Source organism: Diceros bicornis, chromosome 7 (genome assembly GCF_020826845.1).
Source record: "Diceros bicornis minor isolate mBicDic1 chromosome 7, mDicBic1.mat.cur, whole genome shotgun sequence".
Taxonomy (NCBI): Eukaryota; Metazoa; Chordata; class Mammalia; order Perissodactyla; family Rhinocerotidae; genus Diceros; species Diceros bicornis.
Genome location: NC_080746.1, coordinates 2,434,253 through 2,504,635, shown reverse-complemented (window position 1 = coordinate 2,504,635; position 70,383 = coordinate 2,434,253). Strand labels below are relative to the sequence as shown.

At 52.2% G+C, this 70,383-nt stretch overlaps 1 protein-coding gene across 5 annotated transcripts; it reads right to left on the bottom strand.

Annotated features, from left to right (window-relative positions):
- Nucleotides 1–14,563: 14,563 nt before the first annotated feature.
- Nucleotides 14,564–64,389, bottom strand: IGSF9B (immunoglobulin superfamily member 9B). 5 transcript variants are annotated; one of them, XM_058544783.1, is made up of 21 exons: nucleotides 64,144–64,389; nucleotides 53,423–53,620; nucleotides 51,440–51,586; nucleotides 45,992–46,143; nucleotides 45,560–45,677; nucleotides 44,142–44,283; nucleotides 43,691–43,836; nucleotides 40,911–41,053; nucleotides 40,438–40,578; nucleotides 40,238–40,354; nucleotides 39,801–39,951; nucleotides 38,578–38,701; nucleotides 36,107–36,282; nucleotides 34,821–35,047; nucleotides 33,934–34,018; nucleotides 31,665–31,826; nucleotides 31,269–31,314; nucleotides 29,006–30,658; nucleotides 28,271–28,360; nucleotides 27,478–27,523; nucleotides 21,177–21,239 (listed from the first exon to the last, which is right to left on the bottom strand). In XM_058544783.1, the coding sequence occupies exons 1-20, from the start codon at nucleotides 64,205–64,207 to the stop codon at nucleotides 27,478–27,480; spliced, it is 4,128 nt and encodes a 1,375-aa protein (XP_058400766.1). In that variant the 5' UTR covers nucleotides 64,208–64,389; the 3' UTR covers nucleotides 21,177–21,239. The 5 variants fall into 5 exon arrangements, with proteins under 5 accessions (XP_058400764.1, XP_058400765.1, XP_058400768.1 ...); XM_058544781.1 differs by lacking the exons at nucleotides 27,478–27,523; nucleotides 28,271–28,360 and adding an exon at nucleotides 14,564–18,093 and having other exon boundaries at nucleotides 21,118–21,239; nucleotides 64,144–64,388; XM_058544782.1 differs by lacking the exons at nucleotides 27,478–27,523; nucleotides 28,271–28,360 and adding an exon at nucleotides 14,564–18,093 and having other exon boundaries at nucleotides 21,118–21,239; nucleotides 38,590–38,701; nucleotides 64,144–64,388.
- Between the last annotated feature and the right edge of the window lie 5,994 nt (nucleotides 64,390–70,383).

Genomic DNA, 70,383 nt, shown 5'->3' with positions numbered 1-70,383 from the left:
AGGTTTTAGCACCTGCCTCGCAGTCTTCCTCTTCTCCCAACTTCTGTCATCATTCTCAAGGATGACCTACCTGGGTGGTCCATCCACCATCCTGGCCTCTTAGTTCTTTGAGATCCTCATCTTTAGTCAACTTTTCTCACATCCTACTTGAGCCATCCACTCCCATGGTCACACCACGGACCTGGTCATTACTGGAATTTCTTTTCCTTTAAATTATGAACACATTCTTACCAAGATCTGACCACAAGCAACTATGCTTCAAGCACAGTGACTCAACACTGCTCCGCTCCAAAAAAAATGAGTAATCAAGACTCCAAACCATTGAACCCATCATCTTAATTGTATTTATCAGTCTTGTTCTATCTTATTTACTCATCAACCATAGATTACATGTTTTATTATGATCATTATCTTTTAATCTCCTTCAACTACCTTGTCCCTCTTCCTCATCATACTTTCCTAGAAAATCCACAATTCTGGATAACCCACAATATATAATCACCAACCTCAAATTGACACACAAAACAACCCAGCAATTCTTAGCATTTCTCTAGTAAGCTCTTTATTCTTCATATTTTTTCCACCACCACCATGACCCCTCTGACCTTTCAGCTGGTAAGCTTGTCTCTCACTTCATAAGAAAACACAAGTCATCAAAGGAGAACAGAACTCTCTCCTACTCCCAAGGCATCCTGGCATCTTCCTCCTTCCTGTCCCAAAAGATAAAATATCTCACCTTTTCTCAAAAGCCAGTTCATCCATGTGTGGTCTAGATCCCCTTTACTGTTATTTTATCAAGGACCTTGTTACTTTTGTTATCACCTTTCTCCCTGGTGTCATCAGTCTCTTCCTGTATTGGTTCATTTCAGCAGCACAAAAACATACTTTAACATCTCCCAACTTAAAAACAAATAAATCCTGCCCTTGTGACATCATGCCCTTACTGGCTACCATCCCATTTCTCTGCTCCCCTTTGCTACAAGGAATATTAACCTTGTTTTTATGTCTGTATTCTGAAGCTTTAACATCTGCGGCCTTGCTGACCCTGGAGGGACTGACCTTCCCAGGATTAACCAATTCCTAGAGATAATAGATAACTTGCCCACAAGCGCAGTTTTCAAATACAAACCAACCAATCCAGAGCCCACACCCCCAACCACCTACCTTATCAGGCTCTTATGCTCCAGGCCACTACCCTCCTGCCCTAATCACCCCAGGGCCAGGTACGTGACAACCAGGGACAGCCCTGCATCCCAGAGCCCACTGAGTTACTCAACTTAGCTAATCCTAAGCCTGCTTACCTGCCTTGCCTGTTCCTTCCCATGAAAACCACAATAAAGACTCCTGCCCACAGTTTCCCCCCTCCTTCTGCCTCCTTACCAACCCTGGTGCTTCCCCATGTGGCCCCTTATGGCATGATATACCCCCTCCTCTTAGGAACTGTGAGTAACAAACTATCTTTTCCATGACAATTGTCTCCTGATCTGTTGGCCTTACTATACCTCAAATTTTCTGTTAATACACTATATTTTAAAACACTAGGCTTCTCAAGAGTGTTGTCTATAGACATTGTCTCTAACTGTTCGTTTCCCATGCCTCAGTTTACTCTGATCTGGTTTCTACTCCCATTATTCTGCTGAAGCTACTCTTACCAAGGTTACCAATGCCTCCAAACTAAATGATGCCAAATATAATAGGCAATTTCTGACCAGTCAGTCATTGTTTCAATGAGTATTGAATAAATCTCTTTTGTGATAGCCACTCAGGCTCCAACAGTGAACAGGACAGATAGGGCCCAACCTCCGAGGAGCTTACACACAAATGAGGTAGACACAAAATGAGCAAGTGTAACAGCGTGTTAAGGGGCACTTAACAGGCACACTCCTGCTGCCTGCAAATGGCAACTGAGGCCCCAAACTGAGGAGAAATAGGAGCTAAGTACCTCTCCTTCTCGAGGTAGCCACAGTTCTCAAGAGGGCCAGGTAGTTCCAGCACAACCTACCAAGAAGCAGGACCATTAGCCCTAGAACCACCTCACCACTCCTCTGTGGCTGGTAAGATAGAGGCCTGGGGAGGAAAGAATTTTCTTTCCTCAAGTCCAGAGTCACTGCCTTATGAGGAGTGCCTGTAAATACTAAGAGTCTTGTCCTTCTCCTCCTTATGTGGGTGGAAAGGGTGTACTTCTCCCCCAAAGCCAAATGAAATAAGTGCTCCAAAATAATCTATCATAGATATTGGGGTTGTTAGCAGGAAGGAGAGAATGCCATCTCTCTTCTTGGAATGGCCGCTGGCTGAGGTGCAGAACCTTACAGTTCAACCTGGTGCTGCTAAGGAGTCCCTGCGAGAGATTGACCAGCGCCCCCTGGCGTTTGAGAGTATGTGCCAACTAGAGAATGCACGCGTGTTAGGAAGAAGGGAAGCTGGCAAGCGCAGCCCCTTCAGAAAGGCTAGGTGATTTGCCCAAGTTCATCAGTTACTAAATGGCAGAAGCAAAGCAAGGATTTCCTTCCAGGTGGGTGGGAGGAAAGCATTGTAAACGCAGATGGTTTTATAGACCGGGGCTGAGCTGTAAAAGAGAAAGGCACAGTTTCTCAAGAGCAGAGTGATCTACGGTCCTGGTGAAAGGATCCTGCCCACCTCACTTGCCTGATGAAGGAACTGAAGCATCTTGAAATCCTTCTTTGACACCAGGTTTGTAGACAGAAGGGTACAAGGCCGCTGACTATATAGGAAAAGGGTTCAATGGAAACAGGGGAAGGGGCCTAAAAGGAGAGGCTGGGGACACAAAAGGAAACCTGGGCTAGCTTACAGTCCTGACTCAGGCACACTCTGCACCATGCAGTCTGCATGACAAAGGGCCTTTACTGCCCCAGAACCAGCCCAGTTTCTCCCCAGAACCTAGAAGCGAGGTGCCTGGACCCCTGAAATCAGTATTATCTTGAGGTTTATAAAGCCTATGAAGTTTGCTTGTCACATGGGCTCTGCTCCACCCTTGTCACTGTAACTTACTGAATTTCCACTAAGAAATGTATTGGCATTGCTCAGTAGGGTTCCAAAGTCTCATTTTCCAGATTCAAGGTGCTATATGACCTCACTGGCAGAACACAGGTATCCTGGGACTGGGTCGTGTCCATCTGAAAGGAAGCCTAAGGGAAAAAGTACTGGAGCAGGACTAAAGTCTGAGGCCTGTTCTTATTTTCTAGGCAACTTCTTGCTGCCTTAAAGCCTTTGTGGAACAAGGAGGGATATGGAAGGAAGAACAGATGGAATGGGAGAGAAAGTGGGGGTGGGGGGAGAGGGAAGGAGCAGGGAGGGAGGGAAGAGCACAGGGAGGGAGGAGGGAAGGGAGGGAGAGATGGACTGAGGGGAAGGGGGAGGATGGGAGGAGGGAGTGAGAAGGGAGACCGGGGAGGGGAAGAGGAAAGAAGGGACATTGGTGGGCTGGCTCCTTTGTTGGTTCTCACCCCCCAATCCTATCTCTGAAAAAGAGACAACCACCACCTATTTTACTTCCCCCGTAAGATTACTGCGAGCCCCAAATGAAACACATGTGGAAGAATTGTTTAAAGCTTGGAGCACTGGGTCAACACGAAGTTAGGGCCAATTTTAAACATAGGTTAAAGTCCCTTAAATAACACAGTTTAACACAGGGAAGGGCCTCCTAACCCAAACTATTTATTCTTTCCTCACTAATTAATTTTTTTAACTTAGCTTTGCCACAGAGCTGACAAATCTAACAAAAAAGATTTACTTTGGTCCACAAGCTCCTCCTGTCAAATAGCCACGGCCATGAGAGGATTGGGAGACTGCTCCCAGGAAGGTAGAGGAGTTTGAAGTTGGCCTTCTCAGGGTGGGGTTGGCAATGCTGGCCACACTCACTTATGTGTCAATAGGAGACTACAAAACACTCCATGTATCTGCTTTTAAAAATTAAGACTAGAGTATATAAGAAATATCAAAAAGATTTTCATTATGGCCTGCTAAGAAAAAGAAAGGGCAGAGGAGAGAGGAATGGAAACTAAGGAGGAGAACTGTGACAGACAATTGAGGCCAAAGAAAGCTATGACCCTAGAAGTCTCTCCTGGCATAACAGCCCCATCTCAGGGCTTTTAGGGAATTTTATGTGGAGCCTTTTTACACCACGGCAGACGTTTTTAAATTTGTAGATGGACCTATTTTTATTAGTTTGGCAGGAGGGCTGGTTGTTTACTTCACTTTGAACTGTGAGCATAAATAGGAATATCCTATTTTGGTATTTGCCCTCCACCTAAAGACTAAATTAAATTAAAAACAAGCATAGTAGAAGCTGATAGATAACCAGAGTATTGCTGAGATAGAACATAAGGAAGAGAGGCTACTGGGCCGGCCCCGTGGCTTAGCGGTTAAGTGCGCGCGCTCCGCTACTGGCGGCCCGGGTTCGGATCCCGGGCGCGCACCGACACACCGCTTCTCCGGCCATGCTGAGGCTGCGTCCCACATACAGCAACTAGAAGGATGTGCAACTATGACTCACACCTATCTACTGGGGCTTTGGGGGAAAAAAAGGAGGAGGATTGGCAATAGATGTTAGCTCAGAGCCGGTCTTCCTCAGCAAAAAGAAGATTAGCATGGATGTTAGCTCAGGGCTGATCTTCCTCACAAAACGAAAAAAAAAAGGAAGAGAGGATACCAAGAAACAAGAAAGACGATGTGATAAGGGGAGGGAAGTGTGCTGATTTAGGCAGTCAGCTTCACCAAATCCAGCCGGAGATGAGAGAATAGAGGTGCTAATCCCTTCAAGGGAAAGGAAAGGCACAATTCAATCATAGAAGAGTCCTTGCACTGTTGACTCTTGCATGTGAAAATTTGCCCAGGGCCAGCCTCTGTTAGAGTAGGGGGCTCATTCAGATAAAGACAGAGTCAAACAGAACACTATCTTCATCACATAACTGAAGAGTCAGCATATCTTCTCCTAGTTCCTATTTCAGGCATTGTAAAAAATCTACAAAGTTGAAGAACTTGATGTGCATTAGACATTGAGATAAGTGATCCCTTTCAGTTTCCACTCAAGTGTCATCCCCAGGGAGGCCCACTCTGAGCACTCTATTTAAACTGCAACCCACACCCTCCTGCACCCCACCTGCCCCATCCTGCTCTTTTTTTTTCCCAAAGCACTTATCCCCGTATTATATTCTATGCAATTTTCTTATTGCGATAATTGCTTATTGTCTGTGTCTCTCCCACTAGAATATCAGCCCTAGAAGAGCAGGAACCTTATCTGTCTTGTTCACGGATGGATCTCAAGTGAATGGAACAGTGATTCACACATAATGGACTGTAAATCCATATTTGCTCAATGAATTAAGAGTAGTTCCTTCATCTCCAAGCCTGAAATCCCTTCAGAATCACGTTGAGCCATGAGTTTAAAATGGGTTGATTAGGAAGACCTAAAGCCAGAGGTGAGATTAAATAACATCAGAAAATATTTGCTAGGTAGAAATAAAAATCAGAAAATGAACTTTTTTAGCAAATGTTTATTTATATCAAAATACAAAACATTTCTGAAGCAGATTAATGTTACATGAGGAGCAATTAAATACTAAACCTCTTTTAATCAGTTTAACTTGCAACACTCCCAGGATACCTTCACTGGCTACACATCTTGTCATTTGATGTGCTCTTTTTCCTTTTTGTTTGCTTATGTGCATGTCTGCTCGTTTTGATTTTTAACTCACTACATGAACATGCAGTGTTACTGGCGATGAGTTGGTTAGTATCCGGTAAGCCTGAAAATACCAGCGAGTGGAGCCTGGCATGGCAGCCCAAACCATGACAGGCTGCAGGTTCTCTCCCTAATTGAGTTAGGGGTGTCGCTCAGTTTTTTAAGTGGCAAGAGTCTAAGGCCAAAGGAGTCACTGGCCTTGGTAACCAGGGCAGGCATTATTGCTTAGGGCCACAGAGCAGGCGTGGCTTAGGGTCATCTCCAGTTGGGTCTTCTTTGTGGATAGGGAAGAAGGGGTAGGAGAGCCATTCAGAGCCCACCTGGAGGGTGGCAGCTAGAACAGGCCCAGGCCCAGGAATGGGAGGTCAAGGGACCCTGCAGGAGGAAGCCCCTTCCCCAAGAAAGCAAGAGCTGGGGAGGAGAATGCTTCTTCCCCGCCTTGGCAGTCTGTGATTTGGTGGTGGGAGGTGCCTGACTCTTGGACGGGCCCTTTCTAAATGCTTAGAGTTTGGAGACTGAGGAAAAAGCACCTGGTTGGGAGTGTAGCTGTTTCCATACACCTCCACTCCCTGACAGGGGAAAGGGGAGGAGACAGGAAACAGGAGAGAGGATGTGCCTTTCACTACAACCACCCACTCCCAGAGCCAACCTGGGTCTCCCTTTCAGACCTCCAGTTAGTGGATTCACTTTGGCATTGTGCACCTGTAAGCAGACTCACACACTTAAGTACATACACACACCAGCCCCCACACATGCACACAAATGCCTGGTTTCCTTCCAGAGTCTACTCAGGAAGCAGAATGGTGTCCCATCTTCACCATCATCTCTGCTCCAAGGGGCCCCCTTGGCCCTCTGGTCCCCAAGACCCAGCCCTAGGCTTGGCACACGCTGGCATTCCCAGGCTTTGAGAAGAGGGTGACAGAGCAGGGAGCTCACCAGAGACAGGTGACATAGAGTGTAGAGTATGTTCATATAAGGCTTTGGTACAGCACCAATTTAATGTTCTTGTAGTTTGATTTCTAAGTCATCTCTTAGAAGAAAAAAAAAAGCTTACTGAAAAAATAGTGTTTTTATTTACTTTTGAGTTACATACCTGAAGTTCAAAAAGTAAGCCTCTAGTTGCCATTCAGATTCACACTCAAAGGTGTTCTGTGTGCAGCTGTACAATTTGTTGGTTTGTCTTTAATAGTTAACCAAAGTCAGCCAACCAATACCATGAAGTCAGCTGCCTGTGAGAACTGACTTTAACCAGTCCATACATAGAGAAAAGAGAGACAGAGAACACAAAAGCCACCCCTACATCTCCCACCCCAAACCCCTAGGGAAAAAAATCAAATATAAGACAAAATACAGCAAGATTTAAGGAACCAGTGGGACGAAGGAGGTTCAGTCCAGCTGGCCTCTTCAAGAACAGCACCATAAAGCACCCTAGCGCAGTTACATTGTAATACTCAACATTCAAGAAATGGAAACGAGGTTTGAGCAGTCTTCACAAGAAGACCTGGCATGGATGGGGGTAACCCCCAAAGAAAGTTGAAGAAGGAGAAACGAGTTTGAAATGAGAGCAAGAACTCCCATGACGAAACTGATAGTCATATCCAGATTCATTGGAAAAGAACTAATGCAAGAGGCGACTGGGCATCTGGAGGTACGGAGTTTTTAAGAGGTCTTGGGGAGGTAGCATCAGGGCCCTCCCCACGCACACTGTCTAGTCACCCCCCCACACCCTCTGTATGTCTACAGACTACTGGGTAAAATGGGGAAAAGAAACTCATACAAAATTGCCTCCAGGAGTGCGATAGAAGAATTATATCCAGGATGGTAAAATCTCTCATGGTAGAAGAGAAAAAGTTGAAGATAAAAGGAATGAAGTGTCACTGACATGAAGCCGGATGTGGTCCCTTCAGGTCAGCGGCTGTGGAAAAGAAGGAGCAAGTGGTGAAAGCATACCCCATCCACGCCCTCAGTCTCTGGCCCCACAAATGGTAGATCAGAAATTAAATCTAAATAAGACATTAAGATCTTTTGAGATTGATGTATGCAACTTGGTAATGGAGCTTTAAACTGCTATGCTTCCCTAAACCAACCATTCCCTTTTGAACACCTCAGTCTAAAGTTCCAGTGATCAGGATCATTCCAGAGCGTCCCCTCCCAGTCCCTGGGCACTGCACTGGGAGTTTACTAAACACCACAAGAGCCCTCACACTCCAATATCCTGGCCAACCCCTTACGGAGGGGGAGCGTGCTGTGTAGGTTCTCCTATCCCCCCACCTCCTACTTTCATATTGCCCAAAGTAGCTCAACACGAACATCTATAACAAAGAGAAGCAGAAGGGCCTAGCAAAAAGCCAAAGACCAATGGACAAACCCCTCTTCCCCAAACTATTGGTTGATGATAAAGAGGAAAAGGATATGGCCCTCACCAATCCTTGGGTCAGCAATTCCCAGTGAATCTTTCTACTCCAAACTCTTGTTCTGTATGGCAGACAAAGGTAGCAAAACTAAAACAACTCTATAGATTCCTCCATCACCTAGCAAGAGGGAAAAGCATCAAAATTCAATATCCTTTCCACTACATGGGGACAAAGGAGCATGGCACAAGCATATGGAACAGCTCATGTTCCTGGTAGTGGCTATGGGCCTCAAAGGCCTAATCAGAGGACCCTTCCCACCAACCTGTCCCATTAACTGAGAGGTTCAAAGACAGGAAATTTTGCTTACTCTGCATATCAAATCTCAGTCCATTTTGCCTAAGAGCCTTTCTGAAGGGCTGGCTCTTCAGAAATTGAAGATCTATGCTGTGCTACCTATCCTTTCCCCTCCAATGTTGACATTGTCACCATCTTTCTGAGGGCTAATCGCCAGGATCATGGAAAGGGTAGAGGTAAGCATGACATCCCCTCCAAGCTCCAAAATTTCAAGGTAGGGGCTATGTCCCTTGTCTTCACTTTTCCTCCCATAAATGAAGAGTCCAATTGGAGGTTGAGGAATGGGTTGAGAATGCGCAGGTCAGTGACTCTTTTGATCTCCTATGCCTTGATGCTGCTGAGGTTTCTAAGGATCAAGCCTTGGGTTTAATGTGGAAAGAAGTAGAGCTTTAGAGTAACCTAGACCTAGTGGGGTTACTAACCCTGTGAGGGGCCTGTGATGCTGAAGTGATTTATTCTGCTCATGCATGTGTATCAGAAGTGTCACAGCACCTATAGAGAAAGGGAGGAGGGTTGCTCTGAGAGCCAAAAGTACAGGAATGGAAAGCTCTCTTTGCATGGAGGCTTTGGTAGGTTGGGAGGCGTTACAAGCCAGGGAGGGACATAGAATGTGCTGCTTTTGCTCCTGCCCAACTTTCCTGAAAAATATTACAAGAAACATCTGGCTGGATCCTGCTTTGGCCTCCTGAGAAGACTGCAGGAAAGATTAGTCACCTGCCAAGGATGGACGCACAGCCAGTTGACCCAGTATTGGAGCCCTTCTAGTATTGCATGGATGGAGCCTAGTTTCCTCATTTCCTTGGGAAATGAGAAGCATTTTGAGAATGCAATCCCAGGGACTCAAGGAGAGTGCCTGAGTGAATGGCAGGGCCCCATAAGGTCTACATTGTAGGGGCAGAAGGGTCAGGAGGCAGACTCATGCTCCACCCCAACCCACTCTTCCCATAATACCCCCAAAAGAGCCCTTCCATAGCTGAGGCCTGTGAGTCCCTCTAATGATCAAACTCCATAAGACAAAAGCTCTTGGATAACATGACACTTTGGTTGGGGAGGAGGGGTTAGTATTGCCTTTTTTCAGTTGAGGAGCAGAATGAGAGCAGAGAGATTGCAGCCATGAGTCTCTCCTGGCTGCCTACACCATCTGGCCCTGCACCAGCTTCAAACACATCACTCTGAGCTCTTGGCAATTCAGAAGAAAGAGCTAGCACCCAGGAGACGATTGCTGAGGCTGCAAGGTGCATGGCCCTCGCAGCACATGTGAGGTCTTGAATTATCAGAGAGGTATTCTCCAGGGCACACAAAGTTTCCTGCTCAAATGTAAGTGAGCTCCTACTCCCCAGAATCTCCAGTTCTGGGTCAAACTCTTTTGATACATTATTCAGTTCTGTAAGTCCCTGGCCAGGTGCCAGAAGGAGGTTCCACCCGGCCCCATCCTCCTCATCATGCCCAAAGTTCTTCTCTCCCTCTTCATCCTCCACTCAGCATCCCAGGATTGCATCATTCCATTTCCAATGGCACCTTATTTCCAATTAAATAATAACTGAAAAAAGCATATATGATATATTTAGACTAGATATCATATTCACACTGGTTCCATCTGTATCTGCAGAGGCTGTTCTTCACAAAGCTCTCTCGAGGCTCCCTCTCACCACCAACTCTTCCAAGAGTGCTTGAGTCAAAGTGCTACAAACCAGGACAGGTACTGTTGTAAGCCCCTAGGTAATCTTGACCTTCTCCTTTCTAACGCTGCTGAGCCAGATTCCTTCAGAGAACTGGGTGCCAACCCACAGCAATATGGAGATGGATTCACAGAGTCTTCACCTCTTCATCCTCACTATATTAAGGACTTGAGCCAAAGCCTTCAAGCCACAGTGTCCCCTTCCAGTAACAAGAGATGCTGTGGATGCTGATTCTTTGGGGCTATCAGATCGAGTAGCTCCCCACAACCTTCAGCTCACTTGTCCTTTCTACAAGTGGATTATTTGTTTTGTTATTTTTAAAATTTTCATATATACACATTTCCATCAGAAAGACCCAAGCAACTGTGAACAGAGAGCGTCTCAAAGGAAGAGGCATGGGGGAAGGATGGGGACAGAGTGGGCATCAAGGCATGAGCTAGTATCCCAGACCACCTGGGGAAGGTGGTCCTGTTCAAAACATCTCTAAGCACAGGTATAAAAATAAAGCAAACTATGACTTCATATAGATATATAGATATATAGATAAGCTAGCTAGATAGACTTTATATAGGTTTTCTGTCTATTTATATATGTGTGCTGAGGGCATGAGCCCCTGCTCTTCTTGCCCAGCTTTAGTCTCCTGCCCTCCCATGTCCCACTCCCCAGATGTCCCACTTGCCCGAAGCCTCCCTCTCACGACTATTGCATCTGATCCTTGTGCCCATCGCCCCCAACATAAGTTCCCCTCTCACCTTAAAATAGAACAAATTATATATATTTATATAATTTTATATGCAATCTCCATAAAAAATACACTAAACATGGTACATCACTAATTTCACCCTCTTACTAAAACAGAAGTTGCCTGGCAAAGAAAGAGTCAACCAAAAAGAGGGTCTCCTAGGCCCGATACTACTGGGGCAAATTAGTGTGTCCCTACCAATCTCATACACACACACACACCACAGCACACACACACCCCCCCACATACACTACCACAAACATGCCAGACACAATCACCCACACACCACACACAAACACATACATACCACACCACACCATAAACACATACACACATGCACCACTCACAAACTCACATACATATACTCTTACTTCCTGAGCCCAGGAAAGGAACACAGAATAGACAGCTGGCTGGGTGTTAGAGACCAGGGAGATAAGCTGGTAGCTGCAGGTGGACAGGTGAGACAATCCCATTTCTCTGACCCAGCCAGGACACTGTCTACTCAGGACAGCCCTCTCATTGTTCACAGTAGGCAATATAAATATTTGTTGATAGAGTGATTGACAATGTCCCTTCCAAGGATTACAAGATGACCATGAGGAAGCCTTTTCTCCTCCACCAGAAATAAGGTCTCATAGATTCCCTAAGCCAAAAGGAAGCACAAAGCCCCTTAAGCCCTCATCACCAATAGGAGAGTTGGCATTTGCCCCTTCCATCTACTTATGTGAAGGCCCCACACAATGCCCAAAAGCATGCTCGCAGTATTTCTAAGGCTGAAAATGCAAGTCCCCCCACCCCAGCCCAACCCTTCTCCCCTCCCAGATCCCCTTACCCACCCAACCACCTCCCCATCATAAACCATGCACAAGTTCAAGATCCCTGGAGCCATAAAGAATTGGGGAAGGAAGGAAAGGGAACCCAACTGGTGTGTATATGGGGTGGAGTGGGAGAGCTTGCCCTAGTTCCTAAAATAAATCTAGGAAATCCAGTGCCAGGGGGAGGTGGGATTGCTGGAGCACATTTCAAGACCCAAAAGAACAATAGGCCCAGACAGCCATTCATGTCACCATCTAGTGGGATGGGAAAGGCAGATAGCCAAGGGATCAGGGAGAGGAGCTGCAAATTCATACCACTCTAACTCCCCAATCTAGCTCTCCCAGCCAGTGGTCCAAAGCTGACAACTATTTCATCAGCCCTCTTCATAAACCCTAACTACTACTACAGACCCACCACAGAAGAGAATATCCAAGTGATTTCAATTACTGGTTGCTGTTATACCAAAGTATTTAGCAATCAAGATGCTGTGACTCTTCCGTCTATAATGTACGGCCAGCCATTAATGATATTTGCCCTAATCCTTAATTTTTATTTACCCTACACAGAAACCCTTAGGGTACGGGGATGTCTTTGGATCAGACTCAATCTATTGAGAATTATTCTATCAGCTTAAAATGAGGTCATGAAAACATTCTACCCTCCCCACAACCCAACACACAAAATATCTGGTGGGGATATTATCTTTGCTCATGAGACTTATTTGTAAGTATAGAGGGGGGGCCCAGAAATAAAGCATTAAACCAGTGTGGATTCACTCTCAGTCAGAAGAGGTGGGTAGTATGAATACCCCTAACCAAATATCAAGTTGCTAAGGGTGCTGAAGTCCAATCTGGGCTTTGATCCTTGGTTTATTGACTTCTTCTGAAGAAGAGATTTAATTCTGCCCCTTGATCTGAAAGGAGGGAGAATTGGAGACATCAAAGAGGATAGAGGAATGGTTGGTCTGATTTCAGGGTGAAATTCTTTCACCCTCCTGGGTCAACAAGACTAGAGGCCCTAACTTGTCAAAGGAAGAGAAAGTAAGGACAAAACCTCTAGGTATAAAGCCAAGCGTAGCTTCATGGTCTGAAAGCGGTCTCTATAACTCAAGAACGAAGGGTGAGAAATGCAAAAGCCAAGCCCTAGTCTCTCCTCTCCATCACCAGCAACAATGTCTTATGAACAGTTTGAGATCATGGAAGAGGAGGAAAAGGCCACCTGCCATTTCCACTTATGAGAAAAAATGCACGAAGCTCATGAGAATGATTCTTCCTTCTCCACTGACACGGAGCTAGTGATAGGAAGGGAATCTCAAGACAAGTCTCCTAGCTTTGGGCCTGAGGAGCCCCCAAAATCAAGTAGATAAAGTTGAAAGACATCCAAAAAATATGTCCATGTTTGGTTTGGGCTCTTAGTGTTATAGGTTAATTCTAGAAGAAGCAAGGAAGGCTAGCTAAGGACCAAGACCTCTTCCAAGATCCTATCTGGGCCTATTTGCCAAGACTCCAGCCCACAGTATTTTCTCAATGACTCTATTACTCTTCCACACCTGCCCCCCAAAATAACCTTCATTGCCACCACTCCCCGGCCTGCCCCCACCCTAGGGCAATCACTCCTCTTCATTTTCTTGGGACAGTCCCCCACCTGTACACCGCACCATTAGGGGTAACTAAGTTATCACGTGCCCCAAAGAGAAAGAGAAGGCTTGATGTCCCCTAGCTTTGGTCTTACTGTCATCTCCCAGGATCCCCACCTTCTACTCCCCCCAGCTACTACCTAGCTCTCTATTCCCCTTCCAGCCTTACAGACACCTGACAAAGAATGTGACCACCTCTCTATGCTCTGGCTCTCTGACTCTCCTTCCTGAAACACCCGCCCCATCAGTTACCTTAGCCAGCCTAGATCTGGACATTAACACAACTCCTGGGCCCTCTCCCCAGAGCAACAAGCGCAGCCCCTTGTGGCTCTGAGCCTCCAGCCTGCCGGAGCCGCCTCCCTCTATTTTGGAGAAGGCAAAAATGCACAGCTGGGTGGAGAAGCCCTGGTAAGAATGTGCACGCTTCCCAGAGGGAGCAGTGGGAGTGTACTCAGGGGACCCCCCCACACACTCCCACCCATTTCTACTCTGACTCCTTCCTACTGCTCCCCAGCAATCCCTGTGATGCCCCCCAAAGCTCTTTTACATGCAAGCAAAGCAAGCCCAAGATTAACCATTAGCTTTTCTTATATTTCTCTACATAGTAATAAAATGTACTTTATGTACAATTCTTTCCCCCAGCCCACCCCAACCCCCGAAAAGGCTTTTTCTAACAAAATTGGAAGAAACAGCTCCAGTCACGCACACCTCAGCCTGGATTATTCTAATCCTGTTGAGTGGCAAAGTCGCCCTGATGCTCTGTGAAGTCTGTTTCCCCCAAAGCCTCTGTTTTGTCAACCTTGTCAAAAAAAAAAAGTCAAGAAATTCCACATCTGAACCCTACTCAGTTTCCTATGCATGAAAGGGCATTGGAAAATAACTAGAATCAGTTCAACCACAAATATTTTAGATCTCAAATCAAAAATAAAGACAGAGAGCACTGAAAAATATTACTAATTACTCACCCCAATCCACCCCTGCTTGAGACTCTCCCAAGAGCACAGTCATGGGACTCAGGTCCCTCAGAGGGGGCACAGAGCCTGCCCACCCTGGGGATGAAGCCTCCTGTCTGTTGAGAAAGCAGAATCTCAGAAGACCTCTCAAACCCCCATCTCTTGAGGAAAGGTGCTAGGGAGCTAGGCTGAGAGACGTGGTGGCCGAGGTCACCAGCATATGCTCAGCCGGGGCCACAAACGACATCCACGCACATGACCCCACTCAAGCCAGGAAACCCACTCAGTGTGGTCAGCCAGCAATCAAGAAACAGGATTCGCCTTCTCCTTATTGCTCATGTTTTCCCCCAAATAATTGCAGTCTCAGATCCCCCTAAGTGCTTTCAGCCTCAAGCCCCTTCTAGAATCCTTTTACCCTTTTTCTGGTCTGCAAATCACCTAACCCTGAAACAGCTGTGGTTTCCAGCCAAGATGCAGAATGAAGGTCAGACAAAAGTCTGAGACACAGGAATAGGTTTTTATCTGAGTTACTTCTCCTGCAAAGCTACCAGACCATAAAAGGGGAAGTTTGGAAGACATCTGATCTCCCACAGAGTGGAGTGTGAAAGTCCTAGGAAGCTTAAGAGTGTTCATTGCAATTGTTCAGGGGCAGAGCACAAAGGACATTTGGTCCCGAGAAAGGGCTACATCCCACCATGCACACATTCACAATCACACCCGCACACACGTGCACACACTCAGCACTTAAGCGTGTACCTATGACATCTTTACCCTTCATCACATGGACCAAGGGGACTGTATTCTGCCAATTTCCATCACAGTCCTTAAAGCAAGGATGAAATAGCTCCCAGGGTGCTGGAAGTCTGCTGGCCTCTAATGATACAGTCACAAGAAGGAAGCCCTCTTGGGAGGAGAAACGAGTCTGAGGTTGTCAGGAGATAGGTTGGCCTTGTGTCCTTTCTCTAGCCTTGGGGACATCCTGACACAGGTGCCACCCAGTGGCCAGCAAAAAGCACTGCTCCAGTCATTGGGCCTGATGAGCTGAGGAAAGGGCACTGCCAGAGGAAGAAGAGAAGAAAGAAGCCAGCACCCGTGTCAGCCATGAAAACAGCTCACGGTGGGTCCCGGGGAAAACAGCCATGGTCTGAGGCACCTCAGCTTAGAGTTTGGCTCTCAGCCTTGTATGACATCCCAAAGAAGCAACGCTTTCTACTTCATCTTCTCCTCTTCTTCTGTAACCTCAGGGCCTAGAATTCCCAGCACGGGGCTCAGAAAGGTTGGCCTAATTCATCCTGCTACCCCAGCCTCACATTCCAGCCAGGATCCACAATGGTTGAGAAACAACACTCCATGAGAGTACAGACAAAGCCTACAAAGTGACCCGGTAGGAGCCCCACATGCACCCTCACATGCCCCCGGAAAGGTACTCGTGAATCACTTATTGGGGCATGGTGGCAGAGGTAGTGCTGCCTCAGAAAAGAAGACAGAGTCACCCGATCTCTGCTCTCCCATTTCGCTGGAGCTGCTGCCCAGTAGTCAAGTGGATTTGGATGCTCAGAGAAGTGCATTAGCCAGAAAGTCCAGGTTCCACCCTAGCCCCAGAACAATGAGGCAGTCAACAAGACAAGGGCCAGAAACTCTGCCCCCTTCCACTTCTTTTGCCACAACCCGTCACATTCAGAAATGAACTGTGGTTGTGTGACTTGTGTGGCAGAATCCCAAGGGTGGAGTTGGTCCCCATTCGCTAGGCGAGAGAAAGGAAGCACCGGGGTCTGTGCAGCAAAGAAGAACTCATCCCCTAAGATGGAAGCTCCCAGAAAGGAGTAGGTTCCCGGCTCTCAGAGGCCCCACCTTGCCTAGGTCATTGGGCTGAGCCACTGGCAACTGCAATGAACTCGCAGAAGCACCTACTGCTTTGACTTGGCCAATGTCCAAGAGGGTAACTGGGGAGAGGTAGATGTCCCCAAACCTACCAAGACAGCAGCACCAAGAAGGAAATACTTCAAGGAACCTGATAGCCACCTTTATTCTCAGGCAGCTGGAAGGGTAGGCTCCTGCACAGCAAGAGGGGACAAGAGAGACCAGATGCACCCCCAACCACCCTCAGGGCGGTCTGCCTTGTCTTGGGCAGCACCATTATCTTATTGGAAGAGAGAGATACATCTTTAGTCCCTCACAGAAGATGACCTCACAGAAGCTTCTGGGTGCTAACAGTTTGAAATAGGACAAGATTTTGGCAGAGAAAGGATCAGAGCCCAGGCCCCTACCTACCCCTCCTTTCACCTTCATTCCCATGCCTCAGCCAATTCCACATTAACAGAACTGGGGGAAGAGAAGGAGGGTGCAGAGTGCCCCTAGAACCCAGGAATCTGAAGCTGCCTAGCTTCATCTGATCCCATCCCATTGGTGCCCAGGTCCACAGGATGGAGGAGGGCGCCTGGGCAAAGAAGAGTCAGCAGGCAGTACGTGGAGAGTAAGGAAGGGAGTCGCAGGCGGGCTCCCCACAAGCGGCAATTAATCAATCTGGGGAATTAGCTCCCACAAAAGGAAAGGAGGAATCCAATCAGCAGCTTTGGAACCGCACTCCAGAGGGTGCTGAGCCACAGACAGGATATAAATAGAGCCGCGGCAGCTTGGTGCTGAGCACAGATGGCTCCCGAATGGGAGGCCCTTTGGCCACAGGGCTCCTCGCCCTGGCTGGACCAGAAGGGACTGACGGATGAGCTCTAATTTGTGCATCGGGGCCTGCTCAGCCCCGCTGCTAAGCAGCTTCTACTTCTGTAGCATGAGCCAAACTGCAGAAGAAAGATGCCAGTCTGGCCTTTGCCTAGCCACCTTTTCTTCACCCAGGAACCAAGAAATAAAGGCTTGTGTTTAGTTCTGTGGTAACTCCTTGCTGAACCCCTAAAGCAGGCAGCTGGCAATCATGGCAAGCCTCTCATTCTGCTCCGGATGGGAGAAGGTAGAGAGACAAATGGTGAATTCAGCTGAGAAGGCATGAATCCCGTTTCAGGAGGAAGAATGCCCAAAACAGACACCAGGGCACCCAGCCAGCTCCCTGCCAGTGCTGCTCACAAACCCGATGTCTGCTGCCCTCTTCCTCCTTCTTTCACTGACCCTGGAAATAAACAGCACTTTGCTCCAATGTACATATACATACACATAGAGAAACCCACAAACTACATACATTTGCATTTGTATCTATATCTATATATATGTAGAGTTTGGATGATGGGATGGAAGCCCAGCCCTCTTCCAGGAGTTGAAAAACTGAAACAGAAGCAGAGAGCAGTAAAAGCCATTGCTTTCCTCTTCTTCACTTCCAGCGACATTTGAAGAGGTAAGAAAAATCAATCTAGTGAAGAGGGAAGAGGTGGGGAGGAGGAAGAACTCCCCCTGCCCCTGTTCACTTCCCGATCCCTACCCTGGCGAAAGGTCTGCCCCCAGCCCTCTGTCCCAAAGAGAGGCCAGCAGGCCAGGAGCTGGAGGAGACTCCTGCTCTGGCTGGAGAGAGAACATGCAAAGGTCTGAGCAGCCCTCGAAACTAACCCTCAGCCGACAGAGGCAGACGAGGCTCGCACACCCTTTGCCACACATCCCTCCCCCACCCTCAGCCCAGCCTTCTCGCTCTGGGAACACTTAGACTTGGGCTGCGTCACAGCAGAGTGGCATGGCCGGGGTCATCGTGGTCCACGCTGTTGAGAATCGCCGTCTGGTCCTCCGGCAGCTGGCGGTGGCACAGGTCTGACAGGCGGGCAAAGGGGTCAGGCCGAGAATGTCTCTTCTTCTTCCGGAGGCAGACAGCTTCGTCAGGCCACAGAACCTGAGAGTCTGGAAGCTGCTGGGAGGCAGAATCGTCTAGGGAGAAGGGAAGAGGTGCACAAAACAGTGAAGAGAAAACGGAGTGGAAAGGACGGACACAGCCTCACACTCTCCTTTCTCATCTGCCAGGGCATATATTCCAGGTGTCTAGGGTTAAGAGAAAGGAGTCACGCAAGTTGATGGGAGACTGAAGCAGAGAAACCATCTCCTTCGCCACGAAGGCAGCAGCTCCCCGAGTCTGCTCCCTCAGTCCTAATGGGGCAAGGAGGCTGGACTCATGGGACTGTGCTTTCTGTAGGCATACATCTAGTCAATCAGCATTTCTATTTTATCTTTCATTAATATTGAATATATTCACTTAATATCTCTTATCTAATGTTTCTCTTTTTTTTATTAAAGAAATATCAATATTCCATTTTCAGTGCCTCCTGGATACCAGGCTTCATCCTAGGCACTGGGGATCAAGGCTTCTAAGAACAGGTTGGGACTGGATACATTTTTTCGACCCCCATCCCTCACTGCCCCACAAGCAACGACAGACCTGACACAAGACTTTAATCACGGGGCCTGCCCCGCGCTTAGCGGTTAAGTGTGCGCACTCCGCTACTGGCAGCCCAGGTTCGGATCCCCGGTGCGCACTGACGCACTGCTTCTCCAGCCATGCTGAGGCCGCGTCCCACATACAGCAACTAGAAGGATGTGCAACTGTGACATACAACTATCTACTGGGGCTTTGAGGAGAAAAAGGGGAGAAAAAGGAGGAGGATTGGCAATAGATTTTAGCTCAGGGCCAGTCTTCCTCAGCAAAAAAAGATGAGGACTGGCATGCATGTTAGCTCAGGGCTGATCTTCCTCACAAAAAAATTAAAAAAAAAAAAAAGTGGTTTTAAAGACTTTAATTACATGCAACAGTCAGGCCTGGCCTGCCCTGGACCCTCAAGGCCGCTCCTTAGCCCCACGGCCCTTCTGGGCATACAGCAGTAAAGCCCTTGCTTTCTAGAAGATTATACTTTTGTGTAGGGGTGGGGAGACTAAAAAAATTCAGAAATTAAGTTTTCAGATACTAAAGATTTACAAAGAAAGATTAAACAGGTGATGTGATAGCAACTGAGTGAAGCACTGAAGGAGCAACACTTGAGTTGAGTCTTGAATTATGAGCCCTCCAAAGATCTAAGGGAAAAGCGTTCCCAGCAGAAGGAATGGCAAATGTGAAAGCCCTGAGTTAAGAGCAGAAGTGACACATTCTGGAGACAGGAGGAAGGAGGACGAAGGAAGGAGGACAGAGGAAGGAAGAAGAAGGAAGGCCATTGTGGCCGAAGCAGAATGAGCAGAGGACAGTGAGGCAGGAAAGACAGACAAGGTATCATAAGGAGTTTGAAATTTGTTCTGGTTGCAGTGGGAAGCTTCTGGAAGGTTTTAATCAGAAGTGTGTTTGTATGTGTGCATGCATGCATGCATGTGTGCACGCACGGCCATAACTAAAAGAGGATGTGACTACATTTTCTGAAGATCACTCTGGTTGCTGTGTATAGAATATACTGCAGAAGGAGCAAGAAGGGAGGCAGGAGAACCAGCTAGAAGGCTATCGCAATAGTCAAGGTGGGAGATAAGAGTGACTCAGAATTTACTTTTAGCAGTTGAGACAGAAAAGAGTGGTCAGATTCAGGACATGTTTTAAAAGTTGAGGCAACAGACCTTACCAAATACATTGGATGTAAGACCTAAGAGCAAGAGACGAACCACAGTTGAAGCAGTCTGAGCAACTGGGTAGGTAGCAGTGCTATTTATGACACTGGGGAAGAAGTGAGGAGGAGCAAATTTGGAGAAGATAATCAATAATTCTATTCGAGACATTTTAACGGCTCACAAAACACCCAAGTGCGTGTTCAGCAGGCAAGTGGACATATGAGACTTGAACTCATGGAAGAGATCTGGGCTAAAGATAGACATCTGAGAGTCGTTAACATATTACAGGGAACCAGACCACTAGAAACAGAACAAGAAAGAAGAGCTGATGTGACTTTTTTTACAAAAAAAAAAAAAAAAAAAATAGATAGGCAGGTGGCAGGTACATAAATGGGTCTTAAGCTGAAATGGGCTTAAATGGGTTGAAAATTCAGATTTGGGCTCCAATTTCTCACCCAAGCCCTAAAAAATTCATTTCCTTTTTCTCTAAGTGGTCCCCTCTATAAACTAATAGGACAACAGCACTAAGTGAGAAATAAGTGTTCACTGTCTCCTAGAGCTTCAAGGGGCCCCTGTATCACACTTTTCCATAACTCTGCCTCCATGTGACTCCAAGAAAGTCACTCCATGGTAGTCATTAAAGATCTGCAAGGAAACTGTTCAGCAGTCTTCTCTGATAGCCTGTCACAACATTTCTAAAGCTATTGGTAAAAAAGAGGGTATATGATAAACGTTAAGGAATTTTCTAAGTCTAAAAAAGGGCTGCATTATTTTTGCACCATCTTAGAAGCTACCTATCACTGCCAGATGAACATCAGACATATGTCAACAGAGGTGTCCTTTCTACGAGATAAGATGTCACTCCATCTCATTGAGACAAGTCTGCTCAACCTGCAGAGGCTAGGTCCATGCCACGATGTCATCTAAGCACTGAGTAGGACCCCATAATTCCCACATCCAAATAGAAGGCATGAAATGATAGAGAAGAAATATATAAGGAGACATATTGCAGAATGGAAAAAAAATAAGATACTATTTATGTTGTTAAAAAATACATTGAAACAAAACAATATATTTTCTAAAAGTGTATACACAGAAAGGGTCTAAGCACAGACATACCCCTGAGAGGTTCCTAGGTGGGAAGAAACAAAATTGGGAGGGCAATCAGAGATTTTAACCTTATCTTTCTCATTTTATACATAAAAATTATATTCATGTATTGTTTGAAAATTAATGTTAAAGAGAAACAAATAAAAAGATAAGCTGGTGAGCTGAATTCTAGAGAAAATCCAAGGTTGGGATCCTGAGCAAACAATCCCATGATAACGGCTAGACAAGGTGGAAAGAGAAGAGCAGGGGCTCTCCGCCATTTACCGGATCGTTTCTTTGACTTCAAAGAGCCCTTGGATGCCTTTTTGGGCTTCTTTATCCGTTGGTATTTCAGAGCCTCCAGCCTCTCAGGTGCAGCAGTATTCCCAGGTGCAGGTGGATGTGTTCTGGAAGGGACAATCAGAGAGGCACAGGTCAGCTCCCAGAAGAGGGAGCTTTTGGAGAGGGACTGGAAGAAAGCCAAACAGCTGACCCAGAGGAGAAGAGAAGAGAGTTCTGCAGAGTCCAGGTGTCCACAATGGTCCTTGACACCTGCCTTTCTATTGCTCCTGGAAGGGAGAAAACCCAGTAGAAAGCTCCAGCAGCGGCAGGCCTACCTCAGACGGAAACCAATCTTAGAGCAATCAGAAGACCTAGGAAAGGGAGAGAGACTTTAATAGTAGGCTCATCATACATAACTCAAGCTGAGAGGAGTAAGGTCACAGGAGGAAGCAGCCTCAACATCTGAAGTTCTTAGAAACCATCAAAATCAAGACCTTTAAATGAAACGTAAAAGGGCAGATTAAAGCAGGAAGCAAGCAACCTCAATCCCAACTACCTGTCCTCCTCCAGAAAAGAGGACAGGGCCAAACGAGAAACCCAGTGCCCAGAGATGGAGGGTATATAAAACCCAGCTTCACTGGGCTTCTTCCTTCCATCTACAAGGTTCAGGCCAAATCCCAGCAACCAACAGCAACAAATACTTATCATCTACCCACATTCCAGCAGGGTGTCTCCCTGACCCTCTGCAGACTGGGCTCACATTTCACCAGTTATGTAAGAGAACAGAAAGAGCTGAAGTAGATGACGATGGTTAGAGTGCCCAAGTCTAGCAGCCTTGCAAAACCCTTGCCATCTATAGCAAGTATCCAGTGAATATCTATATTTTTAGATGTAACCGAGAAACCGAGGTCACTGGGAGAGGAGACCATGTACATAGGTCACTCTTTCTCCTCCAATTGCGGAGTCGATGTTGCCATTTGCCTGATGGATCAACTGCATGGTTAGAACAAAGTCAGCAATTTGACTGGAGCCTGTGCAGCCCAGATGACAAAGGGGACTAAAGAGAGCTGAGAGCTGAGACTGTCTGTGACAATCTGTACATACTAAAGAGAACTTTTCAGGAGTCATAAAAGAAAATCTAGAAGATATGTTATCAATACCATTTCTTCTCAAAGTAAGCCAAACTTGGAGCCTGAGGAATAAAGCGAGAGAGACAGGTCACTTTTTCTTTCCCAACAGTGCTGGCATTAGCACGAAATCAGGGGAAGAGGTGCATTCCAGGGCCATGTGGACGGAGGTCCATCACACTCTTCCTCAATCCCCACATCGCCCTCTTCCATCTCCATCGCAAATAATTTTGGGTAAATCTGATGAAAATGAGTAGGACAGCCAACCGTGTGATGGGAAAAGACATCCCAGTGGTGAGCAAGCCTCAAGTCTGAAGTAAAAAGATAGAGGGATAGGAAGACGGCAGCCACATCTCCCCAACACTGGGTATCTCTGAAGGGATGAGGGAAGGAAAAACTTCCAGACTAATTATAGATAAGCCTCTGGTCTCTGGGGTTTCCTGCATTAATTGGCAATGAAGCAACCTCCATCTTCTTTGATGGATGTCATCATTCCATAGCCCTTTAGTAAATAAAGTATCAAGGAGCTGCTCCAAAGTTCAGGTCAGAGACAACTTCTTGATTTTCTGCAGCCCACTGATAGCACAGAGCTAAGAAGCCCCACCTACATGCGCACATGCAGTCTCATGGTGAAGAAGTCGACTCACCATTAGAAGTCAGGTTTTCTACCCCCAGAGACCCAATCTGCCAACTCCCCACTCCTTCCTCTTTCACAAACTCCATAGTCTACCCACAGAGACCCCATACAGCAGCAGCAGCAGCAGCAGCTGGGAGGGAATGTAGAAGGCAGACAAAGGATGGAGATGGCTAGGGCACGAGGGAGCATGACTCCAATGCCAGTGCAATGTCCTCACCCCCTTCTCATCCTTGACTAAGGCTTCTTCCTGCTGCCTAAAAGGAAAATCAAAGATATGAATCCACTGCTCAGTTCAGCTGTCTCCTGGTTCTGCCATCCTCTTCAGAAAGACCATACAAGGTGAGATATGTACAGTCTGAGGAAGTATATGACAAGCACGTGCACCCAGGGAACAGTGCCTAAACAACACAAAACACGAGAGCATGAGAGAAACTGGGACAGGGCGCCCCTGAAAATTCCTAGGGATTCTTGAAGCCAGGTGAAACGTCCCAGTGTGATATTATTACTATTATTACAACCAATATATTATAACTACTATCATTATTCTCATATAGCATTTATTTACCACTTACCATGCCAGGCACCGTTCTATGTTCTCTACAATAATTTTCTTTAATCCTTACAACAACCCTAAGAGGTAAATACCACATTGACCTCATTTTTCAGATGGAGAACTGAAGTTAGAGAGGTTATGTAGCTTGTCCAATAATCCATTTACGACGTGATGGAAGCAAGACTGTCAACATTAGGTTAAACTGCTCTTCCAACTTCCTCTCAGTGGAAACGGCTATAGAAGCTACACAGAACAAAACACGCTTCCACACTTCCCCCCAGAGATCAACCTGCCCTGGAAGGCACTAACCGCCACAGTCACTGACATTCTCTGCTTCAGCGGCACAGCCAGGTAAGGCCGACCAGGGAGGGGAAAAGCTGGCTGAAGTTATGTCTTCAGGCAAAAATCCCCCAACAGCACCGAGGCACTGAGGAGGATAAGCCACCTCTCCCTGGTGAAACAGCCAAGCTCCAGCCCTTCCAGGATACTGGCTGTCCCCCTGTTTTCACTTCTGGCTCAGTGCTCAAACACAGAAAACTGACAGAAGAAGGCTCCTGGAGACACCAAGACACTCTCCCAATGCAGGAGAAAAAAATAAAAGCAAGTGTCTGGAAGGACAAGAAGGAGGGGGACGCAAAATACGTCTTTATTTTTAGCAGATTATACAGACAAGACATGAAATGTGGTCCAACAGTCTTGACCTGCAGCATGTACAGCCTTTGGACACAAATTGCCTCCCTTTCCTAGGAAGGGTGGCCGTGTCCCCGCCAATGTCCAGCCCACCAGGTGACTTCCGGTAATGAAGCTTTTGGGGCTAGTGTCCCCAGAGAGTAGGAAGCTTGTTCCGTCCTTCCCCTGGAATGCAGGTGACCAGCAGGTCCCCCCAGTAGAACAGAACCCAACTCTGGGCTCCCCAGGAAATGACATCACAGTGCTCTTTCCAACCGGCCGCAATTCTTCTAAAACATACAGGAATCCAGCAAACTCCGGGGTTCTCCTTCTCCCGGGAAGTAGGAATATTACTGAAAGCTGAAGGCCTCAAAGCCTACAGGTTTTTCTGGATCTTCCATATCATGTTACTCATAAACCCCAGTTCTCTGTGTTTCTCTGCACCCCAGTGATGTTTCTCTGAAGTTCTGAACTACCAAAAATTGCCTGCAATTTACTTTAACACTCTCTCTCTCTTCATAAATTCCATACAAAGCCCGAATCACAACCATTTAGCTCAAGAGGCCTGAGCTGCTTAGCTCTCTGCTTTCCCAGAGCAGTGGAGGAAAGACACAGGCTGGTGCAAAAGTAGGCAAAGTACAGGGCAGGAAAGTCAGACTCCACTGGATAATTCCTGCCCTTATTGCCCTAAGAGCCGACCACGACGACAGTCTGCAGGCAGCCCCGTCAACTGGCAGAAGCAGTGCAGTAAAGAGCATTTTCCTCCTCTTGTCAATTGCCCAAGAACAGACGCTGCTTGTCTGACTGAGGATGGGAGGCCAATGAAATCCACCCATGGACAAGGTGCGGCCAGAAAAAAGGTAAATCCACTGTCCATGTACAAAACAGAAAGCCAGGAGTCCAGAGCTCAGCTCCTTCTCGGCTCTGCCCGCAGATGGCGCCCTCCTAGTGGGGTTGGGTACAGAACTCAGGAGAGGCTTGTTTCCAAATGGGAGCTCCTCCCCAGGGTTCACCTAGTAAAAGGGGGCCCCGTCCATGCTCCCCAAACCACCTACACCATCGAGACCAAAGCTGGTATTAACGGGAGAGGGGATTCGAGGGAGAGGTGACAACAGGCCTGCTCCTGCTATCAGACAGGAAGCCGAGGAAACCACATGGCCTCCCAGCCACCCCCCCAAAAGGGACAGGCCTCCGCAGTACAACTCCCCATTTGAGATGGGAGTTAGCAAGAGGAGACAGAGGGGAGAGAGAAAGGAGGTGGAGGCGGGACACAATTGCAGGTGTGGGGACAGAGGACAGGAGAGAACTGAAGGAAATAGGACAGAGCGAGAACAGACGGAGACAAGACGTGTCACATCTTCTCCAAGCAAGACCGAGCGGAGACACATGCAAAGGCGCAGCATGAAGACAGCGTCTGAAGAGGAGCCTGATGCTCCCAATGGCCCAGCAGCTACGCCCACCCGGGAGGCTCCCAGCAAGCGGAGAGCACGTGGTGGCTCCTGCTGCCCAGCACCGCCCAGTCTAACTTCAAGGCTCTGGGGAGGGTTTTAATCTCCTAGGCTGGGGATGCCGCCAGGCTGGAGGAGACAATGCTCCCTCGTCGCTACCCCTGGTTTCTGGGTTTGCCACAGTGGGAAGAGGATGACAGCTCAGCTCTCTCAGAACTGGCACAGCGGGGACTTCAGGGGTGAGGGGGTCAACGGTCGAGGGAAGGGAGTGACAGGAACAAATGAGATGGGGTCCAGGCACTTCTTGAGAGTGGAGTGAGAGCTGGTCCTGGAGCTATCACACCTCAGGGGGTGACACGGGTCACAATCAGGGGACAGGGAAGGAGAGCAGGGAAGGTGGAGGACGGTCCATTACTGCCACTCCAGAGCGTCCACTCAGCAAGTTGCAGGAGGCCCCCAGCACAGGTGAGCTCATCACTACACCCTGACATCCTCCGTGCTCTCTTGTGCTAAGGCCACATGTGGCATCGGCCGGCCTCACACACAATCGCAGGACCTCTGGGCTGCTAACACTTTTATAGCTGCAGATTGTAAAGAAATGACAAAGCAGTCCTCTTTCTGGAAGGGCATTCTTAAGACTGAAGGACATTTCTAGGCCTGAGTCAGGATCATCAGCCCCCTTGACATCTCTAGGTGGGGAAGGGATGCAGATGCTTCTCACCTAGGGAAGCCAGGAGCACCCAGAAGGAGGCCCTCTGGCTCCCTCCAGTGCCCTGTGCCTGCACTTGCTTGTTCCCAGAAGCATGGGCAATGGTGTCCGTGGCAAAAAGAAGCATCTTCTTACTCACTACGAGAGACAGTGAGTCTCAGGTGACCCTAAGCCTCTTTAAGTGACTTGACACCCCTCTAAAATACCCAATTTCTTGAGACCTTCATCCAGAAGAATGCTGGAAGAGGAGTCAACCGCAGCGGAGAGCAGAGGAAGGACTCAGTACTTCACCACCACTGCGTGTCTCTCTTCTTGCCAACTCGACTTCCTTCTGCCAGGGGGAAGCCCATTCTCTCCCCCTGGGCAGCTCCTCCCAAGACCCTTTCCCTAGAGCTGTGACCCAAGGAGGCTGGGGTGGCTAATACAGGACCTTTAAAGCAACTGGAACCTGAGGGCAAGGTCCACATCTCAGTCCTGGGACCACCAAGAACGGCTGCAGAATGCAGGGAGTCTGGGAAGTGGTGACATGTCCCTGACCTCACCCTGACAGGACTATAGGTGACCTGGTCCTGAGGAAGACCCAGCTGTTGGGGAAGAAGCTGGGCCACCCCAACCCTGTGCTCCTTGAGAGGACCAAACATTAGTAAGATCCCAAGAAGATGGTGAGGGACCAGCAACACCAGGGGAAGATCTGAGTCTTTGGAGGGGTTAGGGAGGAAGGTGGGGACACTGTGCCTGAGGCTGCTGGGAAAACAGGGCAGAAATGGGGCATGGGGCGGTTCCTGGACACCAGTGTGGCCCCAGACAGGTTTCCAAGGGTGCAGAGATGCAAAGCAGACCTCAGGCATTCGAGGTCCCTTAGGGTGCATGCACTGTCCCAAGGGGCTTCTGTGGGAAGCTCTAGGTGTGTTGGCAGCGGCATGGCGAGGTGTCTGAGTGAGCAAAACGGCAGGAGGCTCCAGGAGAGGGCTTGACACGTGAGATGGGGCTCAGAAGCTGCAGCTAGGAGGGGCGGAGCATGGCCTGGTGGGGCCATCGGAGCAGCATGATGTGGGGAACCCAGAAGCCGTGGGGAATCGAAGAGCGGAGGCTGCCGGCCCCACAGAGGAGTGAGGGCATATGGTTTGGATCCCTCTGTCAAGGAAGCGATGGCCCTGCGGAAGCCCCGTCCGCCTGTCCGCCCCCCCGCCCTGCCCCGCCCGGCCGCGGAGCTCCCTTACCTATTGAGCTGAGGAGAGGCTTGTCTCGACAACACTGCCCAGATAGCTGAGATCAATCAGAAACAAAGCGTTATCAACACAGGCGCCGGGACCACCCACGCACACCCGGGGGAGGCACAGGGACCAGAGAACCACACGCGAGGCCAGAAAATGGGTGGAGGGGAGGAGAGGAGAGAGACAGAGACCAGACGCAGGCACAATGGGACGAAGCAGATGAGGGCGCGGCACAAAGCACAGACGACAGGGCTCGGCGCACAGCATCTCCTGCACAGACAGAGGCCCGGTCCCCACGGCGCCTGTCCGGCGGCCTCGCCAGAGCGCTCCTCCACCTCCCCGGGCCCACAGGAGCAGGGCGGCAGTGGGAGGTGTGGCTTGCACTTCCAGGTACCAGAGAAGGTGGGAGTGAATGGGGCAGGGGAAGGACGCTGGGCTCCTCCTCCTCAGACGTCTCCCACCCCGCCCACCACCAGGCCAGCCTCCTCTGCTCAGGTCCCCTGCACAGGTGGCCACATCAAGAAGAGAGACCAAAGGACGGAACCAGAGAGAAGGAGAGAGAGGGAGGGAGGGCAGGAGGGACTAGGGGCACTACAGAGACGTTGCAGACTCTTCTGAGCAAGTGGGGCCAACCCAAAGAAGATGGAGAAGGAAGGCAGACAGAGAAAGACAGACTTGAGGAGGAAGGAAGGGGAGGAGGAGGAGGAGCTGGGAGGAGGAGGAGGAGAGAGGAGGAGGGCAGGGGAAGAAAGCCAAGAGAAAAACAGGCACAGACAGGCGTCCAGGCCGACTCTGGTACCTGGAATACCAGCTGCTACAGTTTAGAGTGTGCTCTCTCAGGCAGGCTGACCACAGGAGCTTGTCTGTTTGTCTGTCTGTCTGCAGCTTCCTGCGAGGCACACAGGTTGGGGTGGGGTATGTGGCTCCAGACCTGAGACTGTGCTCCCAGCCTCCAGGACTCGCCCCCTGGAGAGGCCGTGGGAGGGGCTTGGCACTCACTAGGCTGCTAAGGGCAGGAGGTTGGGAACAGGACCCCCCCTGGCCTGGTGATCCAGGGAAGCCAGCCTTCAGGGTCCTGCTTAGCAAGGAGGAGGGGCCGGGGAAGAAAAGGAGACAGGATACGAGGTCTCTGGGCAAACCCTGGAACCCCCCCCCCCACAGCCAGGATCACAGAGACGCGGAGGGCTCTCCACTCCAAGAGGAACCAGGGTGACCAGTCACTCGGACACCACGCCCTCATCCCTGCCCGTGTGTGCCCCTTCCCCATCACCCTGGGGGCCTCCTGAGAACTCTGAGCTGGGTGGAGAAGACCCCTCATGCTCCTCACAGGGAACCTGGGCAGGTAAGCCTTACCCCTACCCCAGTGACCACACCCTGCGGATGCCAAGCCCAGAACTCCTCTCCCGAAGGGATGCTGCAGCATGTCCAGACAAGCCCTGTCATTCGGGGGAATGGAAGGGGTGGAGGGTGGGGGAAGGAAGGGGGAGGAAGATGACCAGGTGTAGGTGGGCAGGAGAAACCAGCTCACACTCACCCTGAAGTAGGTAAGGGTGGTGGGGGGGGCTCTGGTCTGAGCAGCTCCTCCCCCATCCTTCGAGGGGAAGACGTCTGTCCAAACACATCCAAGTTGTCCCCAGGCCCGGCAGGGCCTGGCGGGGGGGAGGGGTAGCCTGTGGCCAGAGTGGTGAAGCCCACAGTAGGCCTGTAGCTGGGGCTCCCGCTGCGGCTGCTCTGGGAAGGGGAACCCGTGGATGGCGTGGACTTGCGAGAGAAGCTGACGGCGGCTGGCGGCTGAAGGGTGATCTCGGACATCTCCGCCTGCTGCAGGAGGCCCGGGCGAGGCCGGGCCCGGGCGGCAAGCTCAGGGGAGCCAGTGCGGGAGCTGAGGGGGCTTTGGGTCAGAGGCGAGAGCCGGGAGGGCTGTAGCACCACTTGATGTAAACTGGGCTCGGCGGCACGCCTGGCCTGCCGGGGGCTGGGCCGGGGCCGGGGCTGGGGCTCATACCACCGGGTGTCCAGGCCAAATGTGCTGGGGCCGCCGTGCCCCCCCGGCTCGGCCGGCTCGGGGTAAGGCAACACAGGTATGCCCATACCTTGGCTGGTATGTCTTAGCTGCCCTTGGCTCACCAGAGGTTGCATAGGTCTGTCCTGCCACTTGGTGGCGGCGGGCACTGGGACAGGGCCTCTGCCTGGCGACTTGCCTGCCCAACCCTTTGGCGCCTCCAGAGACAGGATGCCCGGGTAGGCCGCGGGCACCTGGAGGGAGGTGGGGGGCAGTTCTCGGGGGAGGCAGGCCTTGGGCTGCAGGCTCTCGGCTACATCACAGGGGTGCAGCTGTGGGGGGAACATCATGGCCGGGGTTTCCAGGCCCCCAAAAGGGAATTCTGGCCGGCCCCAGGGCTCAGGGGAGCGCCCTCCTGTGGGCGTCTGAGTCAAGGGCAGTGTGCTGTTGGAAGCGTTCTCTCCATTTTCCTCAGGGATGGTGGGGTGGCCAAAAGGCCCCTCGGTTTGCAGGGGTGGGGAAGACATCACGGAGCTCAAGGGGCTGCCCACTTCTGGCATGTAGAAAGGTGGCGGCTCCACCTCCCCAGGGCTGCTGCTGCTGAGGTACCCATAATACTGGCCATGGTGGAAGGGCCGGGGGGCAGGGGGCCTGGCTTGGCCTGTGGCCTGGAGCCGACCTTCCAGGCCGCCGGGGCCCTCCAGCCCGCGGGGCTGGAACCGAGGGCTGTATGCTGGTGGTGGCAGGTAGGACTCCTGGCTGGATGACAGAGGGGTCAGTTGGGACTTCAGGGCAGCCACAGACGTGGGCACGAGTGGGTCCTCGTTCTCCTCGTCCGACTGGCGAAACTCAGGGTACATGTCCGTCTCCTCCGCAAAGGGAAAGCCCTCGATGCGCCTACTCTTCATCGAGGGCTCCATCTCGGAGGGATCCATCACAAAGCGGCCGTCGGGACCTCTGCTGATAAGCTCAATGGGCGTTGTGGCCTCGGCCTCAGCCTCGGCCTTGGCCACACTGTACTTCTTGCTGCTGATGGCCCTCTTGGTCTTCTTGTACAAGGACAGCTCCTTCTCCCGGGTGGGACTCAGCATCCTTTTGGCTGCTGGCTGGCCTTGGTCATCGGAGGACTCTGATGGGGCCCGGAGCGTCCGGATGCTCTCGGGGCTCACCTTGCCAGAGGACAAGCTGTGGGGGTGAGTGAGAGCGGGACGGATGAGGGGGGGACACCTGTCCATCACTTCTTTTTGTTCTCATGACAAACAACAAGCACAGACACCTAGGAAGGTGACATTAAGGAAAAGGAGCGCAGACGGGCTGTGTACTTCAGCGTGAGATACTCTGGCCAGCTCTCCACTGTCTCGGTGCGTGCTGTCCGTCTTCCGAATGCACACCCACACTTCTCCCTTCATTCTGCCCCATCCCTGTTGTTTGCCACACTCTGTCTAGTCACACCTCCAACTCCATTCCCAGGGTGCTCAAGAAACGCAAGCTCATTTTAACATTAACTTAAGCAAAACATATTAAGAAGGCAAATCTGTTATGATGAAAAAAAATCACAGACATACATTCCAAAGCTAGAGAAACAGATTATCTGCTAATTTGCATTGTCTACACTACTGCTGCCTCTGTTAGTGTAAACAACTTAAAATCACCATGCAGATCAATTAACAGTGAACAGCTTAGAAGCACTGTCCTGGGGCTGAGCGAGGCAAACTGTCTACTGTCTCCTCTCCACCTTCCACCCACACACCACAAACAGCCACTGCACTGTCCTCCCAGGGCCAGGGACACTTACGGAGACTCTAGGCTCTTCCTGCAGTGCGTGATGGACAGTGGAGGATCTGCAAGGAAAAAGAAGTGGAGAGAGAGTCTACTAAGGCCCGAGACAACAAAACTCCCCCGGGCGTCAGCAGGGCCGGAAGCAGAGCCACAGAGGGACGTAGCTCCTTCCAGTGTCTGGCGTCTTTGGTCCAGTTCAGAGGCCTATGCCTTCACCCTAGCTCTGGTGCCATCACTCTCTCCACCATCCCTGCCTCCTTATTCCCTCTTTCAAGTCAAGTCCCACTGGCAGTTCTATCCACCAGATCCCCCTTTCCCTGTTGTCAAGGGGGATGTGCTAAAATGGGCCTTCTCTGCTGAAGGGGAGCATGGGTACTGGGCTCACAGAGCCAGGCGGGGGGCAGACACCCACCTTTTTTGCGCTTGAGCTTACGCTTGCGCTGCTTGTTGACAAAGCAGGCGGCCAGGGTGCTGAACAGGATGGCAGCTGCCAAGAAGCAGATGGTAGCTACGATTCCAGCCAACACAGGCCGAGCTAGCCCGTCGTCGGTCAGGTCCGGCTGCGGGAAGATGTCTGCGGGGAGGGGCAGGGAACACACCTGAGTCCCTGCCCCGCCCAGGCCCGCCTACTCTACCCAGCCCCTCCGGTGTTTCCCCACCTCTGGAGAACAGACGGTATCAAAGCTCAGGCTCCACGCTCAAGTCTAACATCGCAGCAGTTTGTGTGATGGGAAGAGGGGCAGTGGACAGAAGTCAAGCAATTGCCACACAGCTTGTCAAGAAGAAATGTCATCTCTCTCTTACCCCACAGGGATAATAATTTCAATAATAATCTATACTTGTCTGGTACTTTTTGCAAAGTGCTTTCATGCATATTATCAGATATTCTGACATTAAGCACATGAGGTAGACAGAGCACATGTTACTGTTCTCATTCTCTAAATGAAAAATCTGTGACTGGCTGAGTTTGAGTGGCTTGCTTACATGGACACTGCATATCAGTGCCGAAACTACAGCACAGTTATGCTGACTTCCAGTTGATATTCTCTGCTTTCTGCCGTGCCATCTCTACAAAATGAGAGCCTAGATGTGGAGGCACCTTGAGGGTAAGACACTACGTGAGGAGAGGGGGTTGTTACTACAGAACTCAGATCTGTCCGTCTCTAACACGCTACAGTACAGGTAAGCCACTTCTACAGGGAAGCTCAGCGTGTCCCCGTTGTCTCAGTACAGCATGCTGGAGCTGGCAGCGACAGTAAACACGGGTCCAATTTCTCCATTGTACAAGTAAAGAACTGACCTCACTTTGTGCCCAGATTCACAATGCCCATTGGTGACAGACCAGGACTAGACCAGGCTGCTATATCATAATTCATAGGACAGCTATATTAGTGGATACCACTCTAGGTTCACTAAAGGGGAAAGCTATATATTCTGATATATTTGGCCAGAATCCATTGCTATGTTGATAATAACAAAGGATAAAAATAATCCAAATTATGCTGATTGGTTGAGTGGAAAAATGAATGCTACAGCCTTTGGAAATGGGGGCTTAAATACGGGGAACGCTGAGGTTGCAGCGGCATCATTCATCCATGAGGAATCTTCCAACTATGTATGTTTCCTTTCGGGAGCCAGACATAAGCCACGGACTACAGAATAGTTCACCAAGACGAGCCCGCCGAACCCTCAAGTCTTCTATTCTGGCCTCGGCTACAAACTATATTCCCTGTTCCTCTGTCTCTCTGAGTCTCTTCCTTGGAGGGAAGCCAAGACAGAAGTACGCTGATTCTGCTGCCTATAGGAGCAGCTTTGTGCAAAAAAAAAAAAGCTCCGTGGTGCCTAATAGCCTAATATACAGGACAGAAGCCACAGGCCACTTCAGTCCTCCCCCAGATCTGCCACCCTAGGGCTTCTGTAACTCTATGCTGCATGAGCTTCTTGGCCAAGCTCCTTGCCAACAGGTCCTAGGGGTCTTTGTGCGAGCAGTGATCAAGGAAATGGTACCACTGTTGATGACTAAGAAAGAGCGCCTTCCCCTACCAAGGGAACTACTTCACTGGGGGAGGGAGGGACCCTGCTCTGTTTCAGGAGAAAGATATGAGGAAATGGGACCAGGGCCAAGAGAAAGAAAGATAAATGGAGAAAATGCTAGGGAGTTTGCTTTATTTAGCCTGAAAAAATCTAGGGAGAGGAAGGAGTGAAGGGAAACAACACCAAACAGCAATTTTCCAAATAAAACCACCATAATTATAAAGCAGTCTTATAATAGGCATTCAATAAATCCTTGTTGGCCTGTTGTCTCTTTGCTCCAATTCACCGCCCCACCCCATCACAGAGGATAGCGCTGGAGGAAACAGAAAATTTATAGCAAAAGAACTTAAATCAACCCCCTTTTGACGACTATAATGAGAAGATTAGCTGAATTTCTCTCTGTGGCTGTCTTACAGAAACTCTCATGAACACAGCCCTTTAGTTGGAGAAATCTTACCCATCATGGAAGCAGAAGTATGGCTCTCAGGGGCTTAAGAAATGGTGCAACTCACGCAGAGTCGACCAGAGCCCTCCGTGGACTCCAATTCAGCCTCTCTGCCCATGGCAGCTGCTTCACAAAGGGCCTCCCCCGTGGCTCTAGGGCTTCCGTCCCTACAGTTGTAAGAGAACTCCCACCCCCAAAGTACCTGTGCTGGAGACGCCGGCGATGTTGCTGGGCTCGCTGATCAGATCCTGCATGACAGCCAGAACTCGGAACTCATACCAGGTGTCCTACAGCCCCAGGGACAACACCTGTCAGCCGAGGGCCCGGGAGAGCCCTGACCCCACCCCTGACCCCACCATCCCCGACCCTGCGATGATCTCTCACGCAACAGGCACCTGAAGCAGTGGTGTCCTGGAAGTGTTTACCACCTGGCTTTCTGGGGTTAAAAAAAGTCCTGATTTATAGCATTTGAAAATTGCCACGGTGTGCCTACTCCCACCATGGCTGATTTCAAGCTGCACACATGAGGTCTCTGAAAGCAGAGATGGGAAGAGATGCATACGTGGGCTCTCAGGAGCCCCCACGAGCCAATTCCAGCACTAAACTAGTATCCAGGAAGGAAGCAGAAAGATAGATGAGACTGTCTGTATCCATGAAATAAGCTGCTCCCTCTCTCCGCTAAAGAGACATCAAAGGGGGTCAGGTAGAAAAAAAATAATGTATTCTTCTCCAGGGGTTCTAATTGCTAAAGGGCAAAGCTAGAGGACAATCCTGCTGTGAAATCCTTTGCCCATCCCAGGTTAGACTCCTAGCAAGGAGCTGAGCTCAGTGTCTGGTTACACGTGCTGGGCCCCTAACCTGCCCTGCCCTGCCCTAGCTTGTGTCAGTGCTTGGAAAATCTCCTCAAGGCAATACAAGTCCCCACCGCCACAGAGCTGAGAGAATACAGGACCAGGGGCAAGGGACAGTACATGGCCGCACCTCATACACCTGAGTAGGTTCACTCACTAAAGCTTCCAGAGACTCTAGAAAGAGACCTGTTACTTCCAGAATTTTGGAAGGAGAGTCAGGGCAAAGCTAGACCCTCACCTGTGACAGATCCTTGGCAAAGAAGTCTCCATCTGTGCCTGGGATGGCATCATCCAACGTCTCCCAGCGCTCTCCGACACGGAACTCCATGATGTAGCGGTCAATGGGAAAGCTATGGTTGGCAGGTGGGAGCCAAGACAGGAGCACACCCTGCTGGGTCCGATTGGCTGTGAGGCACCGTGGTGGGGTAACCAGCACCAGGGGTTCTGGAGTTGTAACAGGGAATGCTGCAGCGGGGGAGGAGAGGGAACAGCAGAGAGTGCTGAGGCCCTGCATCCTGCATCCTCACCACCCTCGGTGCTCCCTCCTGGCTCTGCGTATGTCCCTGAGGGCGCCACGACCCACGGCAATGGTCACACTCCCCTGCTGCGCATGCACCATTTCAGGGACAAGAGTGTCACATAAAAGAGCCCTCCTGACCCAAGAAAGGGGCAGGGCAACTGACTCCAGACCTCCATGATTCCATTTTCAGAGTACTTCTGATAAACATGTACAAGGGAATCCAGTATTTCAAAAGGGAAAAAAAAAACTGGGAACTACAGGGAAGAAAAAAATTAAATGTAATTATATTTTTAATAAGATAATATCTTTAAAAAGATACTACAAAACATGTCTTGGGTTCTTTTCCAGGGCAGTAGAAAGATCTCCCCACAGCACCTGTGCACTCTTGGGCCCAGGTGGAGAAACAAGGCCCAGCCAGGGGAGCCCTGGAGCCGGCTGAGCACTCTGTCTCTGCTGCCCCCTGCTGGCTGGGGTGGTGCCACACGTTCACAGCTGCCCTCTCTGGCCACAGAGAGGAGAGCAAACACAACTGCAGCCACGCAGGACCCGGTCAATGAAAGAAGAGCCGGCCTGGCTAGAAGATTCAACAGGGAGAACCGGCCATATGCCTGCCACCAAATGAGGCCGGGGGCCCGAGGAAAGAACCAGTGGGAGCACAGAAGGAGGAAGAAGGATTTCCAGTCTCCCCTGTGAAGCCACAGGGAAATGCAAACATGTCACCTAACAAGGAAAGATAAAATTTGAAGCCTCTTCCTTCTATCTAAGGATGCAACAGGAATCCGGTCAAAAGTGCTCCAGTATGGGAGGAGGCACTCTGGTCCAGACAAACCCCACAGGATGGTATGGCTATTCCTTATTGGGAGATCAAATGACACGACTGTATAAAGTGCTTAGCAAGGTGCCTGGCACATAGTAAGCAACACATATGAGCAGCTAGGACCATCACTCCCATCACTGTCTCCATCTAGGAAACATCCTCCAGAAACCCCGGCCCAGGCCCTCACCTAAAGTGTTCACAGTGACCACCTCACTGAAGGCGCTCGTTCCCAGCTTGTTCTGGGCCAGGACGCTGAACTGGTATGCTGTCTCAGGCTCCAGGGCATCCACTAGCAACCAGCTGGGTCCCAGTGGCACTGGCAGAGACAGCCAGTCATGGGGCCCGAACTGTGCCCGCTTCATCCTGGCCAAAAGAAAGAGAGAGAATGGGGACAAGGGGGTGGGGTGGGTTACACTGGAGACACGAGTTTCTCAAGGGGGTGGCAGGGGGCAGACCTGGCCTTTCCAGGTTCATGGACCGGAAGAGGTGGGACGGCCTGCCCAGTTTGGGCTGTGTGGATCCTCAGTATGCCAGGCCACCAGCCACTGCCGGTGCCTCCTCAACTAAAAAGGACCCTTAAGTATAAGTGATGCTCAAGACACTGGTCAAATTACCAACTGCCTTTGGGAGAATCTCACCCTGGTCACAACCATAAGAATGGCTCTGCCTCGGGAGAGTGAGGACCCTGGGAACGTGAGGAGAAGCAACTTAGCAACAGCTGGACAAGGGAAGGACCCAGGTGAGCTCAGCGACCACCCTCCAGGGACGCCAAAAGTGGCTAGAGTGACCCAGAGGGCTCCCTCAGTCCACCCAGGTTTGGTTATTGAGAAGGCCCGGGGTATAGGCAAAAATGACCAGGGGTTTCTCCACAGTGGGGATCAGGATCCCTGGGGCCCTAAGGGTTAGGAATCACAACCAAGGGGAAGGTCATACTATGCGTGGAGGATACTGGAACAAGGGGTGAGGGTCATCCCTTGCTCTACTCAGCCCACCTAACTCTCCATGGGCAGTGAAGCCAGCATCTGCCAGTGCAGTGTCCTGGCACCACCACAGGGGGAGACACCGTCCTGTGGGACTCAGAGGTGGGGCAGCTCACTTCCCACAGCCCAGAGCTACAAGGTGGATGCCCACTAGGCGCCCCTCTCACTTCAAGGCTCACTACTATGTATGCCCAGGAGCTGGAGCTGAGGCAGCAGGAAGCACAGCAAAAAGAAGCCAGCGCCAAACGTCTGAGTCAGTACATGAAGAGTGAGAGGCAGTTGGAAAAAAAGGAAGGAAGGAGACCTCCCCAACCTTTGCAACCACCCTTCCCCACCGCAGGCACCAAAGCCAGTGAGCAAAGTGTGATAAAGCAATGTAGATGAGCAGTAGCGTGGAGCAGAGCCACAGGCAGCAAGGGAGACCCCAATCTATGCCCCGACCTTCCTCTCGGGCATCCCCAAACACGGCTCGGCCACACCAAAAGCACTTCCCTGGCCACGCAGCCGCTGGGCAGCACCATGATCTTGCAGCAGTCACCCAGCTGGGTTGTTAGGAGGCCCCTCCCCCCACCCTGCCTGAGAAGGAACAGAGATAAGGGAAGGGAGGACGTTCTGGTTGCACCAAGAGAGTTCCCCAAGCTCAGCATCGAGGCCCAGTTTGCCTATCCAGAACTCAGAACTCTAGGATAATCAGAGTCTGGGAAATAGCCACCAAACCACCATGGCAGGAAACAGGGCAGGTTCCCCTCAGCTCCCCTTGCTGTTGAGAAGCCTATCAAGGACTCTCCTGAATCTCCAGGAGCTGCCCCTAGAGTGTGATGCTTCCTCCTCCCCAGGCCCTGCTTGAGCCTGGCTGGGAATACACTCCAAGAGGAGGAAGGTCCAGAGAGCAGGAAGGGAGAGGGCTCATCCTCCCTGCTCAAGGATGTCACCCATGATGCAGGTGGCTGGGTCCTGGCTCAGGATAGGAATGGGGGAGAGGGAAATCCTAAGGTGATGGCAAGGAGTTCAGCTGTGGCTTCTCTTTCCACCGTATCTGTACCTCCTGTCCTCAGCCTGCTTCATGCATTGCTGAGATCTCTATCTACCCAAGGTTTGGGCAAAGATCACAAATCACTGCATCTGGCTAAATTAATAATAGAGATTAAAAAAAAAAATAGAGAGACACACGGTCCTAGAGAGAAAATGCAGATGCTGAAGACAAGGCCAGGAAGGTGAGCGCCACATCACACTGGTTTCTGGAACCACTGGGGAAGGGACAGAATAAAAATTAGATTCTACACTTCCGGCTGGGCTGTTTCACAATGCCCTTGAGGATTAGGAGTCTCTTCCAGACTCCAGAGGACATAGGAACCTAGAAGAAGAAGGAACCAAGGACACAAAAAGGGGCAGAGAGATAAGCTGGGAGAGAGCAGTAGAGGGTGATGGACGATTCAGGCAACAGCCCAAATCAGTATCCCAAACCTTCCAGGCTGGGACTACAGAATGGCCCAGAGTCTCTCACAGACACACCCATCCCCCACAAGAACCTAGTCACTGTGTCAACACACCTCACCGTCTGGAGGTCTGGCAGGCGAAGCACCATATCCTTCTCATAACCTCCACCCACCCAGGGGCTGAGTGAAGTCAGGGGGTGGGGAGGGAGAAGCAGAGAGCAAAGCATGCGGGGGTAACTCACAGAAGTCCGTACCAAACTGAGAATGTCTGCTCGAATCCTCCATCATAGCCTGGTTCCCAAGACACGTTGGCAGTTGTCATGGAGACCTGGACCCGGACACTGCCTGGGGCATGGGGGCTGGTGCCTGGAGACCAAGTGGAGACCTCTCAGACTGAAAAGAACTGAGTCCATTGAGCTGGGCTCCCATAATCTTGTTGCACAGTCGCCCAAGTATCCCAAGTGGAGTGATTAGGGATGAGGGCTGCTCTGAGGAGCACGCGCCCTGGCCCTACTGGGTAGTAGGGTTGAAGAAGGAAACCTGTCCCACCGTGCAGTCTGGTCTATGCAGCAGGAGATCACATGAGCATAAAGAACATGGGCCAAAGGGAACCAAAACCCTTGTCAGCCCAGGCCGAAGTCCTGTGCTCATCTGGTGAGCAGAGAAACACTCTCTCTTAGGGTCACAAGGCAAAGCCAAAAAGCCCCTCTCCTGTCAAGTTCTCTGGCCTCACGAGACAGCCACATTCCATGCAAACACTGATATGAAAGAGCACCACACAGCAGCTAACAACTTCAGCTGGGCTCTGAGTCCTGGCCCACCACTTATCAGTGATGCGACACTGGGCAACGTGTTCGATCCACGCCAGCCTCGGATTCAATGAATGTACACCAGCTCCCACCTCGTCAGTTGTAAATGACGAGGCATCCCTTGGTACAGAGCCTAAAACTGGTGGTAAATGCGCTGGTTGTTGTTACAACTGTAGCTGTCAGTCCCCAGAGGGGCAGGTAAAATGGTACAGGCTGAGGTCCTGGGGACACAGACCTCAGGCAGAGGAAAAGGGGACATAATACCCAGCACCCCAGGTAATGGGAACACCAGTAACCACCTCCAAGCCAGGCCCAGCCTGCAGATCTCAGCGCGGTCACCCCTCCCCGAGCCCCTCATTCCAGTCGTTCCAGCTTCCCCAGCAGGCCTTTGACTCAGAGCTCTGAGCAGGTGCGACTGCCAAGCAGATGCCTCATTTCTGTGTTGGGGAGGTGCTGGGTCCATTTCTGTCCTCATCAGGAAAAGATCTCTCCAGGACAGGCCCCCTGTCACCTTCCCTCACACACAGTCCACAGAGGGCTAAGGCCGCAAGCAGCAGGCTCCTGGTTCAGGGGTGGACAGACTCGGGAAAGATGCCCACAGAGAGCGGATGGTCCCCAGCACCCAGACCACAGCCCGCCTGCCCATGGCCCCGTACCGATGACGGTCAGGTGGGTACTGGCAGTGATGCTGGTGACCACGTTGGTGGCGATGCACTCCCACTCCCCGTGGTCCTCCTTACTCAGGGCTCGGAACTGGAGGCTCCCGCTGGGCAGGGCGTTGTGCTTGCTTCTGCTGGGCTTCCCTACCTTGGCCAAACAAGGGGGCAAGGAGGAGGGAGGAGCAGGCGGTAGGGTCGGAGCCAGGTCGGGCAGGGAAGAAGAGAAGCCACCAACACCTCAGGGGCCCGAGAAGAGGATGGAGAGGGCAGTACCCGAGAGCTCGGCCTGTACCCCTCCACTGCCCCTCCTCCAGGGTGCCCATCGCTCTAGAGCTCACCCTCGCTACTCAGCACCTGGCCCCATCAGAACAGGGCTGCTCCCGGGCCCTTGCCCCTCCACCATGCTTCCCTGGAGCTCCAGAACCCAGAGGTACCTTTCTCCACGTGATGACTGGGAAAGGGTCCCCCGCGGCCGCACAGGGGATGAGCAGCTCCCGGCCAGCTTCCTGCCTGTACTCCCAGCCTGGTAGCACCGTAAAATACGGGGGGTCCTAGGGAGAGCACAGCGAGGCCATGAAGGTGGGCATGTCAGGCACCCACCCACGCAGAGACTGCTCACAGCGCTGGGCCTCACCTTCAGGACAAGCCGCGCAGGAGCAGACTGGCCCATGGTCCCCAAGGTGTTGTAAGGCACACAGGTGTAAGTGCCAAGAGCCTCCTCTGTGGCCTCCTCAATTCGAATGGAACCATCTTCCATCAAGGTCCAGCCCAGGTTCTGCCGGAGCACAGACAGCAGAGCAGGGAGCAATGGTCAGGGAGCAGATGCTCGGGCCCAGCCTCCTCCAGGCCAGGCCTGAGCTGGGCCAGCTCCACTAGCCAACCTGGCAGCAGGCCCGGGCAGAGCACGGGCCAGCCTGGGGTGGGGGTCGTCTAAGTGCCCCGGGAGAATGTCGAAAGCCCTGTAGATCCCCATGGAAAGCAGCTCTTTGGTTTCCCAGAGTTTTTGGGGGGGTGTGGAGGGGTCCTGGCAGGGAACCAGACCCCCAGAGGCAGTATCTTAGTGTCAGATGAGTGTGTCTCATGACCCCACATGCGTCTCTCTAGCACCTTCTCGACCTGCAGGGGGCGGCCATCCTTGTTCCACTTGACCACAGTGGCCGGTGGCTCTGCGTCCACAGGGCAGCGGATATAACCATGAATTCCCACGGGCACGTAGATTACAGGGGGCATGTTGAGGACACGGGCTGGGTCTGCAGGGGTAGTGTGGGGTGGGAGAAAAGAAAGACAAGAAGTGAGAAATCTGGGCAGGGGCAGAGCCGCCACACAAGGCCCCGGGTCCCACCCACACGCTCCGACTCCGGGTCCCAGCCTTTCACACCATCCGCTCATTCAGTAAGCACTGCCCGGATCTCAGCACTCTCCACGTGCTCGGGCCGGGCCCACCACAGGGCGGACACAGGACGCCAGACCCTGGCCCTGAAGCTCAGGCCCAGAGCCCACAGCGGGCTGCCCCAGGGCAGGCTGCAGACTTCTTTTGTCTGTCCATATTCTTAAGAACTTCTGTTTTGAATGCTTGGGGGCACTTAAAGGCACACGCAGGCTGCTAGCCTGCCCCAGTCCGCAGCACTGCTCAGAAGCTCCTACACGTGGACTTCACCGCTGGGCAAGGGCTCTCAGTGTCCATCTCCCCAGCCCCTAGACGGTGAACCGCCAAGCCAACATTTGACCACACCCTCCCCCAATCCTCCTCATCCCAAGTCTCTCTTGGACGCCAAGCAGTTCCTCTCTCCACATTCTAAGACAAAAGAGTAATGTCAGCTCTATGCACAAGGTGATCAGAGGCATGACCACCAGGCAGTTCTTTTCTCTCCTCTCGTCCTGCTAGTTGTCCAGCCTCCTCAGGCCTCAGTTTCCCATCTGCACAGCTGGAATGCAGAATCAGCATTGGCCACAGAACAGCCAAGACGCTCTTGGGAGAGCAGCAGGAGCTGCTGTTCACATCCTGTGATGTGGGTGAGTCACCACCTCTCCATTCTCCCCACTGTCCCTCAGGGCTACCAAGGAGAAAGATCCAGAACTTCCAGGGAGGCAGTGAGGATGAATGAGCTGGTGTCTTTTAAGCATTTGGAGCTCTTCAGAGAACAGCATTACATAAATACCAGGCCGAGTTATATATTTAGACATTGCTTCCTACTTTTGTATGGTAGAGTTTTTTTTTTTTCCCTCCAAGATTTTCAAAGGGTTTATGAATGGGAAATACTCTGAACACTGTTTTTTAGCAGAAATAAAGATCCTTGTCTCACCCACCTGAAAATCTCACCCCCGGATTCTCTTTGAAGGCAGGAAGGAGGTAAAAGAGGACAAGTGGTAGTGGGTGATGGCGCTGGGGAGGAACGGGAAACCACACACTCTTCTTAGAGACACACGGCCCAGAGCTTCGAGGACGGGGGCCTTAATCCTGGCTAGATTCATCATCCACCCCGTTAGCTCTCTCCCTCCACCACAGACACCTTCTTGCCCAGGTGACACAAGCCAGACTGCACGCTGCTCCAAGTGGAGTCTTCCCTCCTCAGCTCCTTCACATCCAGCACAGCTGGGGCACATGGAAAATCACTCAGCAATAGCTTGTTGACTTTTCTTTTCCTACTGCAGGCCTGTGGGTCACAGAGCTTTGCTGGGGCCTCACAGCTCTTAAAAACTTGGGACTTACAGCATGCTGAAAGTCCTTTTAAGTTGTTGACAGCAGAAGTAGAGAAATGATGCGCTTGCCCCCAGGGCAAAATCGTTGCATAGAGAAGAAATGATGAGAAGGTGAGGTTGGGAGTTCAATGGGGCTCCTCGGTCCAGCCTGGCTCCACCACCATGCCATTCAACAGTGGACGAGCACAGACACCCACCTCTGCTGAGCAGAGTCAGACGAGCCCTGCCTCCTGGAGTCACCACCTGCTCCTCCACTTGTCCTCAGCTCAAATGCTGACTCCAGGCCACCCTCTCTAGACTGTTACACTGCTCACTCTGCCACCCTATGTCCTTGGGGGTGAGCAGTTCTCCCTCACCGGCCCTCAAGTGATGGAGAGCCTGTCACCTACAGCAACAATGGGGCGCCTTTGTTGCCTGAGTGATGGGGCCATCAGCAAATCAAAAGGAAGAAATTAATCCTCATTATTCATGCTTCCTCTCTCTCTCACAATGATCAGCTTGCCAGGGGGTGGGAAAGCAATGACTACACTGAAGTAATCAAGATTAGCAAACTGAATTTTTGTGCTGGCACAAAAGCCCTCGATTGTTCTTGCATGAGGAGCAGCTCATTCATTGGGATCTCTGGCAGCCCTAGAGAAGCACAATGAGGAAGGCAAGAGGGAGCCAGGTGTTGGCAGAACTGGATCAAGTCACCCCAGAAGAAAGTTCTCTCCCCCTCACCCTACACAACTGTCCACGGTGGGGGAAGGCAGAGAGCTGGCAGGAAGTGTACTCTACACCAGTTTAAGCTATACTCCCTCAGATACCTGAGAAGAAAGCACCAGAGAGCATCTCATTCAAGATATAGACAGAGGTGTAGGCTAGCATTCAATGCAAGGACAATTGTCCAGAATGTCTGCCTATCCTTGAATCCACCCTAAGCTTGGCCGATGGAATGAATTAGCTAAGACATGTAGTGATGCCTGGCCCAGAGAAGATGCCCAGCAAGTGCTAGCTTCACCTCCATTGACCAGCCCAGGTCTCAGCCTCCTCTTAGGCTGTCCCTCCTTCCTGCCTCAGTCATTTCTCCACCCACATCACCTCGAATGATGCTTGGTCTCTGCTGCCCTCCAGCCTCCAGGCTGGCCAATGCGGCCTGAACCTTCTGGAACCCCCACCAACTGGGGCTCTCCCTCGCCCCTACTTACACTGCACAGTCAGGTAGGCCGAGGCTGAGGGGGAGCGCCCCAGACTGTTGCTAGGGACACAGGTGTACTTCCCTGCATCCTCGGGCTTCACCCGGAAGATGATCAGGGTCCCATCAATCAGAATCCGCACTCTCAGCTTCAGGTCACTACAAGGAGACAAGGAGGGGATGAGGTTGGCAAGTGAGAAGAGGGTCTTCCGTGAAACACCAGAGCAAGGTAGCAACGAGTCCCCTCACCCCCATGGATGAGGCAAGGAGACGGGGCACACTTCCTCACATTTTCAGGGTCCCTCTCAAGGCCCCTCCATGCAGACACGTGGGACACACAGAGCAGACCACCCCCTTTCCAAACTCCCAGAGCTCAAGGGCAGCCTGCGGTAGCCCCTGCTCAAGGCCTTGCCCTAGGGGGACTAGTTTGGGACGCTGCCGAGGGGTCAGGGCAGGATGCTCACTTCTGGAAGTAGACGTTCTCATCCTGCCAGTACCAGGTGTAGGTGAGGTTGCCGGGATACGCCTCCGCCCGGCAGGTGAGCAGAGCATCCTGGGATATGTTGACAGTGATGTTCTCAGGAGGGGACACTATAAAGGGAGGCCCTGGGGAAACAGGAAACAAACGTGACCTCACCTGGGGGGAAGGAGGGGAGGGAGAACAACAGCACCAGGGCCTCCCAGGAAGGGGTGCCCCGACCCTCGCAGGGAGAGCTGGGGGGCAGCACTGGTCCAAGGGTTAGCAGTGCAACTCCGGGCAGTTATCATGGAGACACTTCTAGCTGCTGCCAGTGCTCAGGGTCTTACTCTCTCTGCAGATCCCAGAGATGCCAAAGGCTGGGGGTGTAGCCACCGGCATGTCCTACCCCCTTCAGCCAGCTTCAGACACCCTTCTTGGTGCATACCCACACCTCGCCCCCATGCACACCCCTCTGTAAATCCTGTCCCCAAACCAGCCATCCAACCCTGCCTACACACACACACACACAGAGCCCTTCTTGCCCATCCTTCTCTTTAGCAGAGCCCCAAGCAGGAGACATGCAGGAGGGAGAAAGGCCACTCTTTTCAATCCAGAGCAAGGAATAATCTTGCCTCTGGAGGAGAAGGGGCTGTGCTGCTTACCAGCCAGAGGCTAAGAGAGCAGCTCAGGGGAGAGGAGGCAGGGGAAGCAGAGTAAAAGAGGGTGACATTCCAGCAGTCCCCAGTGCTGGCTTTCCAGACAGGCCGTAGCTGCCACCTGGCTCTCTCCCAAGAGAGGGCCCCTCTCCTCCGGGCGGCAGAGGGACCACTGGCCACGCTGCTGCTCAGCACTCCAAGTCAGAAGGAGGCCAGAAGGGCGTGCACCTCAGCCACCCAGAGAGCCGCCACCACCCCTCACCCGCTCCTCCTGCAGGTGGTGGGTGGGACGAGGAGCAGGTGGATGGGCTCGGCACAGGGAGGACACTGCCCCTTCTGGGGACCCTGGGGCCCTGAGCTCGACAGACTAGCATCTGCCAAATGCCCTCAGTGTTACTTAAGCATGGGGTTTGGATTGAATTCCTCTCTTTATTTATTGATGTCATCACTAATGGATGGAGAACTGAGGGGGAAGGCGGAGGCATGGCAGGATGCGACCTGGACATTTAGAGAAACTGGAAGCCCACTCAGCATGGTGCCTCCCACTACCCCATATGATGGCCACAGCAGGCCACCATGGGAGCTCCAGCCATGAGGTACACGATACGCCGGAATACCCCCGCCCAGATCCTTATGGGCTGCCCATCTCCCCATGCACCACCAGCTGTGCCAGCCGTGCCCTGGGAAAACCCCTGCACCACTCAGTGGGGTTGGAAGTCCCTGCGAAACGCCCAGGGCACAAGGAGGCCAGAGAAATCATTCTTACCTTGGACAAGCAGGTGGGTAGTGTGGACGGCCTCCCCCTGGATGCTGTATGCTCGACAGGTGTAGGCGCCTCTGTCCTCTCGACTGACCGACGTCACCGTCAGGCTGCCGTCACTCACCTGGGACCAAGGAGAGATGGAGCTCAACACCGCCCTTGGGTACCCCTAACACCATCCACAGGCAGAGATGGCCTCGGGGCTCATGCACCTGGGGGATGGAGGCAGGTGCTTTGTTTTCCATCTCCCTCCAACAACATGGACACAATGCCTGCAGCCAAGCCAGTCTGCCTGCTATTTCCCTCTCCACTCTGTGCCGCTGCACAGTGTTACTGGTCTCGTGAAGTGGAAGACCGCCTTGGAGAGGGAGAAAGGGGCAAAGGGAAGGTGGGTAAGGAGACGGGAGTACCGCGGCCCCAAGGGAGAAACACACTTACCTGGTATTTCCCACTAGCACCCAGGAGTGTCCCCTCCTTGAGCCAGGTGACAATGGGCTTGGGGTTCCCAAAAGCTGTGCAGGTCATGGTAACGCTGCCACCCTCCTTGGCCTCAATGTACTGGGGGGGTGTTTCTGTAAAGGTGGGAGGAGCTGCAAAAATACCACGAAGTTGCAGGGTAGAGTTAGCCAGGCTGCTACCCTGCACGCAGTGCCCACCCATGCCAGGCACCACGTCTGGCGTGTTCATACGTAACCCTCATAGGTTCACGTGTAACCCTCTGCAAGGTGTACAGATGAAGGAAGGAAGGTGGAGACAGGTACAATACTCTGCCCCTGAACTTTACAAGCAGAGGGGAGACCTGGAATTCAAAGTCAGTGTGGCTGGGTCCAAATTCTAAACGTTTCCATTGTACTTGGCTAATTCCCAACAAAGGAGTATTTGTTGCGAATCTACTGCAGAGAAGCCACTGTGCTCAGCACTAGGCACACGAGGGTAAATAAGACCGCTCTCTCACGGCTCTCACAGAGCACACGCTCGCCACCAGCTCCACAGGCTGTTCCACCATCCTTCAGTCTTTCACCTCATGATTTTCCATGATAATCTCACTGCCTCAACCCCAGCCCAACCAGCCCTCACATTTCCAGGACATTCACCCTCTGAGCCCCATCTAGGCCTCACACAGATCACAGGCCAAGGTTACAGAGAATCTTCCTTTTCCCAGATTCTGCAGAGAAAATCATCCACGTTCCTCCCCTTCTGGCTTCCATGGATAAAGGCAGACAGCCCTTGCAGGCTATGTCCCTCTTAATTCTCCTCCAATTATGCCAGGTTGTCCCCCCATCACCTTCATTGGAGTTTTGACAAAAATCCATCCTGTTTGGATAATTGGCTTTTAAGACACTCAGTCTCATTTGTCTGAGCTGCTTGTAGAAGTAATCTGGTCAATCTTGACCCCTTGGACTATCAGTTCTGCAGTCTTCTGAAGTGAGAGGCCCCCGCTTCTGAACACCAGTCCTGAGGGTCCACAACCCCAGGCTGGAGCAGGCCATTATGAGCCCATCAAGGCACTCAACATTCGGGACCAAGTTCAAGTGTTAGTCTGCCCCTCATTGAGTAACCCTGGGCAAGTCACTCAGCCTCTGGGCTTTACCTAAATCCCTCACCCTTCAGAACTGATGTGAGGAATAAATGAGATGAAGTTCGTGAAAAGGATCTAGTAAAACGCAAACATATATAACAGGAGAGTTATTTTGCCATTACCATCATTGCCATGCTCTCCAGGAGCCTCTGAGTCATTCATGAGAAGCTCTGAGAGGGATCTCCCCTCTGCAGACTGCCCTGCCCTGAGAACTGGTCGGAGGGCTTCGGGACTCGGTGCTGCCTGCCCCACCATGCCAACCGCACCTCCCATCGTGTTCTCCTTCACTGTGCTCTAACCATACTGGCCGTCTGTCTTCCTCGAATGTCCAAGAATGTCCAACCTCTGCCTGCAACCCTACACCAGAGCTCACTCCTTCAGTTCACGCAAGTCTTGGTTAAAATGCCCTGTCTGCCTTACCTGGTCAGCCCATCCAGGACGGCGCTTCCAGCATTCTCCATCCCCTTAGACTGCTTCCTTTTCTTTAAAGCACTTATCACTAACTCCTTGAGAGCAGAGATCTTTTCCATAAATCCCACTGTATGCCCAGCTTTTAGCATAGTTCCTGGCATGGAGTACTCAACCAAGATCTGCTGAATGGATGAATGAATGAAATGAACAAGAGCGCACACACATACACACACCTACAGACCAGTACAAATGCAAACACATAAAACTTAAGAGCAAGACCACGGCAAGACCACTTTTTCAAATAATCTCCAAGGCCCTTAGTTCAGTGTGGACACACAAGGGGCTCTTGGAGAGTGAATATTGAATAAATTAGCAAGCACACTTCATCACACACAAAAACACACACAATACACATACTCAAGAAAGTCAATTCTCATCCAATGTCCAATACACTAAAAATAATGGTAAAAGTCACTCCAAATCCTTGTAGAGGAATCCTGGAATCGTAACTTCCAGGCTTCTCTCCTGCCCTGGATGGTGTGCTTATCTCCGACAGAGCCCTCTTGCCAAGCCTGCCCCTTGAAACACAGTTAATACAGCCACAGCCTCTATTACTTCCAGAGTCAAGCTTAAAAGAAAAGATAATAAATTAAATTACATCTTGAAGTGACAAATTAATTACTAATTACATAATTACTGTATTATTTAGGTGCTAATCAGGAAAGTGCTTTGAACAATTTCGAGTTTTCTGGAAAATAATGGTTTGACTCTCGATTATTTACTGAATTAGGAATTAGCTTGCCAGCTGCATTTCCAGGCTTAATTCTTTTTTACAAGTGCCCTATAATTAACAGTGCAGGTTAGAAACAGCCTGGCCTCTCCTCCAAGTCATTCAGCAACCTGAAGTGAGGCTTGGCCTGGGCTTCTCAGGTATTTTATATGTGATAAAGAAATAATCAGATTTGCTTCCAACCCAACTGTGTCTTCAAGAAAACACAGAAGGAGAATGAGACAATGTGTAACTCTCATTTTTCACTGGCCTTTCATTTGCCAAAGGTGATCCCTGTCAGAAAATGCCTGACATTAAACATTCTCGTCAGGAAGCAATGGAATTTTGGCACTCCAGACCCTTTCCTTCAGTAACGGAAATATTTACGCTGGAAGGAACCTCAGAACTTGGGATGAAGGGAAGGGGGAATAAAGGGAGAGAGATCTCTCACCTTGGGAGGTATCTGTTCTGTTCTACCCATTTGGGAGGTAGGCACCTCGGGAAGGGACGAGCCCTGGTTCTAAAGCCTGGAGCAGAAGGTGCATTCTCTTAACTTTTCTGCCCAACAGGTTCATATGAACAACCTACCCACGTTCCCTGAATGCACTGGCTCTCCTTCCTCTGGGCTTCCAGGCATGCTGTTCCATCTGCTTGGAATACACTTTCCCACCCCCCAGCCCTGCACCTGCTACCTCCTCCTCCCTGGTCAGGTCTCTGCACGGGGTCATTTCCTCAGAGAAGCTCTCCCTCCCTGTGCTCCAAAACCCCATATTGCAATTGTCTCTGGACATAACGGCCTCTTGAAGTCTCCTTGGGAGCTGGGTATAGGTTGTGCCCACTGCTGTATCCCCTGAGCCTGCTGCAGAGAAGACATTCAAGAATGCATTTTGAATGTATAATTACTGGTGGATTCACAAGGACTTTCAAACTCCCACAGTCCCCTGCACCTTCCAGCCTAAGGTCCTTCCTGCGTTACTACATCCCTGCTGGTCCATTTCCATCTGATTTCATCTTTCTTCTCTCTTGAGAAGGAGGATGGCCAGCATCTTACACACAATTACCCACATGCAATCAATGTTCCAGACACTGTGCAAGATGCTTTCTCACACAGCATTCCACTTAATCCTCACAACAGCCCTGCAAAGAGCCGTTGTTCTTGGTAACTGAGAAAACCGGAGTCTGAGAGGTGACAGAGGCTGTCCAGGATCACACAGCTAATATGCAGTGGATTCCCGAAATAAACCAAGTCTTTTCAGGGTCTGGTTCCATGCTCATTCCACTCTAAGCAACTAGGAATTCCCAAAGAATCAACTCCTACTCGTGCAAACTAAGAGAAAGATGTAATAGAACACACACTGCCAAGCTGAATTCCACTTTCCCGTCACATGAGTGTTCACTGAACACCTGATGTCTCAGATCGCTGAAAAGGACACCAGCAGGATGATGCGAAAGGAAAGGAGGTGGCGCTTGGAGGCGATGCCAGCCCTGGTTAGGAAGGACACGAGAGAGAAGGAAGGCAGGCGGGGCTCTTGGCTCGGGGTGCAGTCAGCGAAGCTCTCAGCAGCAGGTTTGCTCCCTAATGATGTTTTGCTTGGGCTAATATTAAGATGAGTTTTCATTCCCAGCGCACACAGCAGCTGGTATCAATAGGAGGTGACTCAAAAGCTGCCAGGTGGGGCGACAGCCCAAGACTTAAAATAAGCCTCCAACCAGTCTCCCGCCCGGGCCTAATTGACGGGAGCCGACTACATCTGACAGGTCAGGCGCCTGGACAACACTCACCAAGGGCCACAGCTCTGTTTGCTTTTCCCAGAGGCCAGTGCTCGGGCTAAAACACTCTGCTCCTCCAGGCCCCTGGCTAGGTTCTCAAGCCAAAAGGAACACAGTCTGACCCAGCCCCTGGGAGGAATGACCCAACCCCACAAGGGAGGGCAGATAGAGCCGTCCTTCCAGGCAGAACAATACTGCGAGAAGCTCCCAAGCCAGGAACAACATCGATGCCTCTCTCCCGAGCACAGCACCTACAGCCGCAGGTATCGAACCACAAGGATCCAGGCTGTATGGGGCACCCAAAGCACACACGCGGCAGAGCCCTCAGTCACAGCAGAGGGTCTGCGACATGGCAGTGGCCAAACACATTTTGTCATAAATTAAATAAAGAAGAATAAGGATCTGGCCAGAAAAAGAAAACAGAACAAAAAGCCCTGCTCCCCTCCCACTATGAAAACCACACTCCTTTAAATTTTCTCCACGGTTCCAGCTTCTCCTGGCTCCTCCACAGTATCTCCTCCCAAGTAAGGACTTCCAGAGACATGGGGGGACTCTCTGTCCGGGCAGACTTCGAGGGCCCAGCCTAGGCCAACACTGGGAACTGGGCAAATTCACCTGCAGCCTCCGCGAAGGGCTTCCATGCCGCTGCCCAGACACTCGAAAAGCATCACCACACAGCACAACTCACTTGACCTGAGCTATTAACCACTGACAGCCATGAACACTGACTCTTCCCAGGACTCCCAGGCCGGATGAGACTGTAAACCTAGCACAGCGGGGACCATGTCTGGGTGTGCTCATGTCTCCCCATCTAGCGAGGGCTGGGCATACGACAGACCCTTGATACCTATTACTCAGACAAGGAATACATCTAACAAGGAACCAAAATATTAACCCAAAAAGGAAGACTGTAATGGTGGACTCCAGGAATTTCACTGGAGAGCAGGAAGGCATGTCCTGGGCTGGCAGGGTCTTCCCAAGGCTGGGAAACAATGCCAGCAGTTACCAATTTGGCCTCCACAAAGCCTCACCCCTCCTGGTTTCAAGAACCAGATTCCTACCTCCCTCTAAGGAACTGTGACACCACCATCCACAGAAAAGCCCTGCCTCATGCCCAGGGAGCTGTAGGGAGCTGCTCCTGTGCACCCCCTCTGAGCCTAGAGGCTCTAGGGAGACAACTGAGGGGCGCAGTAGTGGGGAGGTGATATCTAATGGAGCCCAACCGCACTGAGGCTCCTCTTTGCAGCAGGGATTCAGAGCAGGGATGGGGTGCAGTCAAGAAAGAGGCTCCCCCTAGAGCAGGCCCTCAGAGAGCAGTCTCCCCAGGGCACCCTCCCCGGGAAGGGCCCGTACGCACCGTTGATGGTGAGGTGCACCCAACTGCCGTTGTGGAAGGTGTCATACTGCTGGTCCAGCATGAGCACTTTGCACTCGTACCAGCCCTGGTCCTCAGAGCGAACCTGCTCCAGTCGCAGGGATGCTTTATCATGAAGACTCGCCCGGCCTGGGGGGCAGAGTGGACAAAAGCCCCAGAGGCCATCAGGGCGAGGCCAGCCACTCAACACTCCCCACTCCAGCCAAAGGGAGAGGACCCGAGGTAACCTTCAGACCATTTCCCACAGCAGGGCCCCAAAGTGACAGCTGGCACCAACCTCCAGCAGCAGGTGGCAAAGGAAAAGGCATAAAGCCTGGGCCACGGAGCCACCCTCCATCCCCAGCCCTCCAGCCTCACTGGCCCCGTCCCAGCTGCAGCGGCCACTCTGTCTGCACTGAGAAGAGCCTCTGTTCCTCAGAACACGCCCATCCTCCAGCAGATCTCCTGGGACAAAGGAAAGGCGTGAGGACTACAGCCCCAAGGGGAGAGAGAGAGAGAGAGGGAGGGAAGGAAGAAGAGAGAAGAGTGGACAGTAGAGAATGAGGTAGGGAGTCTCAGGCAGGGCCCTGGACCTCCATTTAGGCTGAGTGACACTCCTGTCCCAGCTGGGTCCGCACACCCAGCACCCTCTCTGTCTGTCTTCCCTATGGTAGGGCAGAGGGAAGGCAGGCTGGGGACCCGTCATCCCCATTGAGCCAGAGCCCAGCGCCCCCAGGAGTTGAGAGGCCAGAGCCTATAAGCCGGAGAATGAGCAAAGGGCTGGCACGCAGAGCAAAGACCCCAAAGCTACCAGCCCTAACTCCATCCTCCCCTCACAAGGAGGCCGGCTTCGTCTCCCTCATGGGATGAGAAGGTAAGAGCCACAGCAGGAGCCAAGCAGAATGGAGAGGACCTCTCCCTCCTCCATGAGGGGGATGGGAGCTGCCCTCAGGTCCTCACCCTCACCCCCACCTCAGCCCACCCCTCACCCCCTCCTCTGCTTTCCCCCTTGTCTCCACACTGGCTATCTGCCTAAAAACCGGACGATCAAAACCAACCAGACTATCCAAACCAACCACAGACACAGGAGGGAGAGAGGGAGAGGGGAGAGGGAGAGAGAGAGGCAGAAATGGAAGCTTTCTGAGAGAACTGCAATTCAGACCTCAGAAGCCACAAGTAAAGACAAAAGCAGGGTCCTGCCAGCTTACTCTCTTCCTTTAAACCCCAACACAAACACACACACACACTCTCACTTACATGCACACACACGTGCACACTCACTCGCACACCTCACACACTCACACACACACTCACACACGTACCACACCCTTCTCCCTGCAGGCTGGCGGGCAGGCGCGGGCAGGGACTCTCAGGGAGGCCTCTGCTAGCAGGAGTAATTGCAGAACAAGACACCGCCAATCAGGAGGAGGGGGCTGGAGTGGCACAGGAGGCAAAGAGCAGGTGCCGCCAGCGGTACTGCCTGGCTGAGACACTCCCTGACACTCAGGGATGGGATGAGGCCCCAGCTTTAGAGCCAAAGGGAAGGAGTGGGTGAAGGCAGACAGAGCAAACCCTGCAGCTGCTGCTGGCAGCCTGGCCCCGGGTGCAGGGCTGTGACTCAGCTCCCTCCGCCCAGCCCTTCTCTCCAGGCTTCCGCATCTCTCACCCCTGCCTCTGCCCCCTGTGCACCTTGGGCTGTGTTGTTTAGGAGGGCTTCATGTCTGCATCACCTCCTCTTCCCTCTCCTCCCCACCACTTAATTAAAACCTACCGGAGTCCAAAGGATGGAAGGAAAGAGGCAGAGACTGTGGAAAACAGAGATAACAGACCAGTCAGAAAAGATAGGAGACAACAGAGATAAAGACAGGAGGAACAGGACCATGACCAGCAGCCAGTGAGAGCCCAGAAGGCCCAGGCTGGAAGGGACAGCCTCGCCAAAACCAAGGAGGGAAACAGGGCGGGGGAGCCCTGTGGCCCGCACCTCACCTGCATACTCAGGGTCCACATGGGGGGGATAGTAGCCAAACTTGATGAAGATAGGGATGGGCACCCCAAACTTGAACCACTCCACCACATAGGGCGGGGGCTGTCCCGTCACCGGGTGGATCACGTCGCATCGCAGGACCACGCTCTCACCGGCTCTCGCAGTCACAAACTCGGGCTCCTCTCGCAGGCCGTGGGCACCTAATGGGACAGCGAATTGGGGATGAGGGGATACAGAAAAGGAGATGACAAGGAGATCCTGCCCTGGCGGCCCCAGGGGCACCCCCCTCCTCCTCCACCAGGCCAGCTGCCCCCCAGCCCTCCTCCTGAAGAGGAGCTCACCCCCTCCCCGAGAGGGTCACCAGTGTACTGCCACACCTCTCCCACCCGGCTCACACCTCCCACAGCCCTGGGGGTCGGTATCTAGGAACCTGAGGGAGAGAGGGACAGGGGAAGAGAAAGAGAAGCAGTTCCCTTCAGTCCCACAAACCACACCTTCCCTCCCCAATGCCAAAGAGCAGAGCCATGACTGTACCCTCCCCCTTTAATGTCCCCTCAAATTCTAAAGAGTCTGGCCACCAAGAAGGTGGAGGGGCCTCAGCCTCTCTGTGGAGACAATGGCTGGGGCCTGCTGCAGCCGAGGGTAAACATGGAATGTCTCCCTGCACCAGGAAGCTTCCTTTAGAGCCTGGTAGGAGGCGCAGAGCCAGCCATCCTCCTGTGCCCCACCCCCAGCTCAGCCTGAGGTTCACAGCACAAAACAAGAGTACTCCATGCGGGAGCAGGGGAATCCCTAACAAGCCAAGCAGAGGCTGCTCATGGCACCACCAGAGGGAAAGCTCCACAGGCCTGAGCTGGCCTCTCCAGGCCACTCCTCCTAATCCATCTTCTGCAGAGGGGAGAGTGGGAGGGGCCTCCAGCCCTCCCATTTCCAAGCCCCAAACCTATCAGACTGAGAAGCCTCAGACATCATCATTAGGAGAGCAGGATGCTGGGGACAGAGGAGGGGGACCCTGGGGCTGCCAACCTCAGCCAGCTAAGGGGGAGGACAAAGCATATGACTAGATAAGGTGCACCCAGCCTCCTGGCAGGGGAGGAGGACATAGCAGGAGACATCCATTCCCAGCCCCAGCCCCAAAGTGGAGGACACAGTTGAGAAGCTAACCCAGGCATGGCTTCACACGCGTCAGCAGCCAGCTCCTGAGCCCCTAAATTAGGCATGCAGCCCCCACCTCCAGCCTGACACTCCTCACTCCCATGCCAGGCCTCTATGCCCACAAAGTCACCTTGTCCAGCTTCCTTCCCAGTGAAAAGGACAGCTGGGGAAGTCTCTCCCTCCTGCCTTCACTCCCACCACCCAACACAACCCCAAGGCTGGACCACAGCTTTCCCCATCCCCACCGCCTCCCCTTAGGTCCCTGCTGGGCCCTCCAGGCAGCACCGAGGACAGCGGCTCTTCAGTGTGGCTCAAAGCCAGGGAGCCCCTGGGCCCTCCCACTACACCACAGAGAGGATGCCCAGGAGAGCAGCCCCTGTGTGTCTGTCTGTCTGTCGGGGTGCCTCTGCGTCTCTTACTGCATCTCTGACCCCTGTGTGCTCCTACGTGTCTCCTTCTCTTGTCTCTGTCTCTCTTTCCTGTCTCTGAGTCTTTCTCTCCCTGTCTCTCTCCGTGTGTCTCTCTGTTTCTCTTTCTCTCCCTCTCTCCTGTATGTCTCTCTCTCTCTCTCTCTCTCCTGCTCCTTCTCTATGTCTCTGTGTCTCTCTGTCTCTTTCTCTCTAGCTCCCACTCTATGTGAGAATTCTGTCCACTTGCTTGTCTCTCTCTGTTTCTACGTCTCTATCAGAATGCACGCGTGTATGCCTGTGTGCGCCTGTGTGCATGGGGGTGTGTGTGTGTTGGAGGATACGTGCATCTCTGTCCGCTGTGCAAGGGGAAGGGGTTTGCCTGCTTTTCTATGTGGACCTCTTTCTCTGTGAGCTTGAGCATTTGTGTCTGCATCTCTCTCCATGCCTGTCTATGTTGTCTGTGTGTCTCTGTGCGTCTCTCCTTCTCTCTCTCCCCTCCCCCTCTCCCTCTCCTCCCTGCAAGTTGCGGAAGGAGGAGGAGGCAACCCTTCCAGAAGCTGATTGGCTACGGGTGACATCACTGTTTTCTAGAGAAAGAGCTAAGATCACAGAGTATTTTTGGAGCAGAGCAGAGTGTTGCACTCACCTGCCTGAGGCCCCAGCAGGTTTCCCAGTCCCCCACCCCCAACCTTGCTTCAGTCTAAGTTTGAATTCCAGCCCCTCCGGGAAAGCACAGAGGGAGCCCAGCTGCAGCAGGAGTCACCCCCACAACCCCAGGGGCACCCAGATAGGGACAGAGCCTGCCTCCCAGCGTCCGGGAGCACAAAGGCTGATCCTGGACCAAGGAGGAATGGGCAAACCGGGCATCATGAGTGAGCAGGGGAAGCAACGTGTGTGTGTGCGCGCGCACGCTCGTGTGTGTGCAATGTGTGCGTGAGAATAGCTCTTAACAAAATGACGTGTGTGAGTGTGTGCATGCAGATTGTGCATGTGAGAGTGTGTGTGTGCGTATGAGTGTGTGTGTGCACATGTAAGTGTGCAGCTCAGGCTTTGGAGATGAAAAGAGGATATACAAGAGCCTGGGGGAAGAGGAGGGAGTTATTCCCGGGGGCTGGGTTACCCGGTGGGGGACAGAGGTTGTCCACAGAAGGGAGCTCCTTCCCAGGGCTCTGGCCCTAGAGCCTAGGACAGGAGGAAGAGGGGCCGGAAACGGCAGTTGCCCACCTCTGACAGTGAAGCTCGGCTCTGGAGCGCTCTGGCTGCTGGGGTTGAGGGCTCTGGGGGGCAATGCCAGGAGGCGGGTCGGCTCTGACATGGGTTCCCACAGTGCTGGCTGCTCATTTGCACCTAGCGCTGCCTCATTCTCCCTGCATGGCAATGAGGCAGCCTCTTTCACACCTTCCCAGCACTGGCGCTGGCTCCAGGTTTCCAACCACACCCCCAGCCTGCCCCTGGGCTCAGGACCTTCTCAAGGACCTTTTCCACCAGGGACAAGCAGCTGGAGAGAGGACACAGTGAGATAAGCGTCCCAGAGATGATAAGCAAGGCAAAGAGAGCCAGAGCTGCCCAAGAGGACAGCAGAGGGCTGGGAGCTGGCCAGCCTCCACACTCAGTCCAGCCCTCCTGGCTTTCTGAACCCTAAAATATTTACCAGCTTTCCTCATCTCTTCACCACACACACACTGCGTTCTCTCACCCCATCCCCCACAAGCGCTCTTCCCTACGCCTGAGCCTTTCAGAGCCAAAGCATGTCTAATAAAACACTTTCTCCAGAAAGGCTCAAAGCAAAAAAAAAAAAAAAAAGTAACTAGACTGGCAGTAAAGAAGGAAGAGGGGCTTGATGGAGGAGAGAGATAAACTCAAACCTCAGAGGACACCAAACCCTAATGGAAGAATGAAAGAGATTCAAGAAGCAAGGAAGGAGAGAGATACCGAGATGGGCACAACGCAAACAGGACGCAGGCAGAGCCCAGCCCAGGGCAAGTGAGAGAACTCAGGGATACAGAGGACTCAGCCACAGAGCCACAGGCCTTCAAAGGACCCAGAACCAGGAGGGGGACGGAGCTGAGGCTGTTCCTTCAGGGAGCAGGCAGGCTTCTCCCCGGCAGGACTGGCTGGGGCAACGCCCACTGGTTCTGCAGTGAGCAGGAAGGAAGGGGGGAGGGAGAAGGGAGGGGAAGAAAGGGGGGGAAGAGAAGGATGGGTAGTGACCTGAGGTAGGGAGGGGCTGCAAGAGGGGGAGGGACCCCCAGACCTTCCACCATCATGGCAGCCCAAAGCGACAAGGCTGCACCCTCAGAGGGAAGCTGGCATTGGCAGAGGTGAGGATGGCAGGAGGCTGCGAGGCGCCCTGGATCTCTCGTGCCCTTGTCAAGAACGCAGGAGCAGCAGTACCTGAGCCCAGCAAACCTGCACCTTGGGGCTCTGCCCAACCCACTTTGGGTAGTTTTAACCACAGTGGGGAAGGGAAGCCGAAGGGCAAAGGAGAGTGAGGTCCGCCTGCAGTCTGGCTGACCTTTTGGGAAGCCCATAGGGTACAAACCTCCTGCTCTCTGGGCCATGTGGTACCCAGCAGGCAGCTGAGTCCAGGGCTGCCACTGGATCCCCTGTGGGCAAGAACACAAGGCATCCAGAGCCTGGCACAGGCTCGTGCCCGACACTCACCACCTACAGCTCTTCCACCAGGGCAGGGCAGGACGGACACACTCTCAACACCAGGAGGCCTAGGTGCCAAGGCAGGGAGAGCTCAGCTGCCAGCCAAAGCTAACTTCCTCTAAACACCCACCACACCCAGGCTCGGTGCTGGGCATGTGGCACAAATTCCATTTAATGCCCACAGTGCCCAGCTGCCAGAGGTACGACCACCTCCATTTCACAAATGATCAGACTGGGAGGCCACTCGGCTCAGCCAAGTCACTCACGGAGCAGGTTGGGGAGTCACAATCCAGCTGCCCACAGTAATTCCCATCACCCTGCCAGCCACAGGCCCAGGCACCAAGGCCTCTCCCCCACTGTCCCCAGAATCAGAGGTCAGCCCTTCCCACTGCACGCTCTGCGCAGGTTCTGACAGCCAGGCCCCTGCAGCCCAGGACCAGAGAAGGATGATAGGGCAGGCCTGTCTCAGAAGGCAGCTGGCCGTCTCTGGCTGGCTCTGGACTGAGCGTCACTCTGCTTGAGGCCCAGGAGCCTCTGGCTGGGTCTGGCAGCAGCTGTGGTAAGGGAAGACCACACGGTGAGCACCAGCCTCTGTAGCTCATGAATACAAGTCCTTACCGGAGCCTCCTCTTCCTCTTTCTCTTCCTCTTCCTCTTGCTCTTCCTCTTCCTCCCCCTCCCCCTCCTCCACCCCCTTCTCCTCCTCTGGGCACCAGACTCCCAAACCAGAGGCCTGTTGTCTAATAATACCAGTGACAGCCACCGCCACCTCCATCTGCCAGCCTAAAAATAATCCCTGCTGAGTCCAAAAAAGGCACAGCCCCCAATAGTCCCCAAATCTCTCCTTGACAAGCCAGGAGGCTCCAGGAGATTCCAGGAAGTGGGCAACTCAGGCTCCCACGGAGCCTCCCACGGAGGTACACCCCCAGAGGGATGGCACGAGGAAGGCAGAGGACAGACTCCCCACTACCCAAAGCAAAGCTAAGAGCGCTCGAACATGTGAGATGGAGAAGAGGCCTGTGTCAAAACACCAGACTGTGTCCTTGTTCTCCTTCCAGAAGGCAGGTGGGCAGGAGGTCATCTGGACATCATTCTGCCTCCAGCAAGGACCCCCTACACCCAGCCTAGGCAGGTCCTCAGAGAAGTCCCCACCTTTTATGGTCTCCCTATCAGTGTCCTCACAGCCCTCCAGCCCCTACTCCCCATCAAACCTCTCAGGGTCGGAAGTCAGAGGTCAGGTGAGCCCAGACTGGCCCTAGCCAGGAACTGTCCCATCTTCTGAACAGCAAAGCCTTGGGGAGGGAGGGGCAGGAATGCAGGCCTCCTTCCTCCTGTGGGTGCCTCTCCTCCCTAACCCTCTCGGCTGGGCTCCCCCCAGCAGCCCCCGAGGTAGCGATGCTATTAGCAACCTTAATTTGCTCTTGGCTGGATTGTATTTCCAAGAGCCCTTTCCCCGTGAGCCACTGACAGGAAGCTGTCAGTAATTCAACCTCCGCTCTGCTCCTTTAATGGCTCCTCAGCAGAAAGGCAAAGCCACACCCCACCCACCATCTCCCCAGCAGCTGGGCAGGGGCCTGCACCCTGCATGCTCATGCCGACCAAGTGCACACGAGCCAGGTGAGGGCACCACCAGGCCACATTCCTCATATAAGGTGCCAGGTCAACACGATAAGTAAGTGGGAAATTGAAGGCCATATTTACTCACAGTGAAGTGTCAGCATTCCCTACTCTGAGGCCATAAAATGAGGACAGTGGCTCATCTCATCCAATTTGTGAAGACGAGCCTGTGTGCAAGCTGTCTGCCACAGACCATCTCGGAGGATGCCTGTCCCCAGGAGGGAGGTAAGAGGGTGGGAGAGCAGGGGCTGGAAGGACAGGCTGAGGGGACTATCCCAATCCCCTCTCCTCTCAGGACAGTTGGGCTGCGGGTGCGGGGTCTCCTGAAAGCCTTGGCCCACATGGAATTGTTCTCCAAACCCTTATGGAGGCCCCAGCTCTGCCCACCAGTCTCCTGCCTATTCACGCGAGAGAGAATACAAAAGCTGAAGATTCCTCAGAAAAATAGGTCAGCTGCCTCCAGCAGACAGGGCTCACACCCACGGGCAGTGCCCCTGAGGGGGCCAGGCTACAAGCTGCCTCTGCAACCCCAGCACCCTCTCCCATCTCCCCAGGGACTCAGCCCCTTCACTCTGGAGTGTGCTGGCACCTGATACCAGAGCCCGCCTTAGTGACACAGACCAATTTCTACATCCCTGGGAGTTCAGCCTGGGTTTGTTCTCCCACTTAGGCTTCTTCTCGGGACCACAGACATCCTTCAACCCAGCCCCTGGGCTGAGCCTCCAACTTTGGGACTTCTGGGCTGCCTGGACGCAGGTGCAGAGCGGGGCATGAAGAAAGCAAGGCATCAGCTCTGAGTCGAGTCTTCCTGCCACCTACGGCACTCAGACAGGAGTGACCCCCACCTCGTGCCTGGACATTCACTGTCCCCTGTCCTGCTGCATTCTACATGTGCACACACAAACACAAGTGCACATACATATAGGCAGGCACATGCACATACAGGCATGTGCACACACCTCTAGACAGCATGCACCCATCATAGCTCTCTTCACAACTCAGATCCACTCTGCAAGACAGGTCCCAACCCACGGAGCAGACAGAAGAGCACTGCTCCCCTGAGACCCGCGCCTCAGCCCCAGGAGTCCACACACGTGTGGGGGAGGGAAGAGACTTTCATGGAGAAAAGTCAGGTGTGAAATCTCAGGCCTTGCCTCCTTTGGGGCTTCTGCCCCCGCCTTCACTCCCTCAGCACAGCACACAGGAAGGCCATGAGAGGCAGGCCTGAGGAAGAGAGGTCCAAGGGAGAAGAGAGAGCAGCAGAGCGGCGCAGTGGCTGGGGGGGCAGAGGGGAGAGAGAAAAAGCAGGCAGCAGGAGAGCCAGTGCCAGGGGCCGGAACAGAGGCAGAGGCACAGAGACGCTGGGCTTCAGCATCTCCCTAAGAGGCAGCCTCTGCTCCTTGGGTAACCAGATCCCAGCTTTCTGTCTCAGAGCCACAAACAGGAAAGCACCCAGCTCTGGGACTGACAACTCCAAATTCAGCACATGTAGGGCCTCAGGCTAGCAGCTGAAAGCTGATTCTTCCCACTGTCCCTCTGCCAGGCCCCTTCCGACACATCCCCTGCTCAGCTTCTCCCAGGGTGCATGCTGCCAGACACACCCCTGCCTCCAGGGTGTGTGTGCTGGCAACGCGAGCGCGCCGCGCACACACACACACCCCACTTGGCCACTTCCTGAGCTAAGCCCTTTTCAGCTGATGGGCTGCCCATGAGGTCTTGCTGGCAGCCTCCAGTCTAAGCCTCCTCCCTCCCACCCTCAGTGCCAAAGGGAAGAAGCGGGGGGCAAGGCCAGGCAAAGAGTAGAGGGCACTGGGCCAGCTACTACCAGAATCTGTCAGAACCCCACTTTATTTGGGGACTCTGTAGTCAGGGATAATCCAAGCACAGAACCTGTAACAGACAGGAGGAGGCAGCCTTGGGAATAAAGGCCCAGACTTCCCTCCCCTATGAGGCTCAGAGTCAGCCAAGTATGGCCCAGGGTCCTCCCCGAAGCTTGCTCAGCAAACATTTGGGATGCTGAGATTCCAATCACCATCTTCCAGGCTCCAGATACCTCTCTAGCCTCTCTGTTCTGCAAACCCTCCCCAACCTCTCCAGTGACCTCACCCGCCTCCCAGACACGCGTGATTAAAGCCAGAAGGGGGAGCCCATCCCTACCTCTGTCCCAACCGACACCACCTGAGGGGGCTGTCCCCTTTCACCCCTCTGCTAGAGCAGCCCCTGCTTCAGCCAAACCCTAAGAGCGGCATCTCCAAGTCCCTCCCCCTCAGGAATCTCCCCGGAAGTCACCTCTGCCAGTCGGAGGACAGTTGAGCTCTCACACAGAGCCAGCATTTGAACACTGGCTGGTATTTCTCATGCAAGCAGGCGCCTGACACACAGCGCTCCCCCTCCCCCGCCCCCCTCCAGAGGCTGTGATGCTATGAGCTGTTTGCCTCCTGGGCTCCCTGCATTCTTCCCACAAGCCTCTGGCCACTGACAAAACTCCAGTTTTGCAGATCTTTCAAAGGACTTCCAAGCAACCCTGAGGCCTGCAGGCCCTCCACACAATCTCTGGGATGCAGGGGGACAAGAGGGTCTCCCCAGACCAGGTCAGTCGTGAAAGAGTTCTTGGTTCCTGACAGTCAGCTTTCTGAACCGCCCCCCAAGACACTCCCAGCTACCACTGCCCTGAATGGCCCAAGGGAAAGAAATTGAGAAGGGGCTTGGAACTCCACAGATATTCAAGTTATAATAATAATAATGTTAACACTTATTGAGCACTTACTATATAACAGGTAGTCACTCATTTCTTTATAGCAACAATGTTCACAAACAAAATCTTACAAGCTCATACCTTTAATCCCATTTTCCATTGAGGCAAGTGACATTTAGAGAGAGCAAGCAACTTGCCCAAGGTCACAGGGCCAGCAAGTGGTAGAGCCAGGATTTGAATCCAGGTCATCTCACTCTAGTCCTGGGTCCTTCACCACCACACACAGAGCCTCCTTAGGCTAAAAAGATCCCAAGACCAACAGCAGGTGGAGGCAGGGGTGCACGGCAAGCCACCCCAGACAGAAGGACCTCTGCACACCCAGAAAGAAGCCATAACCTTCATGCCCAACAACCTTCAATGTTGGGAAGTCCTTCCTTCTGTCTGGCCACTCCGTGTCTGCAAGATAAACCCACTGTCCTTCACTCTGTGCTTAAACTCCCCTCACCCTGCCTTCTCAGGTTTGAAGGCTATTTCAGAGCCACGCTTCAGTGTCTCTTTTTTATTCAAAGATCCCAGCACATCCTTTTGTGCTTTCAGCGACAGTCCCACAGCAGGAACATACCAAAGGGGAGGAGGACCAGGGCATTGGAAGACTACAGGGAAATAGGGGAAAGGAGGAGACTGAGGCTGGAGACAGATTCTCAACACAACTCGACCCACCTCACACCCATCCCCGTGTCTCCCTGGCCTCAGTTTTCCCATCTTACAAATGGAGAGGTTTAAAACCGTCCAAGTCAACAAGGTATCATTTAACAAAATCACCCTTCCCTTCGCCCTCCTCTGGTTCTATTTTCAGACCCTCCAAATAGCATGGGAGACACAGTCCATCCCAGAAACTTTCTCAAATCACTTCCCCCTCCTCCTCCACACCCTCAGACAAGGCAAAGAGAAGACCCCGCGAAAGGCGCCTCCTGCCGACCCCTGCTGCCGCAGCACCGCCGGGAGTGGGTTCTCTCCTCGGCGGGTCCTCCCTACTGACTTCCACCCACTGACCGGTTCTCTCCCGCAGCCATCTCCTCACCGCTCTGTGAACTTGCCCGCAGCTGGGTCGTGTCTGCGCGCTGAGAACCGTGAGCTTAGAATCCTGGCTCCCTCCAGGCTCCGCTCCTACTTCCATACAAGGGCCGAGAGCCGGGGCTGCCACCCAGAGGCTTGCAGGTCGCCTTGCCCGTCTCCAAAGCAAAAGCCCGCGCGCTTACGCACGCATCACCCAACTCGCTGGCTTCCCTCTTGCCTCTTCCCAGATCAAACGGGTTAAAAAGATAGAGGAAAACCTAGCTCCGCTCCCAGATGCAGCAGTGGGGAACCTCCTCCCCCGACGCCCTCGCCCCCGGCCAGCTCGCAGCCTGGGAGGGCGGCGTGGGGTCGGCCCGGCTGCGGCGCGCTCCCGGGGAACTTTTGCCTGGCCGGGGCCCAGGTGCGGCTAAGACAGGCGCCGGCGCCCGGCAGGGCAAGCCAAAGGAGGACGCTCCTCGGAGCCCGCTGAGGGACCCCCGCCCTTAACCAGCTCTTCTCCTCTCTTGGGGCTTCGTGTGCCCCCGCCCTGCGAAGAGGATCCGACCTCCAGCTGCCAAGATGTGTGGTCAGGAAGGGCGCAAGCTGGAGCGGTGGTTGCCCGCAGGGCCGAAACCCTGTCCCTTAGCCGTGGGTGCCTAGAGTCCCAAGGCTCTGGGTCGCGCCTCCCTGCACGGGCTCGTCTACGGAGCGGTGGCGTTGCGCCGGGCTCGAGCGTGCTGCAGCCTGCCCGAAGAGCCGCAAACTCCCCGGCAGCCAGAGTTAGGAAAGCCGCTGACTCCCCAGCACTCAAGGAGGCTGCTGCTCTGGCAAAGGACACCGGGCTCGGCACGCGGGTGAGAAGCCCTAGGGCAGAGGGTGGTCGAAGTCGACCCCGATCCCAAGGCATCCTTTTCCGAGTGCCCTGCAGCCTGTAGCCTCAGGCCCCCTTCCGCCCGGCCCCTCCGGCCCGCGACCCCAGGCCCTCTCGGGCAGTGCGCCCGAGCGCGCCTGGCCCGAGCCCGAGCCGAGCCCGCGGAAAGGCGCGGCGCTCGGCGGGGCCGGGGAGCCCGAGGCGGGGAGGAAGGGGCTGAGAGCGCCGGGGAGGGGCAGAGGAGGAACGCTGCACTTCAACTCACCTTGAGCCGCGAGACCTCGGGTGCTGATCACACTTGCTATCAAAGTGGCCACATACCAAATCATAGTACTACCGCGCGCCAGCCAAGAGCCTCATCCTATCGCAAAGTGCTCCTGCGCCCGCACACTTCTCGCGCCCGAGCGCCTGCCCGCGCCCGCCTACGCCCCGCGCCGGTGCTCCTGCAGCTCCGGCTGCCGGCTCTCCATCCCTCGGCGGCTCGGCTCGGCTCGGCGCGCAGCCCCCGGCCCCGGCGCAGCGGCACCTGCACTACTAGCCCAGGCGGAGCGCAGCCAGCTCCACGGTGAAGCCTAGCCGGGCCGGGCCTCTGAGACCGCCCCCGCCGCCCGCCCATTGGACACTGCCCACAAGCCTGGGGGCCGATTGGCTTGGATATCTGCCCGTCGCGGCGCGAAGGCGGCGAGCCCATTTCAAGGTGCGTTGAAGTGTGGCGAGCCCAGAGCCGCAGAATCATGCGCATTGCCAGGGAGAAGGCGTTGTAGCGTCTCCGCTGTCTACTGTTGTCTGTTCACACTGCATGGCAAGTTTCTGGTGAAGGAACTGGTAGCTTCTCGGACTTGCTAGCGGGACCCTGGGAGTCTCAATTACCTCGGACAGGTCTGAGGGGACGTCGCCCCCGCCCACCCAGGGAACCCAACATCCGGTTTCTATCCAGCAAAAAGCAGTTCCCGGGAGGACGATGCTGATTCAATGATGGGGAAACCCAGGAATGGGCAGCCTGGGAAAGCTAGGGAACGTCCTTCGCTGGAGATCTTTTCGAAGAGGTCACGCGCTACCTCCCCCACTCCCACTCCTTTCCCCTCAACGGACACTCTTCCTTGAGCAACACATCCCTCCCACCCAAACATGATGTTAAGTTAAGCTCCATGCAGCCTGAAGGCAGGGGGATGACTAAAATGACCTCTACACGTCGCTAAGATTTAGAATGAGTCACTGGCACTCGTCAGCGCTCTTGGCTGTGGGAGTGTCACGACCCCCTCTGGAACCTACCACACATGCTGCCATCCCTGGGGCAGGCCGTTGGTGCTTATCATTGCTAATCCCAACTTTGAGCAATAAAAGTTTTTTTTTTTTCCTTCTCCTAAAAAACGCTGCCTCCTCATGCACAAGACTCCTCTCCTCCCCACCCAACTGGGAACCTAGCCCCATCTCAGCAGCATGAAACCAAGATGGATTTGGGGAGCAGTTTAGAGGTTTGGGATGGGGAGACCCAGGGAAAGGGGAAAGTGGGTTTCTTATTCCTACAGAGGAAAATAGAGGAGGTAACTGGATGGTCTTCATATTTCCCAATCTCTCTACTCTAACCTCTCTTCATCCCCTCCCCCAGTACAGTTGCATTTGCAGAAGGAATAAATGAGTGTCATGGAAACATCTACTACAAACAATCGCCTCACACCAGCAAGCATTCTGAGGCTGCAGTGAAGACACTTGTTCTTTCAGGGAGTGAAAGCAGTGGTGAGGGTGGCGCAGCTCTCTAGGATGGGCTGTTAGCCAAGAAGGGAAGACAGAGGGGAGCGAAGGACAGTGAGGAGTTTCATCCTCACAAAACTCTCAACGGGCACAAAGCACTGGCTCTAGGACATGAAGCTCCTACAAAAACAAGAAGGAGACTTGCTTCTGGGAAAACACACACACAACATGCATCTAAAGTGGCCTTGGGCACTGGAGGAACAGCCTTCTCTGAAACCTGAGCCCGCTTAGCTCACTGCCAGGCAGGAGATGGGAACCTGGGACCCCACCCCCACCCCCCCAGCAGAGTAGCAAACACGTGGGTAAAGTTTTAGCATCTAGATGTAATCTGGAGAAGCAGAACACTTGAATAACCTCCTACCCTACCCACCCACTCCAGTCATGCAAACACACTCAAGATGCATAGCTCTGAGGACATAGCTCCCTGAGCTATGGCTTTAGGTTCTCTTTCTCTGCCAAGATGCCTTTCTTGGGGATATGAAGTGAGTTGGAAGCTCTAGGCTCCCACTGATGGACTAATTCCCAGCTAGCATGCACGAGAACAACTCCACCCTCAACATAAACATGCACACACATACACATACTTTCCCATGGCCCTAGGGACTTACTGGCTCCACTTGCAGAACTGGTGATAACAGGATTCTTCTCCTTCCAAAACCCCTAAGCAGTTAACTGGCCTAGAGAGAAATGCTGGATTCCCAAGGGCTAGCCCCAGTTCTACAAACAAGGCAGAGGAGTGGGAAGCATCTGTGCTCAGAGAAACATTCTTCTAGTGGCCTGCAGGGTAAGGAAAAGGATGGAGCCACTCCCACCAACCATCTTGATTGTGTTTGCTTGGCCATCTACTTTGTCCTCCTCAGTGTGGTGGTTTCTGACAGGGAATTAAAATTGTATGTCAGATTGGAAGGGAAAAAACACATAAAGAGCTTAAGAGCATGAGTTGGGTTGAGAAGGGGTTCAAAGGAACCATCTGAAAAGGAGACTAAATGTCTTCTGGATAAGTCTATTGGAAATGGAGTGGAACAGTGAGTGAAGGCAGAGAGGAAAAGAAAGAAAGTTGAGATACAAAGGGAAAAGTTAGCATCATCATCATCATCTCCGACATGTCTCAGTTTGGTTTCATATCAGCTCAAAAGAGATATACTGTCAGGTCACAGTGGGAAATGAGACCAATTAAATCTTTCCATCTTGGCATATGTCTAATCTCTGGACCCAGAAAGGAGGGCAACCCCTCCCTGGCGTGGACACATTCAGTGGAGTATGCAAGGTGAGCGTGGACCCCAGCTGTCCAAGAGGGCCAGAGGGAAGAACGTGAGCCCCTACCATGAGCAGCTCCTAGGTGTACTTGATTAGTGACTGATGTCACTAATAAATGCAGTGTGTATACATCAGGGATGAGAGTATATGTCATTCCTCCTTCTTTTTGGAAATGCAAAATGCTAGTTTTATCAGTTACTCCATGAAAAAACACATCTAGCCACTTACCCACACATTCCCAAAGGCCCTTAGAGGGGAAGTGAGAAAGGTAACCAAGAAGCCAAAAAACCTTTAAGTCTAGGAGAAGAGGCAACCAACCTTACTCCCTGGTCATATCCACTGATCAAGTGGGACTCAAAAACAATAGTTCACTTACCTATCACCTCTTACTTTCCTCAGTGGCGCCAGATCTCTTTGTTGAATCCGAGTTAGGACGGTTGTTGGGACAGCTACTTGTGAGGAAGAGAGGCAGCTCTAAGTCAAAGCAATTTATCTAAAATGAGCACCAAAGAGCGTATTTAGTGTTTATACAGTTAGAGAACTGTATCAGTTATCTTGCCATATAAAAAACCATCCTAGGGCCGGCCCCGTGGCTTAGCGGTTAAGTGCGTGCGCTCCGCTGCCAGTGGCCCAGGTTCGGATCCCAGCCGCGCACCGACGCACCACTTCTCCAGCCATGCTGAGGCCGCATCCCACATACAGCAACTAGAAGGATGTGCAACTATGACATACAACAACCTACTGGGGCTTTGGGGGGAAAATAAATAAATAAATAAAATCTTAAAAATCCATCCTAAAAGGTAGTGACTTAAAACAACAAGTCATTTGTTTGCTAACAAATCTACAATTTGGGCAGGGCTTGGTGGGGACAGCTCTTCTCTACTTCATATAGTATCTGACCAAGCGGGGGATGGAAGCTGTACTTTCAGGATACTCCCTCACAGGGCTAGCAAGTTGATGCTGGCTGTTAGCCAGGGCTAGAGGCAAAGCTGTAGTTCCTCTCCATGTGGGCTTCTCCACAGGCTGCTTGGGCTTCCTCACAGCGTGGTGGCTAGGTTCCAAGAGCTGGCGTCCCAACAGAACCAGCTGGAAGATGCATTACCCTTTATGTCCTAGCCTTGGAAGGTGTATAGCATCACTTGCACAAGAGTCAAAACCCTGCCCCAATTCCAAGGCAGAGAATGCAGATCCCTACATCTCAATAGGAGCAGCGTCCACATCCCATTGCGAGAGCTCATAGGATAGGAGGTAATATTGCAGCCATCTGGGGATGACACAATCTTCCAGGAAAACAGCCTCCAAAATGAAGACAAAAATGAACTTTAGAGGAAATCTCTAGATAGAAAGGGTTTGCAAACAATATCCAGATCTTAGAATTTCCTCACTTCATTTCATGCTACTGCTACCAGTCCCAGGCACACAGGGATGTGAGGTTGACCCTTATAAAAGTCTACCCATTTGTGAAACAAATCCTTTCACCTTGTTTTCTCTTAAAACGCCAGAGACCAGTAAGCATGTTTTACAAGAACTTGGAAGGAGAGAAGAAAATAAACAAAGGAAATTGGATTTCTGAAATATAAATATCTAATTTGAAGATCTGATAAAGGAGAAGTGGAGAAAAGCTTTACAGGAATCTCAAACATTTTTATCATAAGAATTTTCCATCTAGGCTCAAAATGCTCACAGACCTTTGCAGGCACCTTGCTTGGCTTCCTTCTCTCCCACATCCCTGTTTGTTCCTTGAGCTGGTGGCCTCTGGACATAAATTGTTTTTCTGGACCCGAGTAGCTATTCTAACAATCTACTTTGCCCTCTCCAAAATAAATTCCTGAAGACTTTTTCTTGTTAAAACTCAAGCTTCATTATGACTCAAATTTCACAGAATATCCAGTATTCCTCTACTTGGTTACAATTTCCCCTGAAGGCCATCTTGGTTAGATAGTAGTGAGTGGCCTAGAAATAGATCCAGTTCTTCCTGGCTTAAGACACCTGTTCCAACCACCACAGGGTCATCTTGTGGTATCTCATCCGGATGAGTCCCCAAGCATGGGAAGAGGGTCGACCAGAACCCCACCCATTACAGAGGGCCAGTATGACATTCCTTACTGTACACTTGCCATCATGTGCATATGGTATATACAGCACACCTGTGAGCGGGTGGGAGATGACACTCTCCCACAACCTGCCCATATATCCACAAAGCAGAATTCTCTCACACTGAGCCTTAAGTCAGAGTTCTTAAAGACATGTTTGTGCCATCTTACATAGAAATTAATTGATAAAGAAACTAGTTCCTGGAATTTCAGCCAAACTGTGTTCATTTCTTGTCTGGCTGAAAAGGGAACAAGTTCTTGCGCAAGGAAGGAGCCTATCCATAGTTGAGGATAAGTTTATCTGAAAACCAGATAGATAGCCTTCTCAGCCACACCAAGTCCACTCCTCTTTCTTCTTGGCTTTCCAGACCAGCTCTGAACAATCTCAGAAAAGACATGTTTCATGCTTTTGTGGTTTAATCTAAGAATGCAGAAAGGAGGCTCTCTGCTTTGCATCAAGTTTGTCCCACAGGACTCAGATGCCCTACTGACAGCCTTCCTCGTGAGGTGCCCCCAGAAATATGCTCTTCATTCTCCAGCAACCCCTCACCTTTCCAAGGCCTGGGGCATGGAAAATGATTCGCAGGACTCCTGGGCAACTCTGGCGCATCTGAGGATGCCCTTGCCTGCCCAGGTCTAAAGGCCCCAGCAGTGAGGTGCTGGAACAGATGGGCAGCAGTGGCCCCCACTTACTCTGGCATTCAGAAGTCTGAAAGACAGCTAGGAGTCAGGGCTCCACTGAACCATCCCAGCTCTAGCCCTAGAAAGTTGGGGATCTGGGTCATTCTTTTGTCTGAGTTATACTTTCTTCATCTGTAGAAGGTAGTAGGAATGAGACAAATCGCAAGGTTCTTATGTGCTGTTTCTGTCGCAGACTCTCCAGCAGTCTCAAGTAATAGTCCAATTCTGTGCTTAAATAAAGGAGAAGAAGAGACAGGATAGATAAAACAAGGCACTGCAGTCAAAGGAACCTGCTGGTAACCCCCTGAGAGCAAAGAGCTGGTCTGTGTAGTTTTCTGCTCTCTAGTACCCGGAGTGCCTAGCTGGTAGTGGGTGTTCAATGGAGATTCGTGAGGAATTAATTCACAGAAGTGGTAACAAGGTGACATGGCACAGGCAAGAAGGCTCCATGTTTAGAGCAGAGATGGTGTTAGGGGAAATGAGGAAATAGGTCAGCTAGGAAGGGTGAGAAGGAGGAGTAGGCAAATAGGAGTAACACGAGTAAGTGTGGGGTTAATTAGAGAGGGAGGGAGGGAGGAGGTGAGAAACAGGTCTGGGCCTAAGAAATGGCTAAAGAGAAAGCTTCTCTCTTGGCTCAAATAAAACCCAGGGGCAAAGAGGTGGGGGCTGGGGCGTGAGAAGAGGCGCAGGCAGTGGTGTGGAAGGGGCTATGCTTCTGCTTT

What these genes read in the sequence shown, in the direction of transcription:
- IGSF9B (XM_058544781.1), bottom strand. Translation starts at nt 64,207, where the DNA reads ATGATTTGGTATGTGGCCACTTTGATAGCAAGTGTGATCAGCACCCGA. An exon ending in GTGCTAGTGGGAAATACCAG is followed by an intron (nt 45,678 to 45,991) that starts GTAAGTGTGTTT and finishes CCTTGGTCCCAG; the next exon opens with GTGAGTGACGGCAGCCTGAC. An exon ending in CGCCGGCGTCTCCAGCACAG is followed by an intron (nt 31,827 to 33,933) that starts GTACTTTGGGGG and finishes CCCTCCCCGCAG; the next exon opens with ACATCTTCCCGCAGCCGGAC.